The 72,089-nt window shown below is 40.9% G+C and overlaps 2 protein-coding genes across 2 annotated transcripts; both read left to right on the forward strand.

Annotated features, from left to right (window-relative positions):
• The first annotated feature begins 11,465 nt into the window (after positions 1-11,465).
• On the forward strand, positions 11,466-12,275 carry olig2 (oligodendrocyte lineage transcription factor 2). The gene has a single exon (XM_028591992.1). The coding sequence runs from the start codon at positions 11,466-11,468 to the stop codon at positions 12,273-12,275; it is 810 nt and encodes a 269-aa protein (XP_028447793.1).
• Positions 12,276-29,914: 17,639 nt separating this feature from the next.
• On the forward strand, positions 29,915-31,018 carry olig1 (oligodendrocyte transcription factor 1). The gene has a single exon (XM_028592029.1). It carries the CDS (start codon positions 30,177-30,179, stop codon positions 30,942-30,944), a length of 768 nt encoding a protein of 255 aa, XP_028447830.1. The 5' UTR covers positions 29,915-30,176; the 3' UTR covers positions 30,945-31,018.
• The last annotated feature ends 41,071 nt before the right edge of the window (positions 31,019-72,089 follow it).

A 72,089-nucleotide genomic window follows, 5' to 3' on the forward strand; every position in this document is an offset into this window, starting at 1 on the left:
AAGGACGAGCTCCATTCACCGCCTGGCAACAGCGCTGAGAAATGGAGAAGAAATGGGCAGAACCGATTGGGTGGGCAGTAAATTATCAACTTTTAGAGGAGAAGACACGATATTTATTTATAGCATTCAGCCAGGGCACTTGGGGAGGGTTGAAATGGAATGGGGGTGCGTGTCTTTTGCAAGGGGCATCCTAGGTGGTCAGCATTGACCTGCACTAACCCCTTGTATCCTGTCTCATTCTCCCACCCTTCACACTTGTCTTGTACCCACAGCTCCCGAGACCTCCCTGGTAATTAGGGAACGAGTCACACCCACTCCCTGCCCCCAAATGCAGTAAATTTTCCTCCTTCTCCTGGCCTTGTGACACACACACTCACACATCCTCAGAATTGAGGCTTTAAGACACCATTCAGCCCGATCCCTTCTTGCTCTATCCCCCACTCTACATTTTATCACCACCCCTTGTTTTGTTTTGCTGTCTCAATCCATCAATCTTCCCATTAGCCCTCCATATTACGGAAACCGAAGGGAACGCCCCCTTTACACCAGCCCTTCAAATCTGTCTTCCTCTCTGCACCTCCCTCAGCCTCCTCCACTTGCTGCTGACTCCCTCTTTCCCTCCATCCTTCAAGCCCAGCCTCATTTGTCCTACCCGCTGCTTTCAAATGATCCCACTCTCCCTCGTCCCTAAAGTTTTTCTGCTGATTCACCTCCAACTCGAACACTTTCCTGGTGCAAGGGCGGAAAGGATGGAGATGGACAGAGAGAGAAGTATTGGTGATGCTGTGGGTAGAACGTGGTGGGGGTAGCAGCACTTTGGGTGGTATGTTTCCTGCGAGGGTGGGACACAATGCCCCCAGTGTTCAGGCAGGCCCACAGGAGCTTGTTTTACAACAGGGGAGGGGCGGCCATCAATGGCCAGATGATGTGAACCACCCTGAGTCGATTCACAGTGACAAACAGCCCCCTCCAAGCAGACCCCCACCTCCTCCTCTTTTCTGCTTTCTCCCATCGCCTCCCTCCTTCCCTCCACACATTCTGTTCTGTTGGACCAAAACCAGGGCAGCAGAGAGCATGCAACAGCACTGCAGCTCAATGGACTGGAAATGAGGGGACACATGTCCCCTCACACACACACAAATACACAACACACATACTCATAATTTCTCATATACATAATGGGCATACATGCATACACTCACATGCACAGACACACACACACACACGCACAGGAATAGAAACTATCTGTCCTTCTCCTAATGATGCCTCAAGTATCTTGCTGGAACATTAATTGGTATTAGTTTAATTAAACCAGTGTGGCCCTTACTTGTGTTCCTCTCTTCATCCTCAAAAAGGAAAAATAGCTTGGTGACAGCTTAATTGCTAAAGAATTGAAGGAGAGCTAGTGTGTCGAGTTGCCAAGTGGGCCCAAACCCCCCACTCCCCTGCTTCTCCAGCTTCATGGGCCCCGTGGCCCTGGGATAGGTTAACCCGAACCCCATCACATTCATTATTCACTTGTTTTATATTTCAAGCCAATTGTATATCTGAATACAATACACATTTTCTATAGGCTCAACACTCTTTAAAAAAAACAATTCTAGTGCTGGTTCCATGGTATCAGAATTTGGGATGGTCATCATGGAAACATCAATTGGTCATGTGACACAGGCTGGGAAGTTTGGCAGAACAGGCAGCCAAGTGACAGTACTCTGATCCAATTGAAATCACAATTGTCAGATTGACAGCATTCTATGGGGAGGGGGCACCAGTGGGGGCCAATCATATTTCAAGGGGGTCGGTGCCACCCGTGCCCCCCTTCCAACCGCGCCCCTGGCTGTAAGAGACCTGTCTGTAAAATATAATCAAATGTAATTCCAAGAATGTGAACAAACAACCAATGCTATCATTTATCTGATGATAATAGTCTTGGCTGTGAGCAGGCAAGGAATAAAGTAGCCTAACCTACATAAATCTTCAACCATGTAACGGTGAAATGTTCCCTGTATACCACCTTTTCACATTTCTTTCACTCTAAAGACTGTAACACAAAAGTTCCATTTTCAGTTCAGGGATGGGAATCCCCCTCACCACAACCACTCCAGACAAAAACACCTGCAACTCAAAAGGTGTGAAAACATATTTTTATGGGTTTGCGGAGGGGAGTGGGGGGGGGCAGCTGGTTAGCAGTGGGATGATAATAAAGTAGTCGAGACCTTTGTTAGGGATGATGAGCTTGTGTGTGTGTGATGGGATCAGGAGGCTGGTAGTGAGAGTAAAGGAATGTAACCCGGCCTCTCAGTCCCTCCATATGACGCTAATTGCAGCAGAACGGGGATGGCCTGGGCTGCTTGTGTACATCATTGTTATTCCTCAGCCTATTGTCTCCGGGCCTTTTGACAATCGCCATCTGAATGAGGGCCTGTTAAGCCTGGCAGATCCCCATCATTAGACCCCTTTACACCCATTGTGATGAAGCACTGAGGATACTGTAGGGCTATCAGTGACTTACAGCAGGACTGAGGCCACGTCCACAATAATCCATACCTTTTCTTTTTATTAACGACATCCATCCACACAAAGCCAGCATCTTCCACCTTTCAAAACATTTTTTTATTTTTAACGGTTTTATCACCCTTCTCCCCACGTGACACTATAACCCAACTTTCATGGACTTCTAGTGTTATTTAAAGTTACACATATAAAACAATGTGATCCATATATCCATAGATTAGACACTTGGCCTTTTGAGACTTGTAGTCATTAAAAAGAAAGAAAGAACGTCCTGATGTTAAAAAAAAATTGTTTCAAAGCAGTTTTCCAGTCCAACGATGTCACAAATCCTTGAAGACCATCAACCAAATTACATTTATTTACAAAAGTTGTCCATGTGTTTCAATTTAGGCAAAACTCAAGCGTTTTGAACATGTAAGCCCAAGAATTACCTGGCAACAAATCACAGTTTTGTACTATTGCAGTTGCCTGGCAACAAAAATAGGTGTCAATCAAGATCTTGATGACGGGATGTGGAGCAGGACTTCTGATAAGCTCAGTGAAAGATACCTTGGGCACTTAACATGATGAGAACTGGAGGTGAATGGGGGTGGAGGAGGGTCACATAGACTCATCTGAAATGACAACTGACAGCAGCAGAGAGGAGGACAGTTTTTTTTAAATTTGACAGCAACAATATGATTGACTAAGGGATATTGAACGATAGTCCGCTGATAGAGTAGAAGCCAAAGAGCGAGAGATTTGTGAATGAATGAGAGCGTAAAGCAAGTCTTCCTGACTGAACTTCCGCTAAACTTCATATGTCAGTGACAACACCGGTATTGTGAGTTCAACAACCAGAAATACAGGGATCAAATATCATCACTATATCTATAGTATCTCACAAAATCAGATTATATCTTTTGCAGGATTATTCCACTCACATTGAAGATCAATAGTTTCTACAATCTTAAAACTTTAAGTTGGAGAAAAATTGTGTGTGTTTGTATTTAAAACAATGGAAACAAAGGTGAAATTTCACAATCCAATTATATTCAAAAACCTTTTAAACTGTTTCTAAATCATTTCACAACCTTTTACCCTGACGACAATTGACAGCATCACTCCAGTGAACGTGACACTTTTTTTGTTCACACAAGTTTGGTCGTATGTACATACTATGGACACAAACCGCCAGCTGGTCTGCTTTGGGCTGTGTGCGGCTCAGTCCTCCGTCTCCCTAAAACAAGCATCTGGAGGCCCGGGGAGTGAATACAAGTGTGAATATATTCATCCCCATGCTGCTTTGTTAAATTTCTGGGCGTAAAGCCGTTGTACCCCCGTGCCCTCCTGGGTGACCCCGGAGGATCAGAGACCAGGTTGTCGAAACATTTGTAACATTTGGCCAAAGCAAATCTCAGGCTGCCTGTTGAATTGAAGCTCAGACCAAAGAGGAGAAGAAAAAAAATCCCCCTGGAACCCTCAAAACACACCCTACTCTGGACCAGGACCCCCCCTCTCGTTCCTTATCCCTCACACAACACGCACTCACACACACCGAGCATGGAGGCTCAACCCCTCACAACCTCCAGCAAATCCCCTTTATCTTTTCCCAGCCAGATGGGGCCGCTGGAATAATAGCCGAAGCCCAATGAGTTCCATTCAATTTGTCATGCCGTCTAAAGGAGCTTGTAAGCTTCCCATTTGCAGTTATGCTATAGTAACCATGGGAGGCTCTGCAGTGTTAGGACTTAATTACCTCCTAATAGCTGTTGTAGAGATAAAGCCTCCTTCCAGCATAACCTAACACTGTCCAGCCCCTGAGAGACAGAGGACTGAAGACTCCCTCTGCAGCCAGCATCCACATGGTTCAGCATGTGTTAGCTGGCCTCCTCCTGCCTACATTAGTGACCTTTTCACCCCACATATACCTGTGGAGATCTGTACAGAGGAGGTAGCAGACTAGTTACCGGGTTGATGAGATTTTTCTGATGATCTCAGGTTAGGTAGAGCTGTAACTGTTTGTATATTACATTTTTTAAGAGTAATTTTATATTTAGGACATTTTAAGATTTCTTTGTCAGTCAGTCCACTTGGGACTGAATGATTGCAACAACTATTAGATGGATTCCCATCGTGAGCTGTGGTACAGACAGTCATGGCCCCCATAGGATGAAGCCTACTGACTCTGGTAGCTCTGACATTTCCTCTAGCGCCACCATGAGGTTCACAATTGTGGTTTTGAGTGAAATATCTCAACTATTAGAGTGGATTGCCATGAAATTTAGTACAGACATTCATGGACCCCTCATGATGGATTTAAATAACGTATGTGATCTCTTCACATTCCCTCTAGACCCATCATCAGGTCAAAATGTAATTTGTCAAACAATTTGGTTCATGACCAAATAAACTAATGACAGGCCCATCAGCCTCAGCTGCACTTTATGTTTAAGTTTTTGTTTTTTTAAGATAATTTTTTTGGCATTTTAGGCCTTTATTTGTGACAGGACAGCAGAGACATGAAAGGGGAGAGAGAGGGGGAATGACATGCAGCAAAGGGCTGTAGGTCGGAACCGAACCCGTGGCCTCTGCGTCGAGGACTGAGCCTCTGTATATGGGCATGCGCCATGGTGAGCTACCCAGGTGTCCACCTTGTGTTTAGTGCTAATATAAGATGGTGAACATGTGACATCATCATCATCATCATCATCATCAGCATGTTAACATTTTCATTGTTACTGTCTTGTTGTCTACTGTCTGTAAATGTTAACCTTAATGTCTTGCTGTTTCCTGTTCCTCTGGTCTCATAGCATCTTGCCAAAGGACTCCAATTGAAAATGAAACAATGACTATGAGGTTTAGGTGCTGATTAAGGGTGTTGCTGTATCCTTTTTATACACAGACCCCAAATGTTAGGACAATGCAGCAAGTCAAGAAGAACGAACCAATTTGTTCTTAAATGGTACGTAGGAGTGATTTCAGAGATTTTGTGGCATTCATCAATTTTCCAACTTATCCAACTTGGATCTCTGCAGTGTGAAGTTGATATTTGACATTTCTTTATGAATAAAACTCACCACAAATGGAGCAGAACAGTTAGCCTTAGGGGCATTGTTTACACTAATGGTCAAATCTCACGAGTACGCACCTCCTCATGAACAGGCCATGGTCACCAGGCTGAAACAAGCGATTTTGGACAAGTTTCTGTAGTTAAGAGAGTTCGCTGAATACCACTTGGAACACTTGTATGAGGAAACATCCTAGAAAGAAGTAAAATAATTAAATAATATGAAAATGTTCTTGCATTGAGGCCGATTGATTCTGAACATGCAGACATGACAGCCAAGAAGGTTTAAGGGCCAAACATTTCTTGACTGGCCAAGTCAGTTCCATGAACTTAATCCTATTGATCATCTGTTTCACATGATGAACACCAGACAGGGGGCAAGGAAAAAAACAAGCAGGAAGTGAATCAAGGAAGGTATGTGGCCACTGGCCGTACTGGATTCAAAAATTAAACAAGATGACTTTCTCTGTTGCTATTCAACAGATGTATCGTTTTAAAAGAGAGAGAGATGGACAACTAAAATAGGGGGATTTTTTTTACCTTCAAAAAAATGTTACTCTCTGCTTCGTTTAGTTCATTCCTTTAGAGTTTTCTCTTTATTGTGATTTTGGGGACATGGCTTGTGAACTGGATGGTTGCCTGTTCTTAGAGCAAGACACTCCTGTGTGTGTGTATGATAAAAAAAAGCACAACAAGTGAAACAACAACAATTTCCCCAAGAGGGATTCATGAAGTATACATTAAATATCACCTCTTCTGATGATTGTGGTAAGTATTATTGCATAGCATTATTGCATTACTCTGGACACATAGTGGGCCTATGGTGACTGCTTTTCCTGAATTATTTTCTGGGATTACTTTTGTGTTACCAAAACTGATTTTCTGTTTGTGCACTTTGCAGATGTTCTCTTTAGAACTGGTGTCTTTTGGATATTTTCCTCCTCATAATGTGTAGGTACTTTGTGTCTTTTCCTTCCTGCATTTGAACTTGAAACATGAGGCACCTGAGTTATCTGAATTTGTTGACTTAGCATAAAGGCATGCTGACATTGTGGTCTAAAACACACACACACACACACACACACACACACACACACACACACACACACACACACACACACACACACACACACACAGTATCTCCCACAAATGATATCCTGTTCAACTAGTTTGCATTTGCAAAATATGTTTTGCAGGAAACTTAATTATTTTTTCTTTAAAGGATCACAGAAAATATTCAGCTCTGCGTTTCCTGTACTGGCACTTAACTTTGCCATTAAATGTACAGTAAATTGTTAGTGCAGGAGAGCTGCGTGTGAATCTAACTAGGAGACACGTTACAAACACACACAGTAACAGCAGTGGTGGTGGCAGGCGGCATCTCACGTTCCTCACTACAGATTTCAACAAAAGCGTGAATTTTGCTTCATTTCGTTCCAAGATTTCGCAGAGAAAGGGATCGAGGGGGAGAGCCAGGACATTATTCATGTCTTTCAGTTAATTTGGCCTCAGCCGGTCAACTCCCCAGACAGAAAGAGAAACCTTCTCTCGTGTTTTTACACCCTCCTCTCTTTTCTGCTTTTTTTGTTCCCTTTCTTTTTCATTTTGGAGGCAGATTAGCAGGATTAAGTATGGCTCACATATGCTCTTCCTCACTATTGGTATTCACCACGGCACCAGGCCTACCACCACCCAGACTGATGGACAGAGAGAGAGAGAGAGAAAGAGAGAGAGAGAGAAAGAGAGAGAGAGAGAGAGAGAGAGAGAGAGAGAGAGAGAGAGAGAGAGAGAGAGAGAGAGAGAGAGAGAGAGAGAGAGAGAGAGAGAGAGAGAGAGAGAGAGAGAGAGAGAGAGAGAGAAATTAAGGAGATGATGGTGGTGAGGAGTGTAGTTGGTGAGAGTCAGAGTTGGAGGTGGAATGGGAAATGTTAAAAGCACCCCTGCCCACATACATTGGTCTACTTTGAGTTTAGGGCTGTTTTCTTCAGATTGGGTTGAGGTCGACAATAGTGCTTCCAACAGATTATGTCTGTATCTTTCCTGTTTTAACATGACAATGGTCCTGTGCACAAAGTCCAGGTCCATAAAGAAATTCTTCTCCCAGTTTATTGTGGAAGAACTTGACTGGTCTGAGCCCTGACCTCAACCCCATCCAACACCTTTGGGATGAACTGGAACACAAACTGTGAGCCAGACCTTATCACCCCACATCAGTGTCCGACCTCACTAATGCTCAAGTGTCTGAACGGTTGGGCTGAATGGGAGCAAATCCCTGCAACCAGGTTCCAAAATCGAGTGGAACGCATGAAACCAAAAAAGTGGATGCTGTTACTGTAAAGCCTCAGATAAACGTTGTGGGACTCACGAGTGTCATGCTTTTTATTTATTTCTTTCATAATATGAGAGCAAATAATTGTAGGCTGAGTTCAGGAAATGTACTTGCAAACACTGAGTTTGTGTTATATGTAACTGAAGGCTCTCTCTGCTTTTTCAGAGTCTTTCCACCCTCATCTTTTCACCCCAATTTTTTTATTTAGGCTATGTATTGTTTCTGTCCAGAGCAGTCTAGCAATCTGGGAAATATTTCTGGCCAAACATGATGTAACTATACTGCAAACTGCTGGATGGAGGGGTGAAATGCACTTTTCTGCAGGGCACTACAGTGCTGGCAAATACAACGTACAAGAAAATTGTTTTCTCAGATTGGGTGACAACTTTAAACATCAGTGGTTGACTGATGTCTGCTTTGAATTTTGGCATTGAAATATCACAGTGAGGAAATTCACCATTTGACTCTTTTAGGTAAAAACATACTGTGTTTTAAAAGTAGTTCTGCATGAATTATGATCATAACAGGTTAATTTCATAGAGTTTCTCAACATTGGTTTGGGACCCCACAGGATATTCTTAAAGCTGATAATACATAATTATATTAGGTTGATAGGTCTAGAATAAAAGTTTGAGATCTAGGTTATAATCATTTATAGGCTATTTGATTTTATTCCCCCAGGCTTTTAAAACACAAAAATATGATGTTGTGCCATGAAATGGTGAGAAACTCTTTTTGACTGTCTGTGGTTAAGTATTTGGATATTATTTTATATTTCTGAAACAAACTGTGAGGGTTAGACTACCATGAAGCCTCCATAAGTCCTGATAGATGCCAATCATTTTACTAACTAATTGTAAGTAGGTCTAGACTTGTAAAAGGCTAATGATGCATGCATGGATGTGAAAGGAACCCATGAAGAAGAAAGCCTGTAGTCTGTGTTTCTCATTGTGAATCCGGTGCAACAGTGAGAGTGTGGGAATGTCTAATGAGTGGTGGCACAGATACAAACCTCCTGATTTAAAATGCCACTTTAACCGCCTTCATTACCATAATCTTATTTAGACTAACAGGAGTAAACACGCGAACGCAACGGACGGAGAAAATAAGCAGATATAACGATGAGGAGAAAAGGGAGCAGTGTGTGTGTGTGTATATGTGTGTGTGTTTGTGTAATGACCTTGATTTTGTGACGGACCGATGTGACACCTGACTGACGGTTGCGGAAAAAATGATCGTTTCTGATTGGCTAGCAAGTGACGTTAAAATGGAATGTGACCCCACTGCTAAACCAATGTTATAAATCAGTGCGCAATGTTAACTGCAACCACCGCAACAGCACAACGTCTTAATTCTAAACTATCTGACCACAGACAGACAGACAGACAGACAGACAGACACATACATAGGCCTACATACATACATACATACATACATACATACATACATAGCCTACATACACACATAATAGACACATGCATACATAAATAAAGAGATAGGCTACATAGATAAATAAATAAGCTGAACACGATTTTCAACACATTTAGATACCTTTTATTAAGGACATTTTAATTAAATAAAAGCCTCTAATCAATAGGCTAAAATAAAAATATAAATGTTTTGCTCCTATATGCTATATATAGGCTATATATTTTATTGTTTTATTGTGTGTTTTAAAACTTCCGAAAATCAGACAGTTTCTGATAACAAACAGTGGCAATTATTCTAAATTAAAATCCACCTTTTAAGTTCACCCTAGAGCTGAGTCTGTAGAATAGCCTAAGTTAAAATTAATATTAATTAATTAAATTAACGTTCTTCTCAAACATTTTTCTTTTTATATATATAAATATTCAAAAAGGCTAGGCTACAGATAGGATATCCCGAGCCCAGTCTTATGAAACAGATAAACTTGTAGAGGCAATTAGCGCTGATTGCGTCTGACTGCACACTACAACTCATATTTGGGGACAATGCTGCTGTCAGTTTGAGTTACGTCCGAGAGCAAATCACCGGTTTGGGTCCTTATGTCTGTCAGAGGCCGTCTGAGCGCCAGCAGCAGGCCACACTGCTATCGCTCACTGCGGACTAATTGAAATGTTACGGATCATAACCGTTAGAAACAATTTTGCACACTTCATTAATTAACGTTAAAGATGCTTTTAACGACAGCTGCTGGTCGACAGCGGGTAACAACGGAAAACACCATATTAACACTAAAACTGCAAGCAGGAAACATATTGCGCTGCTTATTAGGCTTCGATCCGTTATTACTGTTCATTTGACGACGTGATTTAATGGTCGGATAGGCTATACAGCCCGGAGGGTTAAAAAGTAGATACAAATAAATGAAAGATTAGGAACGAACTTTCGATTAAAACAAATTAAAAATAATATTCGCGTAAATATTGTAGGTAAAGCCTGGATGGATAAATAACAATTAGTATAGGATGTTAAATAAAAATAAACGTTAAACATTTTTAAAAGTTATTTTGTCACAGTTTCGGCACAAAAACCAATTCATTATAATTCAGCCTCGTCATTGAAAAAGAGGACTGGTTAATTTTATTACTGGTTCAGGTTCTGAATACAGACACATTATTCACCTATAAGAGGCAAAATGTGGCTTAGTATCTGTGTTATTATAATAAAATCCATCCACACGCAGGCCAACATTTTCACAAGAAGGGGCCATATGTAGGACGGAGTGTGTCTGATTTCACTTAATGCTGTGTGTTGGTAATTACATCAGGCTGGAGGACCCTCCGTTACCCTCCTCCCCCTGCCTCCACCCTCCTCCTCCTCCCTCCACGGAGCTGATTGGTCGCAGGGAGGCAGCCGGGACAGAAACGGCGTTGTCCTGGTGACCCGGCCTCTGTGCTCTTCAGCCCGCTATAAAACCCGGCGGTCGCACGCAGGCGTGCCAAATGGGCTGTCAGATGCGATTTGGAGTAACAAGTGGATTTGACGTTTAGGTTTTCTCACCATCGCGCTTGGAAACACTCTTGGTACGTGTTTGATTATTTGTTTTTAGACAATCTGATGAACAATTAGTGTCTTCTTACACAGATTTGGATGTTCCCTGCTCTGCTTATGCAGAGCCAGACGCAAGTAGCAATACTGTGTAGAAAAGTCGTTGAAACTCGCTGATCACTTATTCCTTATCAGATGATCAAATATCAATATAAAGATAAACAAGGTAAAGCAAATTTGCAAGAAATGTAATTGTAGGCCGTGTTTAAATAGGCTACATTTCTGCAGTACTCAGGATATAGTTTCTTTTTTTAGCCTTACATTTTCTTCAAGGCTACCAATTAGCCAAATTAAAAGCCACGTTTTCTTTGCATAGTCCTACTTTTGTTCGCAATATTTTTTTATTACCAGTAGTTAGTTAGTAACCACCAAAAAGTTGATATTAGGCTATGGTGTGTGGTAAAGGTATGAGATGTGGATTTTTTGGGGGTTCAGCAAATTAAAACGTTTTTTTTTCTCTCCCTCTCTCTCTCTCTCTCTCTCTCTCTCTCTCTCTCTCTCTCTCTCTCTCTCTTCAGACCACTTTACTGGACCAATACCATGGACTCAGATACGAGCCGCGTGTCAAGCAGACCCTCATCTCCCGAGGAGGACATCTTCCTGTCCGCTCTAAAGAAGTCCGTGCACGGTTTCTCCGGCGCCGTGTCCTCCACACAGAGCGACTCTCTGTCTGAAATCCCCGGCCTGCGCGGCCTTTCCGCAGACGACGAGGATTCCCTCCTTCGGCTGTCCAAGAAAGACCGGAAACTCCTGTCAGAGAACGAGCTGCAGACCATCCGCCTCAAGATCAACAGCCGCGAGAGGAAAAGGATGCACGACCTCAACGTGGCCATGGATGGCCTCCGGGAGGTCATGCCCTATGCGCACGGACCCTCGGTACGCAAACTCTCCAAAATCGCGACCCTGCTGCTGGCTAGAAACTACATCCTGATGCTGAGCAACTCACTGGAGGAGATGAAGCGGCTGGTCAGCGAAATCTACGGCAGCAGCGGACACCACGGCGGCTTCCACCCAGCAGCCTGTGGGACTATGACACACGCTGGGCCCGTGCCGGGACACCCGGCGGTTTCACACGCCTCACACCCGGTGGTGCACCACCCGCTCCTCCCCCCGGCCGTCTCCACCGCCTCGCTGTCCGCGCCTGGTATCTCCGCCGTCACCTCGGTCCGACCCCACCATGGACTCCTCAAAGCGCCCGTTGCAGGCGCAGGGCCGCTGGGCAGCAGTTTCCATCACTGGGGCGTTGGCACCGGGATGCCTTGTCCGTGCAGCATGTGCCAAGTCCCGCCTCCGCATGTGACCAGCATGAGCGCCGTCACTATGCCGAGGCTGGCCAGCGACTCCAAGTGACTCCAAACTAAATGGAGACGAACTTTTTGGGGCTGTTACAGACTCTCACCCCACATTATTACTCTTTTTTTTTTTTTATTTATCTTTGTTGCTGAATCCGTTGCCTCGACGGAGCCAGTAAAGAACAATGCATTGGTTTTCCTCACTGGGCCTTTGGGGTTTTGCAACTAACGTAGTGTTTTATGGTAATTAACCTCAATTGTAACAGGTGTTTCTTCACAGAGCTCCAAAAGCGCAACATACCTTCAGCTTATTACTGGAAGTCTTTGGCCCAGGCATCTGTGTGTCTAGTTATTTAAAGATCAATCCGTTTGAATCCGTTCTGTGGGCCTGCAGAGGGGAAAAGACCCAAATCAAACCACAAATATAGAGTGTACATATGTAGATTGATTATTCTGTTTAAATAGTCGGATAGGCCTATATCATATATTAGAATCTTGTTAATGTGTGGGAAGTCTCCCCCACCCCTCACATGTTGCACCTGCTTTGTTCTATCCGTCTTATTAAATGCTTCCGTCCTTATTTTCAGTAGGCTGTCATTCTCTGTCCGAAGCAAACAATGACCACTTGTTTATTTTTTTAATAAAAACATGAAAATGATATTTATTTACTTATTTTGGACGGGAATTTCAGATGAATCTCTGATTATGTTGGGGTTTGAAATGTAAAATAAAGACGATTAATTGAAAAGGTGAAACGTCTTTGGTGATGTTTTTTTCTTCTTCTATAGTTTACACAAAAGGATGAACATGTCTAACTGAGTTTGAAAGCAGCGCTGAAACACCAAGTCTACAATCACAGACACACTGAACACTAGCAGTATTACAGAGATTGAAGCTTAGCTTATCATCATTCATTAAAATAAAATTGACATTTAAATAGCTAAATTTCAGGATTCTTAGCTAAATGGGAATATTTTGTAATTTTGAGTTAAATAAAATTGATTTGACTTCACAGACATTCCTTCAGACAGTGTCTGTGCAAAGTAGATTCAAAATACAGCCATAAATAAGGAAAATATATTGGTTCTATATTGGTTCTTTGAGAATCTTTTTTAATTACTTTCATCTTAACCTAAAATACCCTACATAAAATTCATGATGTCCATTGAATAAAAAAACAAATTAAACAAACAAGAACTGACTTGAGCTTTTTTTCTTTTAGATGTATAGTAATTGATGAAGATGTTTTATATAATCTTAATATTTTATGATATACTAGCATTTCTGCTTGCATTTCATGAAACAAACTTGTTCTGACCTCGTGTAGTGCTGAATGATATTTAGATCACAACAAAGTCAATGTTTGTGATTCTTCAGTTGCGCACAAAGTGACTTCAGCTGGTTGAGAATCAATTACATTTCAAATAAAAAACCAAATAGTGAGGACATTCACCTGTAGTCCAACTGCAGAATGTATCTGTTGTAATCAGCTAAAAAATTGATATTTTACCTCTAAAATTGAAAGTGGAATCCTCAGCTTTGCAAAATAAGGGTGTAAACAGCTGCTAAGGATGCCCAAAAAAAGCCAGTGATGAGTTAAGGCCGGTAGACTTTAGGAAAAGGCAGCAGCTGCATAGCAGATTGTGCATGCTGTTGCAATGTTTTCCAAAGGCTTTTGAAGCTGGAACGATATGAACTAAATCTTTGAATATTCATGCACGCATTTGTTTATTCGTCTCATTACTGGAATTGAATTATTCAAAGTCCTTCAGAATTTTGTAGGACATTTCAGAGAGGAAGAGGTCATTTGGTGCAATACGGCAAAAATACAGTCTATTTAAAGAAAAGCTATGAGACAGTCATTCTTTTAAAAGTCTCAGCATGTAGAAACAAATATGAGTAGAACAGACACCCAATTCCTTTGCTCTTAAATTCTTACTGCATCCTTTTACTATTGTTATGTACAATATTTTGTACCTTATCACAACATTCACTTTAACACCACATTAGACAGTTTTCTCTCTGAGTCAGATGGATCCATATTTGGTGACATACTGAACAGGTCACCAACCACAGCCAACCACAAAAAGGATACATTTTCAGCTACCACTGTTGTTCATTCGTCCATTTGTTCTCAGGATAGATTACATTATGTCAAATACTGTTGAGTTCTGTTAGAGATGGGGCAGAAAGAAGAGAAATAGCTTACTGTACATAAGACAGTCTTGATGTCAGACGCTCTCATCAGCAGCCTGTTCATTCACTCAGAAACTGTCAGGTAATACAAACCTGTTTCAAACAGTTTAAAGGCAGTGGCGCTGCCAGTGGGTGGCCAGCGGGGAGGGGGGCAGCCGCCCTAATACTCCTTGTTGTCCCTAGAAAGCGGTTCAAAAATAGGAGAGATCGAGCGTTCTCAGTCGTGGCCCCAAGGCTGTGGAATGAATTGCCGCTGCATGTCAGATTGGCCCCCAGCCTTCACAATTTTAAATCACCACTTAAAACTCACTTTTATCCATTGGCCTTTAAATCTGTTTGAGAGTTGAATTGTTCATCTTAATTTTCTAGTCTGTAACTTGTTGTAAATGTTTGTTTTGTTACTCGTGTGTTTATAATCATGTCAATTGCCAGCACTTTGGTCAACCTGGTTGTTTTAAATGTGCTTTACAAATAAAGTTGGATTGGATTGGATTGGATCAACTAGCCTAAGTAAATGTAAGGGATAATGTAGAGTGAGTCGGTCACAATTGTAATTTGGAACCCCGACAGGGTACTGAGGCATCTTGAATCAACCTGAAAGGGGGAGCTTATTACATGGATACTTACTAAAGAAATAAATCCTTTGACACCAAATGTTGATTTAAAAATGATTTTATTGGCGTTGGTATTTGACGACGAGGAAAAGAAAACGGGTTGTTAAAACTGTTGGCCCCTGACTTCGTGTTCATGTCATGCTGCGGCTGGCTGATCGCGGGCGACTCGCCGCCGCTATGCACTGCACGCTGCCCGAGCTGGGCTTCTGCAGGAGATCGGTGCTCAGATTGAGGTTACCCGATGATTATGCCAGTGTCCTGGTCGGGAGGGGTAACGCTATCACTGATGAGCCCCGCTCTCCAACGGAAGCCAGGTAATGGAGTGTGAGCTAACCGTGGGGCTAACTAATGCTCTGTTTGCACTGTAGCTATTAGCCGTTAGCACCGTTAGCGCTTCCCACGGTAGGCCGACCCCCATAGTGCACAGTGCAGCGAAGCAGCAATTAGGCAATGGGAGCACTATTGCCAACAGTCTGCTTTACGTAGCAACATAAAACCTACATAGCATATTAAAGATGTTAATTACCCCACCACTAAAAAGTGCAAAAAGTTTACTGAAGAGTTTGAGGCATGCCAGTCAGCCAAAGTCTGAACACACCCACACAATCCTGAGAAGAGGTGCGTGGACTCTACAGGTCTGTAAGGACTTCAAACGTCTTTATTGTTCATCAAAAAAACTTTGTCATCATCATTCATGGCATTGGCATCTTCTCTAATGTGTCTCCACAGCAGACATTTGACTTGTCTTAACCATAACATTAACAAAGGCTTTGTTCTATGCAAGTGTCCCGGTAACCCATGACTTTCTATGGTACACTACGTTGTATTTAATTTCATCAATTCAGTGAATCAGCTCAGGTCAACGTGCACATGGTGTTTAGATGGACAAATAATGTATTTTAGCTGACTAAGTTGCCACTTGCAGCTATATTTTGTCTTTTTCCTGTGTGTTAAAATGTTGGCAGTATTTGTTGAGAGAATGTGATTTTTCTGTCAGCATTTTGCATTCAAAGACAAATTCACCATTGTACAGCCCCCAGTTAGTCCCCGTAAAGAAGCCAGTTTGGATAAATAACTCATTCACTTTTTCCACACTTGAAAGTTTCAATAATTTATACTTTTGGTATCATTTTTGTTAATATAAACTGGACCCGTCCGAATATAATAGATGTGTAATACAGAGTGAGGGTTAACACAAAATAATCCATTCAGCTGTTTTGAGAAATAACAAATCATCAGCTCATAAAGGCATGAGATATAGGATCATTTGTATTTGAACATCTGCTTTACATCAGGTGTCTTGGGAGAAATTTGTCAGTGCAAAATGCAGTTCATATGGATTAAAAAGTATCACGTTATCCCCCTCCCTCCATGACTCCCTTTCGTGTAAACACTATTCTACTCTTAATAACTTGAATATGCAAATCCGCCCTTTGCTGGTCAGGAAGTTGTGATTACACAACAAACACCATCCGATGATAGCAACAGGTACGTTGATACAATGCTCCATTAAAGAAAGAACAAACAAAGTGTCTTATTGAGACAATGTTTCACCACAAGCCTCCAGAACAGTTTCAGTGCTCCAGCAAGCGATTTTTATAGGTTGTTTGATTACATTTTTGATTCTCCGTTGACCGTGGAGACATGCGACAAAACAAAGTTTTCTTCACAAATTCAAAGCAACACTCAGTAACTAATTGATATACAAATGGTCATTTTGCAGGTGAAGTATTTCTTTAATGGCCTCAACCCTGACCACAAACTTTTTGGGGCTGTTACAGACTCTCACCCCACATTATTTGTTGCTGAATCCGTTGCCTCGACGGAGCCAGTAAAGAACAATGCATTGGTTTTCCTCACTGGGCCTTTGGGGTTTTGCAACTAACGTAGTGTTTTATAGTAATTAACCTCAATTGTAACAGGTGTTTCTTCACAGAGCTCCAAAAGCGCAACACATCTTCAGCTTATTACTGGAAGTCTTTGGCCCAGGTATCTGTGTGTCTAGTTATTTAAAGATCAATCCGTTTGAATCGAATTCGAATTGAGTGTACATATGTAGATTGATTATTCTGTTTAACTAGTCGGATAGGCCTATATCATATATTAGAATCTTGTTAATGTGTGGAAGTCTCCCCCACCCCTCACATGTTGCACCTGCTTTGTTCTATCCGTCTTATTCAATGCTTCTGTCCTTATTTTCAGTAGGCTGTCATTCTCTGTCCGAAGCAAACAAGCAAATTTTTTTTTTTAATAAAAACACGACAAATGGTCATTTTGTGGGTGAAGTATTTCTTTAATGGCCTAAACCCTGACCACACATCAGATGCAAGATGAAGTCCAATCTTTGGTTTCAAAGTCCTGCACATTGTATGCTTTACCCACCATCCACTCCCACTCCGACAAAACTGTTATGTTTCTGCGCTCATTTATTTAATTTCTACTTATTCCTATTCTCATTTAATATCAGTGCAAGTTCCAACACAAGACGACATGTTGTTGACATTTTGGAATAAGTCGAAGCAGTCACACAAGTTTTTCTATTATGCACCCAGATAAACATGGTGCTAAAGTAAAAAAAAACAAAAAACTGGCTGTGTCGCATCTTTTCAGCTGAACACTCTGTCCAATAGCAGCTGGGCTTCACATCCCTGTGACTGGATTTGAATAAACAGCTCCTTATCCACTGTTGGTGGCAGGCTGACTTATCCGTTGATGCTGAGAGTGTGAGGTTGGTTCTGTGACAGTTTAAATATTCATAACTTTGGACAGAAGGGGAGCATCAGTCTTACACTGTTGTAACTGGATTTAAACCATCCAGAAAACACAGATGTACACCCTTTCAGCTCCGCGCATCATGTTGTGTTAGCTGAAAGGATTAAAGATCGGGGAGATGCATCAAAGGTGGCGGAATAACAGAAAGAGAAACAGAGTCTATGATGCAGCAAAGGAGGAATAAGACAGAGAAGATAAACAAACAGAGAAGCTGTCAGGGACAAAGGCAGGATTTAACACTTACAAGGGAATAGATGGAACTCTAAGGTGAATATAAGACCTCAGAGGTCACTCTTTCCCATGGCACTGATGTTTACTCCAGCTCACTTCATCTGCTCACTCTTAAACACCATTACACAGTGGGATGGACTAAACACACAAAGAACCCCTGACTGTATTGGTAAGATCAGCAACAAGTGGTTGCTTAACTGAGCTGTTTCTTTGATTTGTTGGCAAGTTTTTCTGTAGTTTTTTTTTTATCGTGTTAAAGATTTAGTTTGACGCTTTGGGAAATATGCATATTTCGCTTTCTTGCCAAAAGTTAGATGAGAAGATTGATTCCACTTTCATATTTGTCTGTAAATTTGAAGCTACAACCAGAAGCTATATCTTTTTGTGCAAATTCAACGAAAATATAATGTTTGTGAGCTTTAGAGGTGCTGGTAGGTGGATTTTTTGGATTTTGTGCTCCTTAAATTCAATTGATGATTATTAAGTCCAACGTATTTGTTTTATATCTTTTTTAACTGGACCCATGCAGAACACCTGTATAGCCTTGGTTTGATTTGCAATACATCTTGCAACCAAAGTTTGCAACGGGGCAGCTACGTCAGAAGCTGAATTTCATTAGGTGAGTTTTTGTTTTTATTGCACACTGACTTCCCCATGTGACGTGACTTTCACAATGACATACCTGTGGGCCAAAATCGGAGGTGCAGGTACTTTGTTCCAAATTCTTCAGGATATTTCTGCAACGGTAGATACTAAAGAACTTGTGTTTTTGCGTCTGTTCAACAATCTATGAACAGGAGCAGATGAACTCCTCGATCGGGTGGATCAATGTGTTTAGTAAAAGCCCAGAGGGACAAAGACAGAAGGGAGTGAGAGTAAAGGAAAGCGAGAGAAACAAAGCGAGAGAGCAGAAGATCCATTGAGTGTGTTTTTTGTGGCTGAAGAATCGTCCCCAGTGGCTTTGAAAAGAGGGATAATCCTGTCAAGTAAGCAGACCTTTGGATATTCATGACTGGCCGAGCGGCTCCGCGGACTGAAGGAGGACACAGTCAGGATGGGATTAGACATCAAAGTGAATCTGAGGGGTGCAGGACTGGGACATGAATCATCCAAAAGCAGAAACACAGAGGTCTCAGAGGGGTGTGCTGGGGGCCAGCGGGGGCCAGCGTGGACCAGTTGTCCAGTTGTGTGGACAGCACTTTGAATGACTCCAGGATGAGGGCCTCCTAAATGCACTGTAAACCCAGATTTAGTTGTAATTAAACTTTTTAGTTGTCAATACTTATTCTTTCATGTTCTGTTAAAAACCACATTCATTACTAAATCACAATAGTTGTTTGTAATAATCAGTGTAAGTATGCAGTGCATAAATCATATTTAACACAGATAACTAAGGATTACTTTTTATTAAAAGTAACTAGTAATGTGTAATTTATTACTTTTTTTGAGTAAATACCCCAACACTGGTGTTAATACAACTTGACCTGTTAAGTTTCACCTTGTGTAAAAACTTGGTTGATGGTTTAAGGCAACGGGTTTCCAATGCAAATTTCTAGTAAAGTCAACTAATTCGGGACAACAGTGTGCCTTTCAAGAGAGTGATATGATGTGGTGTGTGCACCTGCCCCCTAATCTGAGAAACATACATGCATTTAAATTTAGTAATAAAATAAGTTCTCATTAATGTCATCCTTCAGTCTGCTGAGCTGCTGAGGAGGAGCGTAATGATCCTTTGTCTGCACACATTTTAGTGCTTTTGGTCTGGGCCTGTCTGGTACGATTTGGACTATGACAACGCTATCATGCACAGAGCCAGGTCCATAAAGACATGTTTTTCCCATTTTTGGTGGAAGAACTAGACTGGTCTGCACAGAGCCGTGACCTCATCCCCATCCAACACCTTTGGGATGAACTGGAACGCCGACTGTGAGCCAGACCAACGTCAGTGTTGGACCTCATTAATGCTCTTGTGGCTGAACGGGAGCAAATCTCTACAGCCAGGTTCCAAAATCTGGTGGAAAGCCCAAAAGTGGAGGCTGACAAATATGCAGATTAATGCTCATGGATTTGGAATGACAAGTTTAACAATCCCATATGGTTTTAATGTTAGGGCATCCACATACTTTTGGCCTTATCTGTCCAGGTTTAGAGATATATGTGCGTCTCAAAGATTTCTTCTTCACAATACAGAAGAATAATCACCAAATAATCTAATATATGCTCTCAAATACGCTGCACTATCTCTCTCTCATACCAAACACACACACACACACACACACACACACACAAATATAGAAGCTCATATTTCATTAACGAGGTAAATGCATGTGTGTGTATATTGTGTGGATAACGTCCCATATGGTTTGTTGACTATGTCACGCTCATGTCTGTCCCCTTTCAGCAGCTGGGATGTTCGGACAAAAGAAATGTCAGGATTCAGGGAAACTAAAGTGAGGTTAGGAAACACACAGACGCAGAATGAACAAGACAAGGAAATGTTGGTCTAAGTTTTCCAGCTCTAAGTCTGTTGTCAGCAGAACTTTACTGCTAAACATCAACAAGCAACCCTGGCTCCTAAAAAAATATGTGTCCATACAACTGAAGCACATTCACGATTACGTCTGTTTTGAACCCGTCATCGTACCACCGACAGGTGCAAGTTGTGAAACGTTTGCATTTTTAAACACGTGGTTAACGTTGTGCTTTGAAACACTCTTGGTTAGGTTTAGGAAAAGATGATGGTTTGGGTTAAAATGAGTATGTTTGTTATGTATTTCACTAATTTCACACCGGAGGCCCATGTTTTCTTGACCCATTCATCCATCCGCTCCGACCTCTTTGCTATGCAGACTTTGATTAGAAACCTATTTGTGATAGGTCAAGAATACCCCAGGAGAAAATAAGTTTTCCTCAAAACATATATATATATATTTTTTTAAGATTATTTTTTGGGGCTTTTTCTGCCTTTAATTTTTGACAGGACAGCTAGGTGAGAAAGGGGAGAGAGAGAGGGAAGACATGTAGGAAATTGTCACAGGGCAGATTTGAACACTGAAGATACTGCAGATCATGTTATTAGTGGTCTCGCTTTGCCAGACCCTCCTCTAAAGTGCGCTGGAGGAGAGTCTGGCTGCAAAATAGTTGTGCGAGAGAAAACTCAGATTGGACAGATAGTCTAGCTAGCTGTCTCAATTTACCATGCAGAGATCTGAGGAGCAGTCAAAAATAGTCCTCATAAATCCACCAAATTTAAATTCCAACACAAAGAAAGCGGAAGGAAACGGAAAATACATGCATCCGGTGGAATTTCCTACAGCACCGGAGCAGTCCCGGAAGTGGAACGCGGATATAGACTATGTTATTAGCAACATACTTACTGTCTTACTACTTGCATTTTCCACAAGGCTTCAGTCTTTCTGGGGTTAGTGGTTACGCCAGCCATGCTACCATGAGATGTTTTAATAATTACAACCCCAATTTGTCAAGTTACTGAAGCCTGCTATCATGTTGCACTGCAACATATGTCTGCTCTCTGAGTTGTTGCATCCCTTGGGGTCCCCTGTTTCATAAATCAAATTAGCACCACAGTCCACATGTCTGTCATCAGATTTACAAGTAAGCTGAACAGAACACAAGTAAACCAAAGTTATGTTTTCTTTCTTTTTTTTTTACGTCTGTATTTAACCATTTAATTAATAAAAGGGTAAACAAAACAAGTCACCTGCTTTCACACTCTTAGTAGTTAACAGTCCTCAGTGGGAGGCCAAGTCATGAGTTTGGACAACATCTGTGATAAACCTGCTGCAGTTTAATCAGAGTGGAGGCTGAATAGAAGGGGAGAGTGGTGGCTGCTTCAGTCTGATCTCTCAGGTCTTAGTGGGGATTTGAATGTGCTGAGAGGCTGTGAGGAGCAGGAGCACAGTGGGAGGTGAATGAGCTGCAGGAGTAGGAGGAGGAGGTTGTAAGGCATAGCGGAGAGATTCTGGGCTGTCTCAAGGGGAGGACGGGGGTCTTGTGTGTGTGATACAGAGTGTATAGGCTGACAGATGTGTCCATCAACTCCTGAAAGAATCATCTTACATCCACTGCATCCATCTGCCAGCCTGTTGTGGCAAGATTTTGTGAAATCAGAACAATGTCTTGAAATGCAAAATGACGTTCCCTATTCATGACAAAAGTGGAAGAAAATGTTTTCCAACATGAACAGATCACTTTAAACCTTTAAAAATAATGCCAGTGGGTGCAAACTCTGTGCAATAAAGCACAAGTAAAGAAAAAAATATAGGCCTATTGAGGATTTTACTCAAGACTCCACATTTTTCCAGACATATGCCATAAGACAGAATTTTGAGAACATTTTAACAGAGAAAATCCCGCACACTGACCATTATGCAAGTAATAATTTATTAGAAAAATACAACGTTTCGGTTTTTTGATCTGCTACTCTTGATCATATCCTACGCACCTGCCCGATAAAAGAGGTGTGCAAAAAAGTTTTCTTACGAGAACATTTTAACAAAATGCTACACAAGACATATTATATATAAGAAATATTTCTTTAATGAACCATCTTGAGTTTTCATTAAGCATCTCATGGTTTGATAGAAGTGAACATATATTTGTCATTTTCTGATTGTGACTTTTTTATTTATTTAAAAATAAGGGGAAATGTAGGGTGACAATTGGGTGTTTAAGAGGTAAAAGATTAATAAAGATCATCAACTTCGTGGTAGAAAGAGAAAGGTCAGCGGGTGGATGGGTGGATACACCAAAACTCAAGCAAAGTTTTCATTCATCCACTGATCCCATTGCTATCCATTCATTCACGGCGTAGCAAATTAGAGAAATTAGCACCAAGATACCTTTTCTCCCAAGCAGTGTCTTTCCCCCAGCGCTCCCGGGTCAGCTGGAAGGTGTGATCCCTGCAGCGTATCCGGTTCTGCCTCGTGGCGTCCTCCCAGCTGGCCGAGCGCGAAACGTGTCCAAAGGGAGTCCAGGGACAATCTTAACCAGGCCATGTCCACAAAAATGTGAATAACATACCAACTTTGGTGGCTAAACATATAACTGCAGACACCTCACACCCACTAGGCACTAAGGGTAACAACTCCAAATTAATTGCAGAGATCCTGGAATGTGTTATTGGGGCAATAAAGAAGAGCAGTCAAATGATCTGGCAGGTTGAAAACAAGGTAACAGTTTATGTCAAGAATCTAAAACGCTTAGAGCTTAAAACTAAAAATGCACTGCAAGTACAGCAGGTCAAAGTTAAACATGGAGCTAACCTGGTGGTTTGTCTATAACCTGTCTGATTGTCTGACTGCTTGTGTTTCTTACGTCTGACTTTTACGTCATTTTTACTGATAGACATGACAGACCCAAATATATAATAAATAAATAAATAAACCCAAATTTAAATAACCCAAATGTATCCTAAAAATAAGAAAAGGTTTGTCAGAGTTTGTAGTAGAGAGTCAAAGTTTTGTCGTTCGTATTGAGTCTACTGCAATGATAGAACTTCCATTGCTAAAAGAAATTCATGCCAATGGATCCCAACGATGAACCGAACATTTCCACCCTGCCGGCACTTTTTGTTGTCGTCTCTTTATTTTGCATCAACATATTCAATGCCTGTTCCCCCTTCCCGCGCTAAAATGCTTCACTTTCAGAAGTCTAATTTCTGGGACGTGTATCCTCATCCATCATGCTTCTGTCAGCTATCACGTTAACAGTGACTTTGGTCTTGCTGCAACGCCCTCCATACAGCTGGGCATAACCTCTGAAAACCCACCCTTGGCCTTGTAGCGCTAATAAAACCCCAAAAGACCTCAATCACTTGGTGAGAAGAAGAAGAAGAACAAGGCTCTGTGTTACTTTGGACAAGGATTCCTGTGGAAGTTTAGTGTCTGTGAATCCATCATTGTCACGGTTAAATAGGATCGGGGGTGTTAAGGATACTTTGTGGGGGACGGTTTAACTAACACTTTCCCATTAGCAGCCACCCCACAAATCCCTGGTGGCATTGTTTCAGAGAGGAACATCTGCTATAACAACAGACAATCATTGAGTTGGATTATGTTTGGGGTAATTTTAAATGAACGCAAGTAAGGAAAGGTTAGAGTGCTTTGGTTTGACTGTTGCGAACAAATCAATGTCAAACTTTAAAAATATATATAGATTTATTTATTTATTTTAAATGTATGAGGATTTTAAGGCTTTTAATTTGAAAGTAACACATCCAGATCTTGCAAAAATACATCAAACACAACAACACAGGCAATAAACGTCAAGACAAAAAAAAGAAAGTGTCAGTGGAGCACTTAGCAACCTGAAATATGAATGTGGCAAATGTCCATCTGTATTTAAATAACCGTGACCAACTTGGCGTGTGCGGCTATTGAGAGCGAAGCATTTAGGCTCTCTTTCACAAAGGGCCCCAGGGCTAAAACCTTACACCCCTCCCACCTTCATTATCCCTGCCACACTATGATCAGCACCAAATGCTGACTATCCCAGGCCAGCGCTCACAAAGCATGCTGGGAAGGACAAAAGCAGACCTTCAGCCGATTGGTTCCACCTTATTAACAGCTTGTAATCTTCTCATGTCTTTGGCCAGGCCTCACAGAGCAGGCGTTAGGGCAAATAGATGAGTGTGTCCTCCGTTCCTGCTTTGATGCAGGGCTGCCTTTTCCTCTCTGAAAAGTCTGGTTCTGTTGTATTTCCATTGTTGCAGCTGCACCTGTTTCCCCACAAGGACACATGGAGAAAATCAGTCACTGGCAACTGTTAATTTCTCATTAGACTCTCTCTGCACATTGTAAACAGTAGACAGTTTGGGATGTAAAGCCCAGAGCAGGTGCTTGTTTAACGTTCTGGTGAACTACCTTGGAGAGATAAAATGTACACAAGTTTCCAAAGTTTTATTGCAACTCCAACTAAATGAATTCGCTGATTTTCTCTCTGAGAGAGTCTGATTCAATATGCAAACTTGTTTTGATGTTATTTTAAGGTTTGACTTCGGCTCTTAACAGTGGTTGGATTGCAGTTTGAAAATGGATAGGGGTAGTAGAGATTCTGTTCATTCTTCACAAGTTTCACGAGTGTTGTTTACCAACAGATTCTTTGTGCACTTTCATCTGCATTATGTCCTAGAAGGCTGTCATCAGTCACTTCTTTGAATTAATAATCATCAATCATCAATAAATTAAGAGGGGACTTGACATGGGGCAGCCTCACACCAAACTGAAAGCATGTAGAAAAAAAACAACAACATAGGGCTTTACATTGTAATTAAAGGGGCGCTATGCAGTTTTGGCCATTTCTTCGCTTTTTGCTCGCAGGTTCCTCTATAGAGTTCCCCCTACACCTATCGGAATAGATATTTGGCAGCTCCTATGTTTACTTGTGTCTGACTCTCTGTCAGTCTGCCGTTTCCTCTTGCTCTGTTCTTCCGACAATGCTTTCCTAGGTTTCTGCTTATTTTTTGCCGGCTCAGCCATGACGATAGTTTGAAAAACTCCATCGCTACCTTGTTAGCCGGTTCCTGAATGGGTGTATGTGTGCAGTATGCGATACTTCCTGACGCCGAGGCTCGCTGGCCGAAAGTTGCAAAGTTAGATTTTAAAATCAATTCTGTAATTCACTGGTAGCCAATGCAGGTGAGCCAGAACAGGAGCAATGTGTTCTCTTTTCCTTGTTCCAGTTAAAAGTCTAGCAGCTCATTTTGAACCATTTGGAGTCGAGAAAAGGGGGAAAGGGTCAGCCTCATATACAGGGAATTACAGTAATCAAGCCGAAAGGTGCTAAAGCAACCAGATGATGATAAAAACAGCTTCTAATTAGCTAAGATTCTAAGCTGATAAAAGCTGCCCTTATTAGCCTAATGTGGTTTTGAAAAAGTATTTAGTAGGCCTAGTCTAAAAAGCAATTCATATTAGTAGCTAATGCATTTTTTTATTGAGTCATGCAGGAAAGAGCCAGGTAAGAAATATCTGTGTGCTGCATGGCTGCCTTAGTCAGCTAGGAGGCCTTGTGGGCTTTTATTGTCCTCTCAAGGAACTGCTAGCCAATCAGAGAAATGTATTTTTGTTTAATTCAGGAGCTTTTGAGCAACAAGCGAGACAGTCCGGCACAAACGGACAAGGACACCAAATATAGCTGTGTAATCGTTCAAATTTGTAGAGCCTTCTTCAGACATTTAACAACATAAGTCCTCTCTCCGAGGCAGCGAACACATCGACACACCATCAAGTGTCACACAAAAGAGCTCAATCAGACACCTGATGTAAATTGACTCCATTAAGTCAAGATTGTGTCCGGCCAGACTTCAGGCTTCATTTGTAAAACTGTCTCTTTATATCCAGTTAGGTGGATGTATAATTATACCAATTTGTACTCAATTAAAGAGCCAATAGAGGTTGTTTTGTTTGTGTTTGAACAAGGAAATGTCTGCTCTGCTCTGGTGGTCCAAAATTAAGGATTCTGCTTTCATTTTTCTGTAAATATATCTGTGATTATTTGTTAATAAAAAAAGAGCATAGTAAAAAATAAAAATACAAACTTCAGTGAAATATTTTGATACGTTACATTTTTCCAAATGCCATTTGCAATGCAGATACTCTGTAGTTTAGTAATTTAGTGTTATTTTTATTTTGTATTTATTTAGACCAAATTCCTATCACCAGAATCAAATGGAGGGCCATGAACCTTATTTTTTGTAAACTTGTAGAGGCAAAATGTTGAATTTGAAATAATCTGCTCCATTTACTGTAAAGAATCCTGGGATTATTTGGATAAAATCAATTTATAAAAAAGCCTTATCTATACTGGAGATGTGTGGCTTTAAAATCATAAACAACATAAAGAAACCACAAAAGGAAGAACATATATATATATATATATATATATATATATATATATATATATATTTTTTTTTTTTTTTTTGACAAAAAGGAATTCATAACAATTTTTTCAGTGGTGTCACTTTGGGTGTATTTTTCATACCATATTGGGGAATAAATTGACCCAGGAGTTTGGCTGAGGTGTCTTCCTGTCTGTCAGCCTCAGGAAATGGCTCCACACAGACGAGGCATTTAGCTCCCAGGTGCAGACCCACCATTGCCCAGATGGATGGTACTCCTTCCACCATAAAGACACTAGTCTTCCCCCTGCCCTGAAGCCACCGGTGCTCCTGCCCTGGTCCAGCCTCATCAAAAGGAGCCTGGAAGCTGGGAGGCGGATATGCTGGGCTGCTACCCCAAATCAAGCTCACTTTTCTTTCCCTTGTAAGTCGTGGATAAAAAAAAAAAAAAAAAAAAAAAAAGGGGAGGTGCGCTTCTCTGGTAGACACCAGCTTCTTTCTTTCTCTTCTTTTCTAACTTCTGTATGTGTGGCTCCTTGCAGGTGTCCTTTCTTTTCTCTTCTCTTCTTTCCAAATACTGTCAAAACCATTTCGGCTCGTCTTCTTTCATTACTCAGTTTATTACCCCTCATTGTTAGACAAGCACTAGAAATCAAATTGAGCTCACAGGCACGCACACAAACACACACACACACACACACACACACACACACACACACACACACACACACACACACACACACATGCACAAATGAATCCTGGCTGCCTGCACTCTGTTCTCCTGCAGGTGCGAGGGCCATCCGCCTGGCTCTTTTCATGAGGCCCTCCCTTTCCTGTCCGTCTGCAGCCGTCCATTGAGCTTCAATCACAGCACCAGCCGGACGCCACCGGACCACTGGCAGGGAAGGGAAGCGCCTCCACACACATCTTTCACTTGTTGAACGACAAGTGAAGAGCGGCTGGGGAGCAAAGAAAGGGTCTTCCTCCTCTGCATCTCCTTCTGCTTTCATCGTAAACAACTTGCTTTCTGTTTGTAACGGTGCTGTCCTTCCCCTCTTCCCCCCTGCCTTCCTTTTCTCCCGCTCAGATGGGCTTTACAAGGACGAGGGGGCGGGGGGGGGAGTGCAAAGGAGGAGGACGGCCAGGCTCCCTGTACAACGGGGGGGATGCTGAGGTCTTTTTGTGGCTCATGAATGGCACATTTGAGGTTTCCAGCCTTGCTCGGAGCCCCAAGCCAGCTTCACCTGTGGTTGGAGTCAATTGGCCTGTTGTCTGCCTGCCTGGAACTGTGCCCAGCTCTCTGCCAGCTAATTTGGTTAGCGTAGCCACTCAGAACAGAGCAACAATAACCTCCACCTCAAAACCATCAATTAACTCCCAGCACACAATGATGTATCCATTCACTGTTTGCCAGAACTGTTCTCTGACACGATTAATACCCATGCTAATACTGCTAATACCTGCCCTCTGTCACATAACAATGTGCTGATGATTTGAATGGCTTCCAAGTTGTTACATGGCTGTAGAGGAACATTCCATTAAGCCCACAGTGTTTTTGTGTGCACTTTTGATTAACTTCACACAAAGAAAAAGTAAAAGCAATGTTGCTCATGTTGTCAGGTGCTAACAAGAGCACTGGTGGCTTTTAGGCACAGCAGTGCTTTGGGTCAAATGCTAACATCAGCTTCCTAACATGCTCACAATAACAATGCTAACTTGTTGATGTTTAGCAGGTAATGTTCTTCACATTCACCATCATTTTAGTGTGTTAGCATGCTAACTTTGGCTTATTAGCACTAAAGATAAAGTACAGCTGAGGCTGATGGGACTGACATTAGTTTTGGAATTGCACAAAAGGACGTCAGAGTAAAAGTGATGTTGTTATGCAAACAACTTGTCAGAGTTATGACAATGTCCTTGTTTACCCCCTAACGTGTCCTGTAATAACCTACAAGATCATCCACTTCTGTGCTTGGAAAACTGCTTTTTTACTTACTTTTACTTTGATTATATAAATAATAATAATGAAGCTCCCAGCACATTATGATGCCAGGACCCAACCTTTTACCTTTACATAATGCAAATGTTCAATCTGACCTTACGAAAACTATTTAGGAATGCAATGTTCGTCGTAAATGGAACAACTTACAAAAAACAGACAAAAATGTATCTATCATTTCTTTCGTAAATTTTAAACTCAGATCTTCCAAATGCATTTTGACCTCATTGTCAATTGCGTATTCTACGTTGTGAGTTTAAACTCTGCTTGTTTCATTAAACTGCATATATGTTTTATATTTAGGAACATCATAAAACACGGACAGGGCCTCGCTGACAATAACATTTTACAGTAAGTGTCCTGTTAAAGAGAGCAGCAGCAAAAAAAATATAAAAAAAGTTCCTGTACAGCCTGAAAAATGGCCTCTTTACTTTTGCTGTCTGTCCACATCAAAAACACAGTAAATATCATTCATGAGAGTTTTTAACATTAGTTGTTCTCATGTTCAATCTGATCTGGGTAAAATAAGTTTTAATGTTGATGCTCCATAATACAAAATTACCAACTAACTTTCAAAACACTATGCTTCATTGTCAGCAGCATATGTTAACTAAGTATTTTAAATTGTGCTTGTGTAATGTCTATTGCTTTAATGCTGTAGTGTTCTTGTGCACAGGTTTCTCTTCAAAACAAAGATCTTAAACCAACTAAATAATCCACATCATTCTTTTCTAATATCTTGCCTTGAATTGTTCCCATTTTAAATGGGATTCGGCTGGTGTTGTCACCCTCTAACAGTTCTGTCTCACTGACAAATATCAAAAAGTCAGACGTGCATATGTGTTTGTAAAGAACACATCGTGTGTCGGGGAGGAGTTGAGCTGAGGTGGGGGTATGTGAGGGGAGCATTTAGCTCACTTTTCCACTGTGTGAGCTGTCATTCTCACCACACGCAGCTGTGGAAATGAGATAAAACGGAGCTGCCACTTTAGGAAGCTCTCATTCACTCATTTGTGCAGCCAGAAACCTCTGAAGCCAAAACGTTTGGTGACTCGTTATTGTGCTGGATGGCAGCTGTTTTCTGCAAGCAAAAGAGAGATCAACAGGTGGAAGGAATGAAAGTTTGATTTTTGAACTTTGTGGATTTTAAAAATAAGCAGAAGTGTGAGGTATTTTTGCTTTGACTATTTTTGGTTTGCATCTCAAACTTTACATTTTGCTGAAGACATTTTTAAAGAAGACTACACTCAACTACAACTCTGATTATAGCACACCACTGAACAGACTATGAATGTGCTATCAAACCCAGTGATCAGGGCCCAGGAGCAGTCTCTACCTCTCTGTGGCCCCGGGTCTGTCCAGGACTTACCCCACTGCCCTCCAGGGTTCAACCTGAGCTCTCGTCTAAACCCAGCACCCATGCTTGGCCTCCAGAGTGGCCAAAGACCAACCAAACCTCAGAGGGAGCTGAGCCCTGAGGAGCAGCAGGAGCTCAGAAGGAAGATCAATAGCAGGGAGAGGAAGCGGATGCAGGACTTGAACATTGCCATGGATGCCCTCAGGGAGGTCATGGTGCCGTACGGCTCCTCGCCATCTTCTGCCTCCTCCTCTCAGTCCCACCAGCCTGGAGCTCCTCCAGGCCGCAGGCTCTCTAAGATCTCCACCCTGGTTCTGGCCAGGAACTACATCCTCCTCCTGGGTTCGTCTCTGCAGGAGATGCGGCGGCTGCTGGGAGAGGTAAGCGTCGGGATGGGGGTGAACACAGGACCGGTCCCCCGGCTGCTGCTCGCTGGAGGGTGGCCCCTCATCTCTGGCCCCAGTCAGCTCCTCCTCACCCAGGAGTCCCTCCTCACCACAGCAGCGTCCTCCTCTTCTTCCACTTCATCGTCCTCTGCTGCTAAATGTCCCCTGTTGTCTCCGGGTCCCATGGAGGCCTCACTGGCCCCTGTGCAGTGGAGCTCTGCAGGGGCCTCAGGAGGGCCCGTGTGCCCCTGTGGAGTCTGCAGACTGCCCAGATTTAGCCACTCCACTTCCGCTCCAAGATTCCCAAAATGACTTCCTGAAGTTGAAGTTTAAGAACGGACTTGATGACTGTTACATGTATGCAAATTCTTTTTATATGAATTGTTATTTTTCTAACATTTTTAACGGGTTTATAATAATTTAACTCACAATTATCCTTTGAGCTTTTTAAACCCAGTGGATCTATTGTGTATTTGGTAAGCCAGTTTCTAAGTAAATATAATACGTAAATATGATACGTTGTGTTTTATTACTTCTCTCATTTCACAAACCAAGAAATAATTGACTACTTTGTTGATCCATGTTGAAATTGGGAGCTGTAATGACTGTGTGTGTGTGTGTGTGTGTGTGTGTGTGTGTGTGTGTGTGTGTGTGTGTGGTGCATTTGATTGCAGTATCAAAAAATATGATATCACAATTTTAGGGTCCCACTGGAGAGGGCCCAAACCATGGACTCTTCTGAAATAAAAAAACATTTAAGAGCAGTGAAAACCTATTCTCAGTTTCTTACAATGAGCAATGGGATCCTACATGAACGGATTTCAGATGAATGATTTCTGTGAAGGATTTGTGTTTTTGTCTGAGCTCTTCTAGTTGGTTTGAAGTGGGCAGGCTAGTTTTATAAAAGTGAGATATCCCTCCTGTCAGCAGGCAGACTCCCCCTTTGTCTTTAGCAGTCTACAATTTTCTCTAACAATTATGAAAACACAAAGTAATTTAACACATATGCTTTAATATAAATAGGGATTCCCAGAAATTACATAATGATCTTCTCCACAAACCCTGATTCTTAGAAATTATGTTGTAAACTGCTTGTTTTCCAATTACTGTACGTTCTAAAGAGAAACTTAATAATTGCTACTTGGATTATGTTAGGCTACATTTTTTTCGATTAATGAAGCTCTACATTTATTTACCTTACCAGAAGTGGATGGTGGGCATCCATAGTGAGAGCAGAACTTTGACACTAGAGTTGTGCATGTGATAAGGTTTAGGCACCAAAAGTCTTATGGTTAAGGTTGGTGAAAAATAATGGTTTTAATCAAATGGTAATAAAAATGACCAACGTTATTTTTCAATGTGAAAGGTAAGTTTAGGTTTACGCAACCAATTTACTTGGTAAGGTTTAGGGGAAAAAAACATGGTTTGGGTTAAAATAAGTACGTCAGTTTGTTGCGTTACATACGTAACTAACATACGTAGGTTATGTACAAAAGGCAATTCAAATAAGTCAACACAGACTTTTGGGTTTCATAAGGGACAAAGACAGCAGCCTCCTGCATGAAAGTCCTGTTTGACCCATCCATCCACCCAGACCTCCTCCCTACATGGACTTTTATTATTTTCCTCCCTGTGCAAACTTTTGTTGCTCTTTACTGTATACTACATCATCTCAAACAGTTGAAAGCCTGGTACGTCTCACACAGGCGCTGAAGGGTGCCTTGTGCCTTAGTATCAGATGCTAAGGGCCAAGCTGACCAGGCTGTCGTATTTGACGAGTTGGTAGTGAGAATGGGTTGACACAACATGTGCTTACCTTAACCTTAACCTTAAGCAAGTGCTGTGAATGCACATTTTACTGATACGTTTTAAAAACATTTGTGTCTTGCCAGATATATTAATTATATATGCTGTTGATAAAAATTTTAATTGGGCTCCATACACTCCCCCTTAAAAAAATTCTGCAAAGTTTGTTTTAGGGAACAGGGTTAACACCACAGTTTGTAAAGATGAAACCACTTTCTGGCAAATGTTGCTCCCATTTGCATAAAGTAAAGAAAATTAACTTTTGACCCCTGTCTTTTCTCTGCTCAGCTGTGTTGCCTGCTATCCCATAGTACCTTGAGAAGTGATTCACTTATAGAAACTTCTTGTTGCGCTCTACTACGTTTGTTGGGCCTTCACCGTTGACGCTGATAAGAGCTGAAAAGCTTCTCCAGCACCCTCCACACCACCCCAAAATAGTGAAACAGTCCTCATCTATTCCCCTATTCATCACCCCAACAAGCAAAAGATCAAAACCCACCCGTGTAATTACTGCTCCGCAGAAAGGAAGCCTTTTGATTATTAGCCCCCTCTCTCTCCTCCATCCTCAAATTCTTGATGTTTCTCTGTGTTAAGGAGCCGGGATGGGTGATTTGGTGCTACTCATTACACTCACTCCACAATATGTTCAAACGCCCAGAAAAGTCTTGCTGAATGGGGTTCGCTCCTGCAAACTCGCCACCCCTCTGGAAGAAAGCAGGCAGCCTTATTCTGAGTGAGAATAAGAGGCGCTGGTAGGAGGGAGGATATTCTCAGCAACAAGCTGGCCCTTAGCACGGCCTGCATGAATAATAATAATGAAAATAATCATAATCATAATGCTGATAAAATACTCAAAATAATTGCTACCACGGAAGAAGAGGATTATGAAGGGTAGATATGTGAATGGTGGCGAGTGAAAGGACGGGAATCTATTAGCATCAGGGAGGACAAAAGAGGAGCTGGATGCCATTAAGTGAGATTAAGCTAAATAAGGCCTGATTTTCTTACAAGGAAAAGGGAGGAAGGAGAAGAGGGTGGGAGTAAAGGGGGATGGAGGGAGGGAGAGCCTGATTCATAGATCAAAGTAAGATGGCCAAACTTCACGTCTTTCATTTACATATAGCTGCTTTATCCCTGGAGGGATTAGCTACCTTGCTATTTTCTCCGGGTTGCTCTCCATTCTGCCACCTTTTGCCCACCATCTATTTCCTCCTGCTCTCAGGATGGTTCAACCCTTCTTCTCTTCTTTTTTTGAGTTTGGCTCCTTAATTTCTCCCCCCTCTCACTCTCTGCCCTTTATCCTGGTTTCTCCAAGAGGCTCTCACTTTCTCGAGTTTGGTGGTTTCATTGTTGCAGCGACGCAGGGGTCTGGTCAGCCTTTGTGTTAGCACTTTAACTCATCTCCATTTCATCACTGTTGTTCAATGGGGCGAGGAGGGCTTGTAAGACAATGCACACACACACACACACACACACACACACACACACACACACACACACACACACACACACACACACACACACACACACTCAAATGTACACACACATGCAGGAGCACATTTTTCTCAGTTAAAGTTTGTAATGTATTGATCTATACAGTAACTTCTGTGTTTCTCCCTTTTATTTTTTCAACCTAAACCTTTCTCTGCTGCTAATATCCCAGAATTGTTACAAGAAATAAGAAATAAGACTGAGAAGGCTGATGACTCTTTTATCTACGTTACATTGACATCCGAGTTTGCAAGTGGAATCAGCCGTTGTAGTTTTTTGACAAAATGTTATCATGATTAAATGTTTATTTAATTTAATTATGTGTTGGGAGTCCAGTGTAGTTTAAACCACACAAAGGTAAAGTAAGTAATGTACTTTCAGTTCCCAGTTAAAGCTGTGAAAAAGGACTACTGGTTCCAGATCTCTGAATTGCTTCATAATAACAGATTTCTTTTGCAGAAGTTAAATGGATTTGACTACTTCTGTTTGCAGCCTTGAATTGCCCCTTGAGGGCCATTCAACCTGATTATCACGCTATAACGGGACAGCTCAATAGTGGAACCTGCATTTCAAGTCAGTGCACCTTCTGTACAGTAGATGCGGTATATGAGACTGCAGGTAACCATAGCAACTGTACATGCTACAGCTGCTGCGATTCAGCCAGCTATTGCTGGTGAAACTTAACATAACAATGGATTAAACTGGCTATACAAACCACTGCCTTTGGTAAATGGCTGAAGCCCAGTATCCCAGTATAAGAGATTGTGCTCCCAAGAAAAACACTTGTTTAAAAAATTCTGCAAAAAAACCACGTTTACTTTCATGCGACAAAGCCCTTGGTTGTAGGAATTATTAACATGTACGTTCAAAAATTGTTTTAGTCATGCGAGAGAAAACTCAGATTGGACAGATGGTCTAGCTAGCTGTCTGGATTTACCCTGCAGTGATCTGAGGAGAACTTAACCATAGTCCTCATAAAACGGCCAGAGTTTAAAATTCCAACACAAAGAAAGCGGAAGGAAACGGACATCATCGAAAAGACATTCTTCCGGCGGAAATTCCTGCGGCATCTGAGCAATCCCGGGAAGTGGAACGTCGTGGATATAGACTACCCTAACCAAACTTCAATCAGTCATAATTTGTGATGATTTTGGAAGGCACTGACAAACGTCAGAAAACGCTTCTTGGGGTGCAAGTCCAAAACATTTTCTTTGTTGTCTAATTTGGAGGACTTGTTGCAGAGAAATTATTCTTGTATTGGATATTACCCTTCATTTTTTCTTAATCATCTAATATCAACCTTCTTGTCTGGCCAGTGTAGAAGCACAATAAAACACTCTCTCACAACAAATGCTGATATTGAAAACTAAGGGACTCGGCAAAGAAAACACCACTCTGCTCCGTGGTTTGGCTTTCTTTGCTTTATAAATTAGGTCACTTCATTGAACTAGTCTTTCCTGTCCAATAGAAGTCTTTACATATACCGTATACAGATTTCTACCATTCAGTAAATCATCACCTGCACAGAACCAGCAGGGCTGGAGCTTTATTCTAACACTCAATGCCAAACTGTATTCACAAAATTAGGGTTTTCAGACTTACAAACATTTGCTCATGTTGCTAAAGTGCAAAAGCTGCAACACGTTTGACTTTAAAAAATAACTTCTCTATCTTTATGTATCCATTTGGATTTCAGCTGAAGCAGGTTGTTGTCACTTTACACTCCAACATGTGTCTCTAATGTGGATCGTACACTTTGTGTTCCACTGTCCCCTCTCCTACAGCCTCTCATCTCAGAGTGTTGTTTGCCTCCGGCCTTTGTCGTACTGTTTCATAGCACTTAACCAGTCAACGTGGGGAGTCCTTGGCTTAGGAAGTCCTGAGCCATAAATTTCATCTTCACAATGAGCAGAGCACAGGGGCTGGTCAGGACCCCCATTTACTTTCTAACCCAGCTTTTATTCATTCGCTCCCTAAATAACATCAGGCCCTCCTATGCTGTCCCACCCTGAAATTCCCGATCCCCTCTGTCACCCCTTCTTTCTCAGACCGAGCCGATAAAACGGGGTTACTGCTGAGCCCGCCGGCCCGCTCATTAAGCATCGTGTTCTCTCCCACCCATTCCTGCCCTCTGTCCTATTCACACCGCTGTCCTCATTACAACTTTACAGGCCACCATCAACCGTCACCTCATTACCCCAATCGAGCGGCTAAAAGACGCGCTGAGATGGTGTGTGGTCACAGGAGACGCATTGTCTTTACACAATCTGAAATCATCTCTAAAGCTTTGCAAATCATTTGGTTAAGGAGAGATATAAGGCTGATTTGAAGTTAAATTGTACGTGTTAATATTGCAGTGAAAGTGAAATAATCAGCAAAACAGTGAGCGGGAATTCACAGTTAGACACTGTGAACATAATAGAAATCAAGCTCTCTACTCTATCACTTTTCAGATATATTGAAAATAGCATATAAATAGAAATATAAGCATTTATTTGCTAAAAGATTGTAAGTGAGAGAGAAAGGGAGGATTATTGTTTAATAAGTAAGACACTATGACATCGCTAAACAGATAACAAGAGGAAACATTTAATGGAGGAAAAGGATTTGGATTTGTAGGCATAAAAAATGATATCTCAGTACATACAGTTTCCACTAAAAAGAGAAATTACTCCTCTGTTCAGGGGTTGACCAAGTCTTTTTGGGGACCGCAGGAACCACCAAATGCCAGGGGAATTTCAGGGTTGTATAGTACAGGAGGGCCCAATGCTTTAACCACTCCTCACATTTTGTATTGCAACTCCAAAATGTGTCACTTTCCTTGACATCTCTCTCAAATACTCACAATTTCACCCAACTCACAAAGGTTTTAGAAGTTTAAGGCATTTTTGAGCAGTATAACAAAATCATTGATTTACAGTATTTTGTGGCCACCCCCTTTGTGGCCACCCCTGTCTCGCTTTTGTCACCATAAACATCATGTCTGCTCATCTTATTCATTGGCTGCCACATCAGAATAAAAATCTTTACTTGGACCTGTAAATCAGATTTTTTTTCTCCACGCCAGTCTTGGATGTTAGGGAGTCAGAATCTATTCACTTTTAAAGGGGGGCTTTACCTGCAAATAGTGTAGTTCATTGCACTTTTCTGTTGACAGCTTTGTCATATTTATGAGAAATGTCAAATGTTTGCGACATTAGATATAAGTGTATCCAATTATGTGACAGTACACACGGAGTGTGGGACATGATATGTGGCAAATGTGCATATTGTGCCCAAATCAAATTCTGTTTCTGATAATCAGAACTTGTTACTATGCAGCAGTGAATGGGACAGAGAGGATGCCTGTAAAGTATTGATAAAGTCACATATGCAGTTTGAGAATGAATGAAAACGTGGGTGTGGACCTTTTAAATGTGTGTGTTTGAATGTGTGTCGCTGTGGCAATGAACCCCTGGCCCTCAGTTTGCCCTCTGAACCCTCGGTGGCCTTGGAACCAGGAATTCCAGTTAACACATCACAGATCAGTTTTCTTTTCTTCTTGTTTTGTGTTTGTGTCGCTTCTCGCCAAATGTCGGCTGGGTGTCGACAAGGCCTGACAGCAACCAGCCCTCTCCCGCCTCTGTTTTCCTGTCTTCTTTCTTCCCTTCCTTTCTGTCGTTCCTGTGTTTGGGCTCCTCTTTCTTGCCTCCTTTTCTGCTTAATTGAGTTGTTTGGCAGGCGGGCTTGTCAGACAGCGCCGTCTATGTGGGGAGTCTGAGGGGCAGGGGGGCACCCGCCATTGTGCTCTCAGAGACGGGTTAGTTTTTCACCGTTACTGATGCATGAGTGAACATGGCCCAGATTAGGACAAGGGGGAGCTCCAGTAAAATTTTGATAATATCATGAAACGTCTATTTTGTCTAATATTTCATTATTTAGAAGAAAAGTTGGGTCCGTTTTAGTCTAATCGTGCTGTAAAGTTTGTGGCTCATAAAGTCTATTTTTGTGGGAATAATATGCTGCATTTTCAATCCTGAAAATACATAATTCATTCAAATTGTAACCATAATTTATAAGTGACATGACAAAATACATACAAACAAAGACAACACATATTTTCCAATGTCATGGCGAGTTTAAAACATTATGACATTTTTTTAAAATGGCTATTTGAATTTGAATTAAAATGCCATTTATTCAAAAACGTTACATATAATACATCTGTATCTATTACTGAGATTTGGACCATTTAAGAGACAAGAGAGTATTCTCAGTTTTAAGTGCTCAGCAAACCCATAAATATCTTCTCCATACGAGAGTGTAAAGTGGTCTGAAGAAGGCAAACACTGACTGTGTGTGGAGTCATCAATCATGAGGACAGAGGAGAGAGAGAGAGAGAGAGAGAGAGAGAGAGAGAGAGAGAGAGAGAGAGAGAGAGAGATGCAGAGGAGGATTCTCATTTCACTTTTCTTTACATTGACGAGCATGTTAGTGGTGGGATCCCGTGACCAGCTTGGTGCTAAAATGACCCACTGAGACATGAAATATGTTGGCGTACGTGAGCCTGCACATTTAAAATGAAACGTATTGTCCCACAATGTAAACAAAGTGACTTAAAACCAGTGTTGGGAAGGATACTTTCAAAACGTATTTCGTTACAGAATACAGAATACATGCCCACAAATGTAATTTGTAACTCAATCTGAGTAACGTATTCTGAATACTTGGATTACTTCAAGATTACTTCCACATTGAATTGCGTTTTATAGGTGTAGGAATGCGGCTATCACATCCAGCTTACTAAACAGGCCTATAATGGTGTGTTCTTTTTCTTCCAACTAGCTGAATGTGTACCTGAACAAGCAGATAGATTATTGTATTGGTAGTCCCGAACTGCATAGCCTACTACAAAAATCAAACTGCAGTCTAAGCTACCACAAGCTAATTTTAGCTAACGTTAGTTAGCATGTCAAACGGGGCTATAGTCTTTAAACGGCTCTGGAGCTAGTAAATCAGCACCTAGGAGAATGTAAAGTCACACGTCAATGTTAAAATAGCAAGGTGACCAGTAAAACTACAGCAGACGACTACCCTTGGCTAATTAAAAAAATAACTTACTTTAAGATGCTTCTTCAGGTTGGAGGTGGAGTAATTTGGAGCTGAAAGAAAGCTGGTTGCTGGCAAGCAGAGGCTACACGGCACAGTTAGCTGTATTTCATTCTCCCTGTTCGTTCTTTAATGTGAAATGCTGTTTGAATTTCCAAGATAGAAACTTATTGCTGCCCTGGCTCTGTCGTGCCGGTTCCGACTCCATTGTGACTGATCACGCAAATAGCTATTTTTTCTATTTCATATCGGGCTTCTGGAAAATGCATTAAGTTGCCTTAATTTATTCAGAGTGAATAAACTCGTGAAACGGAGAAGTATTGTCATGTAATCCATTGATTTTAACAATGTAACTGTATTCTAAATACCAACTATTTAAATTGTAACTGTAACGGAATACAGTTACTCATAATTTGTATTCTGAATACGTAACGCCGTTACATGTATTCCGTTACTCCCCAACACTGCTTAAAACTACTTGTTTATTCTGTACAGATTTTTAGACCTGTTAGATTTACTATTTGAATTCATTTTAATCAGCGTTTTAGCATGTTGTAACCGAACTGCATCACTGCTACCCATTTTCCATTTGCTTCACTTTATTTCAGTACGTAAATAGAGCTAGATACATAACAGCACAGGCCTGAAATGCCACGTCTGATTTCATCTTTTTGATTAAATATGTATAGTTTGTTTTTGACGTGAGCACTATGGGGAGAAAACAATGTCTCTTTTATTAAGTTTATTTTGCTCTTTTTTAATAATGAAAGAATGATATTTGTTGAATATTTAAACTATAAATGTAAGCCATTACGTTGTCTGCTTGAAGCTTCATAATATGTAGCCTGGTGCACTCTTCTCTTTGTTAGCATTATTAAAATTAATAACTTCATTGCAAAACACTTTTTGTTCCATTATTATTTACTCCATTATTGGTTGTATTTAATAAAGCTATAAACCCAAATATTTTTTTCCAAAAGAATAGTGCAAGTTGGTGGCTTGGGAAATATTACACTATTTAAGAGATTTATTTTATTAAACACATAAAGACACATTTGTTGATTTTTTGTCAGCAATGTTGATATGATGTCATTCATCATTTCATCTCCCGGCAAAGACCGCAAGTTCTAACAAGACTCTGATACCAATGTCTGACAATACTGCTTCTATTGTTTTAATTGTTTTATTATTCTTTAATCTTCTTGTTGTGCGTACTGTTTGTATTTTGTGACTGTAGGAGAAGCACACTCGTGTCTTCCCTCAGGGTCCATGGACCTGTCCATCTGCTCACACACACACCAAAAACAGACAGCCAAGGGCTAAGGGGAGAGTCTTTTTGTGTGTGTGTGTGTGTGTGTGTGTGTGTGTGTGTGTGTGTGTGTGTGTGTGTTATAAATATGAGGTTTTTGAAGGGTTGGGTGTGTAGTCAATTTACATGGTACAAGGTCTGGACCAGAGCCACTAGACTTCAGCTCCCTCCCAAAGGCTGCCTCACCTCTCTTTACTTTTAAATCGCACACACACACACACACACACACACACACACTGCTCTGACAGCTACAACCCCCCCAAACACACACACTTGTGCCATCACACAGCCGTTCTCTTTCTGCTGACCAGCAGAAAACGTGGACAACTCAACCCAAGGACAGCGTGTGTGTGTGTGTGTGTGTGTGTGTGTGTGTGTGTGTGTGTGCGCGTGCAGGGGTTAGGGGGAAGCACAGCATACTCCTCCTCTCCTCCAGCCTGCTGGAATGCCAAAACCAGCCGGCAGGGTCAACGCAGGAGTCAAAACACTTCAGAGGAACGAGGAGAGGAACGAGGAGAGGCCAAGCAGCGTCGTGCATTTTTATCACACAGGTACATGATTTTGACCCATTGAACAATAAACCGAAATGACTTTACTTTGAAGCCTTGAAAAAGCTCCGCCGTAAGTTAAAAGGTGGAAAACGTGTGTTGGCTGTGCTGCTTTAGAGGTCAGAAATGAGGGAAAACTCACCTGGATGCACTTGAACACTGATGAACGATCCGTTTGTCTTATAACTGGAGTTCAGCAGAATTTTCGTAGTGATATTCAACAATCCTATGACTCCATTAAAGAAGAGTGTATTTCTTATCAACACTGTTGTCAGTCATTCCTGCAATGCAGGCACAGCTTACAACTTTGTATATAATTGAAAATAATGTCCATAACAGTGTTTGTATTAACATTTAAATAAATCAGAACAGTAAACCGAGGCAGACTCTGATCCAAAAGTAGATATGAACCCGAATTGAGGGAACAAGTGAGATTTATTCCTTTAAGTACCTTGTCAGTCTGGTCTAATTCTGCAGTGTGGACACAGTGAGTCAACAATTTCTGGTCAATTAATAAATAAAGGCATACAACAGGCGGCTTTTGACAGTGTTTTGGAGCTTGTGGGAGACAACTTTGGACCAGAGTCAGATTGTCTTTGGTGTTAAAGTAATCCCCGGTCTCCAGTTTCTAAATCAAAAACTTTGAACAGCCATCCACCTGCTTTAACCTTCTCCTTAAAGGAACCCGCCGACTTATTGGGAATTTAGCTTATTCACTGTAACCCCCAGAGTAAGACAAGTCGATACATACCCTTCTCATCTCCATGCGTGCTTTAAGGCTGTCTGACGGTTCCAGCATTAGCTTAGCCCAGCACAGATCCTGCAGCTAACTGGTTCCAACTAGCCTACTGCTCCGAATTGTGACAAAAGTGACAAAATAACACCAACATGTTCCTATTTACATGTTGTGATTTGTATAGTCACAGCGTGTACAAAAAACAACATAACATGAGACACAGCCATCTTCTAACAGTAAACAAATCGGGAACTATATTCTCAGACAGGCTTGCTGCGAGCATATCACTCCGCCCAAGTACTATATTGTTCCACCTGAGAATATAGTTCCCGGTTTGTTTACAGTTAGAAGACTGCTGTGTCTCATGTTACGTTGTTTTTTGTACACGCTGTGACTCTATAAATCACAACATGTAAATAGGAACATGTTGGTGTTATTTTGTCACTTATTCGGAGCAGTAGGATTGCTGGAACCATTCACCTGCATGTTCTGTGCTGGCCTGATGCCGCTGGAGCCATCAGACAGCATTACAGCACGCACGGAGATGAGAAGGGTATGTATCAACTTGTCTAACTCTGGGGGTTACTGTGAATAAGTTAAATTCCCAATAAGTCGGCGTGTTCCTTTAAGGACTCAAACAGAATAGCATTTATAACAGCAAAACATTGGAACAAAATCAATTAATTTCAAATTTCATGCAAGGATGCAAAATAAATAAAGCTATTTTATTAGCTGTGACCAGGGGCGTAGCAAAGAATTCTGGACCCCGTACATAGGCAGTCTTGTATCTTTTTGGGCCCTTTTCACTTCAGCGCCTGTATATTATCTGTCCAATCTGAGATTTCTCTCGCATGCAGCGGCTCTGTGCGGAGTTTAGCACCACCCATGATGATTGTGATTGGTTTAAAAAAATGCCATTAAACCAGAGCACGTTTTCCTCCCATCCCCCGAATGCTATGTGGAGTAGCCAGACTCTCCTTCAGCACGCTTTGGAGGAGGGTCTGGCAATGCAAGACTAGATTTTGTATAACCCTGCTCTGCTGAGTGAGAAGCAACACTAACAGAACGTTTCCCTTTGGATCCATTTTCCTCATGATCAAAGCTATCCACAACCAACAGTAGGAACTGCACGACGTGCAAACTTGTCATTTCATCACAAATCACAAAAGCACCCCCTTTTTTCCACGAAGATGCCCAAATTAACTTTGCTGTGCCATTTTGTAGTGTGATCAGGCTAAAAAAAACATTTTCAGTTCTATAAGAAAGTGAAACATGAGATGTTTTACTGTAATGCATAAAGAAATAAGTATTGCTTTTTTTCTGGAGATGTGAAGGATTAATGTGAAGGAGACACACTTGTACAATAGCACTCTCCATGACAACGTTTTGGAAACATTTAAATGTGATGTGCGTTTACAGAAAGGATGTAGACATTCAGAAAATAGAGAGGTAGTGGGAGGAATTAAACAGAAAAAAAAGGTTTATACCGCTTGAAGGTTTTAAAAATCAGTTGGATTTGGTTTGTATAAGCATTATATTTTGGACTATAGTTCTGAATGTGCAAAATGAAGTCAGTGTAAAGGCAGCAACTAATAGGTACTGAAGCAGTGTGTGTGTGTGTGTGTGTGTGTGTGTGTGTGTGTGTGTGTGTGTGTGTGTGTGTGTGTGTGTGTTTGCGTATATAAATGTGTGTGTGTATGTTGGGCAGTGTACCTACCATCCTGAGTCCTCTGTTGGGAAGGGCATGGTCCATTCCTCCTGTGTGCAGGTGTCATGGCTGGACCTCTTCATTTGCATATATTTGCATGCTGTCAAACGGAGCTGCTGCTGACAGTTTCCAGAGCCGACTGTCTTCCTGGACCCCGGCCCAATCCTGTCGGCATGGTTACACGGCACGGTTATAGCGTGGTGCGGCAGGCTCGTGGCCAGGCCGATCAGCCTTGATGAGAGCCTGAGAGCTTCAGGGAGACGTCTATCAGCGGACAGACATCAACTCACACCAACAACCTCCAAATGTCACTGAGTGAGGGCATGAAAAATAGGAGTACATATGGTATGTTGGTATACAGCAATGCAGGAACCTTTTCAATCAAATTGTAACAGGACTTTAACTAGTAACTAAAAGTCTTTTTTGTGTCTCCTTGTTTGCGTTTTCCAACCCTGAAGATCAGGTTAATTATGCCAATTACAGGAAAGAGGTAAAAAAGGAAAGATTAGTGAAAGGTTGTGGTTTTGGTAAATATTAATACAAATGTTTTGTTTTACTGTCTTGTGCTTTAAGTTACTGCAGACTTTTCTCTATATCATACCAAGACCCTTATCTTTACCCTTAACCAAGTACTCTGATGGCCCAAACAACCATACAAAAGTTTAATCATTTTGTAGTTGCTGCACGCAGATATCGAATTGCATTATCGGATATAAACAAATTAAATATGTTATCAGTGAACATTTCACTGATAAGTTCAGTATCAACATTTTGCGACTTGACAGATACGTTGATTTCCTCATTATATTAATAGAAAACGTAATACAGGCAGCATTGAACTTCCTCCTAAATGTATTTGTTGTTGAAAATTAGTAATTAGTAATACTAGATAATAGATTTATAGAAGATAGGGGAAACTGTCTGTCTGTAATGTAATGAATGTGAAATGCAAGAAGTAGGAATAACACATCAAAGTGCACCCTCATGCTTCCTGGGGGGTTTGGAGCTACGGCCCAAGAATGTAATGAAGGAACCTGACTTCTATAAATATAAATGGTTCCTGTGTTTTTGATAAAGTTCCTCTATTGGTAAAGGGTATTATTATTAAAGAAGTAATCTGAATTCACAGTGACTTCACTTGTAGAGAGACGGATAAACAATTTGGGATTTTAACTTCAGTAATTTGAACTCTTGAACATGTCAACCAGCATGATAACAGACCTTAAACATGGCCATAGGAAATACTGCATCAAAATGCAGTCTATCAAGCCACGTTTTTTATTCTAAATGAGTTCAAAAGAACGGTGATAATACTGAACATTGAAACATCTTTTTAAGGACATCCGCTGAAAGAAGAGCCCGCAGAATTTGATCTTTCTTTCATCAGAGCTTCCTCTCCACTCCCTCCCTCCAACCTTAACAATTAAAAAAACAAACTGAAGGTGAGTCCACTGTCCATTCTCCCTCTCTAAAATAAACTGCCCTCTACCTACCTCCTCCCTCTTCCTTCTGTCTCCATTCCATTCTGCTTTTGGCAGTCATGCCGGGACCTTTCAGAATGACTTGTTTGGCCCCAGATTTCTGGACATTAAGCGCCAAGAGACACAGAAGCCAAAGAGTCAAAACGGGCTTTCTCCTCAGTTCCTCCAGCCCTCTCATCGCTGCCTCCTCGGCGGGTGTTTGTCATCCCCTGCTGAGCCAAACAGACGTGTGTTTACCAGTTTACTGTAGCTGGCCGGGGAGGCTTGTCGGTGTGCAGGCCAGCGCTTTGTCTCTCACACTGTGAAACACAACAGCAGTTAGACTTCTCCCTGACAGCATGCTAATCGTCTGATTTAACTCTCCCATGTTTAATCATGAGGGGAAATGAAGGGAGAGAGAGAGAGAGAGAGATTATGATAATTGCTTCAAAGTTCTATTGTGTTGGATCCCATCTGTACACTTTTAGAATGAGGTATCACTTTCAACATGTCTGTTTCTTTTCAGTGCAAACAAACAAACAGTACAGGAGACTAGAAATGTTTTTCACTCTTACATTTTTCTCAGAACCTTAAATGACATGTTTTTATTTGTGGGACGATGGTGTATGAGCCTTCCACAAGGATTAGTTTGATGTAAATCTGTCCAAAAGTAAATTAAGTATTATGATCAAGCCGTTAAACTGCACTCACATATATTTGCATGTACACATATTGTTTTAATAATCACAGTAATTAATAATCACACTTTTATATAGCTATTTTCTGTGTACTCAATGGCACTTTACAGCACAAAAGAAAACACACCTACAAGATGAAGAAGGTGAATGAAAGACCTTGGCATCATTGGACCTGGGGCAACAAAAGGAAGTGGACTGGTGGAGGAGATCAGAGAGCTGGGGAGACACTAGTTACAGTTATCTTGTCGGTCATGAGGAGGATTTTATAGTTGAATCAACTATAACTAGTGTGATTCGGTCTCTTGAGTGAATACGGGTGAGCAAATGGCCAGCAAAGTTGTGAACATACTGTACATTCTTTGCTAGTATTGCCATAGAATATTCTGTTGCTGCAGTAATCCAGTAGCCTGCTCCTACCAGACTCTCGTACATGTCATTTGTACAGAAAGTCTGGCTTCTCTCATAGACAGTATATAATGGACCAATAGACCCCGTTGCTCTGGACGGAGACCAGTGAAGGCTATTAGAAGCACTTTTCCGGTGATGGCCAGCTTTACTGCGCAGCCTCCAACTGAGAAAATGTGACGTGAGCAACGTGTCTGAAAGTTGGAAGTCTTCTGGTAGCTGTGCCAAGAAAAATCTCAATCATTCCCAATCTTACAGATACGGAGAGTGTAGGTGTATGTAAGGAGATAACATGGGCACAGGCAAATTATTGATCACTAAAATGCTAGTTAACATTAGTAATTAAACCTAAACAGCTCATGTAAGTCGAAACTGCCTGCGAGCTTCTCCTGTACTATACGTTAATTCCTCTACTATGCGACAGTAAGTCACTTGGTTATGACACAATCGTTAGCTTATTTTTACAAAAACGTCTGCTACGGAGCCATAACGTGAGGTACAAGGTAATGAAGCCTTTAATACATTGTCGTGTTTCTTTGGAACTAAACAACGGACAAATAGAGTCTTCAAACATTTATGATGTAAAGTTATTCGCAGTCAAGTGACGTAAAAAAAAAATGGCGGTCAGCGGAATGCTAACAGGAGGTGATGGCCAGTTAGCAACAAAATGGCGCCATAGATGGCTCGAGTTCTGAAGCGAAGCTTACCCCCTTGGCCTCTCTCCATTGACAAATGTTTACTTCCTTGAAGGCGGGTACTCTGTTGAAGTTTAAAACTATTGGATCTGCCCAGAGCCACTCTGGATCTGCCATAACCAGTCGCTAACGTTTGGTTGTGACGTATGTCATGCGCATGTGCAACAACAAGGGAGACCAACAACTATAGCCTTATATTTAGCATTAGCATCGCTAGCGTTAGCCTTAGCCAACTCCTTCACCACTAACGGAGCGAGTTGGAAAATCTAACTTTTCCCGAACCCTGTGGGGAGGAGGCCCACAGCATCATGGCCACCAACACAACTCAGCAAATATTGTTCTTGCTCAGGCTTTAACTTCTGGATATTCTGCAGCGTTGCCACAACTCTGTTAATGGTCTTGGGCCTTCTTATCTTTCGGAACTGCTTTTACCCTATGAGTTTTCGTGGACCCTGAGATCCTCCGGTACTGGCCTTTTGATTATTCCCAAAGTGCGGACACACACTCATGGAGAGGCGTCGTTCCAGTAATACGGCCCCCGTTTGTGGAACAGCCTGCTGGAGGACCTCGGAAGTGCAGAGAATGTTCAGATTTTTAAGAGCAGGCTCAAGAGCCACTTTTTTAACTTAGCTTTTCCATGCTCAGCCACATGTTAGTTTTATTGTGTGTATGAGAGAGGGTGTATGTGGATGTTGGTGGTGGGTGTGTTTCTGTGGGTGTCTGGGGATGCATTTATGTGATGGGGGGTGGGTTGGCAATTGCTTTTAACTGTAAAGCACTTTGTGCTACATTTTACATGTATGAAAAGTGCTCTATAAATAAAGTTTGATTGACTGATTGATTGATTAATTGATTGAACGGACCGAATGGCTTCGCTCGCATCTTTCTAGCCCACGTCCTCAACGTCATCGTTCTCAGCCACTCCCTCTGTTCGCTGATTGGACCGCCAAATATTTGGCCGGAAAAAATCCAAGAATATACTGCAAACCCAGACCGAGTACTGAAGGAAAATGAAAATTGAGCGGAAGTATGTAGGAGGGCGGAGCCGGGCTAGTAATCCAGCCTGAATGTTGTGAAAGCATGGACGAGTGATTCTGCAGCAGTAAATGACCCATGAGTAAATGGGTCAGAGGCAGGCAACGTTGCAGAGGTGGAAGAAGGCTGTTTTAGTAATCTGGTTCGGGGATCTGGGGTTGGGGTTAACTCTGAGGTTGGAGTCTTGGAGCATAGCAGGTGGCAGCAGAGAGGGTTTATGTCAGGGGTGTCAAACATACAGTGGGGGAAATAAGTATTTGACCCCTTGCTGATTTTGCAGGTTTGCCCACTTACAAAGAATGCAAAAATCTACAATTTTAATCATATGTACATTCTAACAGTGAAAGACAGAATCCCAAAGAAAATTCCAGAAAATCACATCATATGAATTTATTAAAATTGATAACCATCTGATGAGGAAAAACAAGTATTTGACCCCCTGGACAAACAGCATGTTAATATTTTGTAGAAAAGCCATTATTGGCCAGCACAGATGTCAAACGGTTTTTATAGTTGGTGACAAGGTTTGTGCACATTTCGGCAGGGATGTTGGCCCACTCCTCCCTGCAGACAGCCTCCAAATCATTCAGGTTCCGAGGTTGTCGCCTGGCAACTCGAATTTTAAGCTCCCTCCAAAGATTTTCTCGGATTCAGGTCTGGAGACTGGCTAGGCCACTCCAGAACCTTGATGTGCTTCTTCTTCAGCCACTCTTTTGTTGCTTTGGCGGTGTGCTTAGGGTCGTTGTCGTGCTGAAACACCCATCCTCGACCCATCTTCAGCTCTCTCACTGAGGGAAGGAGATGTCGGTCCAGAATTTCACGATACATGGCCCCGTCCATCCTCCCCTCAATACGATGGAGTTGTCCCGCACCCCCAAAGCATGATGTTGCCACCACCATGCTTGACGGTGGGGATGGTGTTCTTTGGGTTGTACTCTGTGTTCTTTGCCCTCCAAACACGACGAGTTGAGTTGAGGCCAAAAAGTTCTATTTTGGTCTCATCTGACCACATCACCTTCTTCCAGGCCTCTTCTGAGTCGTCCAGGTGGTGAATGGCGAACTTCATGCGGGCCTGTACATGTTTTTTCTTGAGCAGGGGGACCTTGCGTGCGCTGCAGGATTTCAATCCATGACGGCGTAGTGTGTTACCAACCGTTTCTTTTGTAACTGTGGTCCCAGCTGCCTTCAGTTGATTCATCAGTTCCCCCCTTGTGGTTTTGGGATGATTCCTCACCGTTCGCATGATCAGGGACACCCCACGAGGCAAGATCTTGTGTGGAGGCCCAGACCGAGGGAGGTTGGCGGTGGTGTGGTGCTTCTTCCATTTCCTGATAACTGCACCGACAGTTGATCTTTTCTCTCCAAGTTGCTTTCCGATTCTCTTGTAGCCCATCCCAGCCTTGTGCAGATCAACAATCTTGTCCCTGATGTCCGTAGAAAGCTCTTTGGTCTTGCCCATGGTGGTGATGTTGGATGCTGGTTGTTTGGGTGTTGACAGGTGTCTTTTATACAGGTAACGAGGTGAGGCAGGTGTATTTGATGTAGATAATTGGTTCGGATTGGGGCTGTGTCTTAAAGAAAGACTAACTGGCTTGTAGGAGCCAGAATACTTGCTGTTTGTCCAGGGGGTCAAATACTTGTTTTTCCTCATCAGATGGTTATCAATTTTAATAAATTCATATGATGTGATTTTCTGGAATTTTCTTTGGGATTCTGTCTTTCACTGTTAGAATGTACATATGATTAAAATTGTAGATTTTTGCATTCTTTGTAAGTGGGCAAACCTGCAAAATCAGCAAGGGGTCAAATACTTATTTCCCCCACTGTACAGCACGTGGACCAGAACTGGCCTGCCAAAGGGTCCAATCAGGCCCACTGGATGACTTTGCAAAGTGTGAAAATTGCAGAGAAGTAATTAGTTCCAATTCCGAATTTACCACCTTCATTTTAGAGAATATCCTTTATATATATTATTATATCCAGTTCTTTTTCTGTAAATTTACAACTTTAATCTTAGAAATTCAGAGTTTTTTCTCGAAATATTACCCCTCTCTCCCAGGTCTGTAACATTATTGTTCCTACATTGGCCTTAGAACGCTATCGGAGCAGAAGCAACTTGCGTTTGCCAACATCAAGCTGACAAGAAACTCTGCGGCAGATAAAGTTTCTGATCTTTCTGGAGTGGTTTACTGGTCTGGCCCACTTAGGGGTATGTGGCCCATGAACTAAAATGAGTTTGACATGCCTGGTTTATGTAAAGTGGAAAACAAAGGACGTGGCAACAGAGAACAATGACCATGTTTCACGACTTATTAAAAAGATGTCCAACTACTTGAATATATTCAACATTTTTCATGCTTTAACCTGAACCACAGTGTGACTAATGTTTGTTGTAGAGATGGCAGATCAAAAAATGTTGGTCGTCTTTTGTATGAGGCCTTGCTGAAGTATTTCTAACAAGTCATTATGCAAAATTACTGTTTCTAAGGATTATTTTAAGACATTTTGTCTTTTTTGGATGGTTAACAATGGATAACAAAAAGAAACACAGGGAGAGAGTGTGATGTTTTAGTGTTGACATAGTATGTTCAGGTATCCACATCTGTTTGGCCATGTAGTTTCATACAATATAAAGCTAATTGTTTATAATTTCACGTAGCCTGTGTGATCATCTGGTTTTGACTGCTTGTGTTACTTGTCATCACTGGCTGTGAAAGCTAAGACACAGCACACAGAAAGTGAAGTCCTTGGGTTTAAAAATTGGATCTTAAATTTAGAATAAAGGTCGGGTTTGGAGATAAATTACCTGTCGAGATGCCACATCTTTTATCGGTTGACATGATTGTTCACGAAGGAGCAGCATCAGTGTGGGAGTGAGATTTGTTGCTCAGAACATGTGAGATTTACAGACACTACAGTGTGACAGGCCGCCACAACAATTCGCTCTCTCTGTGACACAGACAATGGTGGGACTGTTCAACCACAGACGTACAAGTGTCCCGGCCATCTGTCAGCATACCCCCACAGTACAAACATTGTGCTACACAAACACACACACAAATACACACACACACAGCCACCCCACTGTCATACATGTGCTAACTCACACTGAGCAGAAATGTCCATCCTACGTAAGTGATTTACATATTAAAACCTTTGTTAGAGTTGTTCACTTTTTATATTTTTAAATGAGGCTAAAATACTTTTAATTAGCTTTATAAGGCTAATGTTTCACACTTTAATACAAGTTTTTTATTTGACACAAACACAAATTAGTGATGAATTACTGTATTATGGGGCATTTTTAAAGCAATTATTTTAAATGTTTGTTTCAGCTTCTCAAATGTGAGGATTTCTTGTTTTGTATCATTGTAATTTATATATATATATATATATATATATATATATATATATATATATATATATATATATATATATGACATGATATGATATATATGATATGTATATATGGGTTTTTTTTTTCACAATTTCCTGATATTTTATAGACCAAAGAAAACCTGGAAGACCAAAAATGACTTGGTGCAAACACATGACAGACAGGTTGGACGAAATGGACGAAGAGATACATATGAAACAATGATATGGTGAAGTTCAACTAAAAACACTGTCAGGGGGCATCCCTGTGCTCTCCTACTGTCACACATAAACATACACACACACACACACACACACTCACACACACGCTCACACACACACACACACACACACACACACACACGCTCACACACACATAAGCAGGGAGTTGAATCTAAAGAGACTATATATGGAGTGGAGACAAAGGATGTGTGTGCGCACGCCTGTGTGTACCAGCAGAATAAGATCGGGTCACCATACAGTCTCAGTGACAGTTGAGTATTGAAAGGCTGCTGCAGAAGAGAGATGCCTCTGTGTGTGTGTGTGTCAGAGAGAGAGAGAGAGAGAGAGAGAGAGAGAGAGAGAGAGAAACAGAAACAGAGAAAGAATAAAGAAAGAAAGTCTGTAGCCTTCAGACACATCCTCTGTCTCTTTCTGAGGAATCACAGTCTGTTTGTGTGTGTGTGTTTGTGTGTGTGTGTGTGTGTGTGTGTGTGTGTGTGTGTGTGTGTGTGTGTGTGTGTGTGTGTGTGTGTGTGTGTGTGTGTGTGTGTGTGTGAACATGCATATATTTCTGTCTCTGTGTGCCATTTTCTTTACTTTTTTTAGCACTTTGAATATTCTTGAATATTCATGGTCACAACAGAGGAACAGTTCAGTCACTCAGACATTTTTAACATTTATTTTCATAAGAATATTGAAAACAAAACACAAAAGAAACAAAGTTGCTGACAAAAATAAGTAAGACTTAGGAAGATTAAAACACAACTAAACAGAAATAAATTTAAGGTAAGTCTAAACAGGTGGGTCTTGAGCTGCTTTAAAAGGTCTCCACCAGGTGTTTCTTCCTCGCTTGCTCGAGTGCTACTCCTAAGCATTGTGTCCAGTCCAAACATAGACTGTTGTAATACAGCTTTCTTCCACCAGTGGCAGCACTGAGTGTGATGCTGCTGAGTAGCACTACAGTCAATGAGCGAGGAAGAAACTATGTGATTTATTATTTCATCTTTGATTTAGCATCGGTTGTATTGATATCAGTGGAAATCTACAAATTTATTTATTTCAAATGCAAGAAATAAGCAGTCATAAACTAGCCTAGAAATCTAGAAGCACCCTAGCGGCAGCAAATTTAATTTGCAGCCAGCGGGTTCTAGGCACTCTCCGTTGGCTTACGTGCAGAGGGAATTTGCAAGACAACCGTTTATCCCGCCCCTCGGATTGAGTTCCGTCAATGTTGAGTTCCCAGACCCAACATCTTGATGTGGGTCTGGCTTGTCAGGCTAGTCATAAACATGAGGGGGAAAAACATTTCACATCACGCTTTCTGAGGCTTCTGTAGACATCAACTGTGTGTGTGTGTGTGTGTGTGTGTGTGTGTGTGTGTGTGTGTGTGTGTGTGTGTGTGTGCGTGAGTGCACACGTGTGTGTTTTGTCCTTATTCAGTGTGTCACACAAAGACAAAGACAACACAGCCTGGGAGACGAAACACACACCTGCATCCAAACCCACAGAGGAGACACTCATGTGACGGTCTGAATGGTGTCACTTCTTTCTTTCTGTCCCTTTCTTTTCTTTCTTTCTTTAATTTCTTCTTTCATTCCTGGACTATGAGCGACAGGCTGAGCACTATAAGCTGTGTACCATCAGCATACTGTATACAGACACGTCCCTGTTTTCAGTAGGAGAGACAGTTGGCGGTAACAGTGTAAATCACAGTGAGTGCTGTCACAGTGAAGGAAGCAGAGACACATTCACTGTCTAACAGATGGCTCATACATGCTGCTGAGCCTGAAAACCTTCTATTCTCACACTCAGACGTTTGAAGGAGCAACTGTTTCAATGCCTGTTTGTTTTACACAGAAATGACAGAAAACACATTTTTTGTTGGGAAATTAAGATAAATTAGCACAAGATAATACATAAATAATCTCTTTGGTGGCCTTTGCAAAATAACCAATAATACTTAGAAATCTGGTAGCACAAAAAAAAAAAGTATTACAAATCTAATTTGCACTTCTGATTTTTTTTCATTTGGAATTTTATCGTCCCTGGCAAAATATGTACGAAAACATGATGAGACATTTCCTTTGCAGCTGCAAGGCCATAAAAGAAAACTGAATTGAATAATCTAGAGCTTCAACACTAACAATCTCTCTCTTTTTTTGCTAGGCCAGCACTTCTAAAAGATCAGAGATTTACATTTTGTGAACTAACATTCAACAAAGCCAGGCAGGGGGGTGCAGATCTACAACAAATCCTCCCTAAATAGGTTGGTATTCATCATTGCCTTCCAAAACGATGAATATCTTCTGATCTGCCATCTATAATCAAGGTTTGTTATGGTTTAGGCAACTAAAACTGCTTGGATAAGGTAAGAGACAAATTGTGGTCATGATTAAGAGAAACCAACTGTCAGTGAGAGATGTGACACAGATGACGGTCAAATACACATTGTACAGCCATCCATCCACACTGATCTTGGTGCAACTTGCATAAAGTAGTAACATACAGGTGTTTTATGCATTTGACCAAACACCAAACTGACTCTCCAGATGAAAGCCCAATGCTTTAATTCTAGGAAGCATTGCAAATCACTAACTGAAGAAGAAGTAGGCCGGTACCAAACTTTGTGCAAGCATGCAGCTCATCCCATAAATGTGTGGTCATGGCTGAATGAAGGCGTAAGGAACATAAACATTGAAGCTATCTAAGTCTGAATTACAAAAAGCTGTCACTTTAAGAGCTACATGAAGCCAGCATGTCTGAAAAGAGCTTTGGTCTCCATTTGCTGTGTATCTGTATTGTACTGTTTTTTCATAATTCTCTCTCTCTCTCTCTCTCTCTCAATCTCACCAGGGTTCTGAAAGCTGCAGACACTCAGCTGCTTGCTACTGCTGAGGAATGAATACATCTCCAAACAGCTCTCCTTTTCCACCTTTAGAGAAAGAAACAACTGACTAAAGTTCACAGAGCGCTCTGAAGAGTGGCGCTGTGCACTGTGTGAGCTCTCACAAAGTAATGCTGGTCAAGGAGAAAAGCTACAGATCCATTCAGTCACTGATATAAATAATGTTTTGTGAATGAGCCAAAAGAAATCGTCCATTGTCTGCATGCAGGCAGCATAATACTGCGGATACTGGTAAAGCTCAACCAAACCTGTTATAGCTTTTTGTCAGCCTTGATCAAAACAGGTAAACAGTGTGATGTTTTTTGTTTGTTTTTGTTTTTTTACAGTGCATACTTGCATACTTACACTACTATTAGGATATGTCTCTCAAGCTTTTTCATCTGGCATGGACGCCACTGAACAAGCACACCCGGAGAACATGGCACACAAGTTTGAATTATACTGAATTATACTACCAGCCTAACTAACTAATGCTGCAGACTGAACTAATTGGTAAAGATGACTCCTATATAAAGTTTCCTAGTCATTCACATTTTCAGTCATTGGTCTTTCATTCATATTGTTGTGTTGTTGTGTCATTGTTGTGTAACATATCAAGCCCTTACACATAGTGTACTCCCCCTCCATGAAAAAATGAGGCTGCAGCTGCAACACAAGTACTACAGAGAGAATGCACATGTCCACCAAACGTTGTGTATAAATAATTTATAATCTTATTCATCTGGATCCCAGTAGGTACCACAATACACAAAGTGTATGTGCTGTTGTTTTGCCATGCATGGCTCTAGGGACTAGACTGCTGGGCTGTTGGTGCATCCACCACATTGGTCCAGATTATAATATTTCAACAACTATAAGATGGATATCCTTTATGTAAATTTGGTGCAGACATTCATAGTTCCCACTGGATAATTCATATTGACTTTTGTGATCTCCTAAAGGGCCTACCCACGAGTTTGATATTTTAGTTTTTTAGTTAAATGCAGAGGTGTCATAACCTGACTCCGCCAGATGGATTGCTTCGCATTTGCTCGGCATATGGAAAACTGGAGCTCGCGAGATCAGGACAGTCTCACGAGGCTAGAGGTGTCAAGTAACGAAGTACAAATACTTCGTTACCTTACTTAAGTAGAAATTTTGGGTATCTATACTTTACTGGAGTAATTATTTTACAGCATACTTTTTACATCTACTCGTTACATTTTCACGCAATTATCTGTACTTTCTACTCCCTACATTTTAAAAATAGCCTCGTTACTCATATTTCAGTTCGGCTTGTTTTCATTCCGGCTCGTCATCGTTAAAAAAAAAACATACACAAAAAACCTATCCAAATTGCTCCATCCGGAGAGAGTGAATTTGATTGTGGTTGGACAAGTGTGTCTATATTTCACTGGAGAGGAGTCTGACACCAGACTGTAGCTGCCGTTGTCTGAAAAACACAGAAGAGATGTAGCCTACGTGTCACCTTTTTCAGCCCTTCTGAGTTTGCAGGTATGATTTTAATATACTGTAACATTGCAGGGCATGTAATGTAATAAAAATGTATTGAATGGGGCCATGAAGTTCCCCTCAAGATGAACTGTAATCACTTTGGTGATCCCTTAACTTTTCCATGACATCATCAGGTAAAAATGTCACTTTGTCTAATACTGGTTTATTACAAAATACCTGCAAAACTAAATGACATTCCCATCACCCTGAGCTGTACTTTTTGATACTGCTGATTAGCAAATGGTATAATGCTAACATGCTAAACTAAAATAATGAACATGGTAAACATTAGACCCGCTAAACATCAGCATGTCAACATTGTCATGGTGAGTGTATTAGCATGCTGACAGAGGACAGCCTCACAGAGCCGCTGTAGAGTGAGTTTAGCCGAAAAAGACCCAAGGAGCAAGTGAAAAATCTTGGACTTCTCACTCGCTCCTTAGGTCAGATCTTTCCACACAATACTATCTGAATGTTCTAACAATGTTAATTTTTATTTTACATATTCTGCTAATAAAGAAACTAAATCAGTCATAATCTCCGTTACAGACACCTGGACATTGATGATGAAGACAAAGTAAGGTTCATGTGATCAACTCAACTTGTAACTGACAGATCAGCACTTGTTCTGTAAAGGACAGCATTAAACTATAGAGACCCATGTCTGGATACTGTTACCCAATTAGCCAGAACGGCAGTCACTTCTACAGAGACTGTTGCCAACATCTGAAACAACAGCCAGTGTATTTAGCAATTAGCCGCAGCGTGTCCCGATGGGAGTGGGAGTGTCCTGGCAGAGAGAGAAAACATCAGGGACAGAGCTGGAGACAGAGCAGGGTAGAGATGACTAATTTCCCTCAGGAGGACTCAGATGCAAACACAAGCACAAATGCATGAATACAAAATGTATACGCACATACAGACATATGCACACAGACTTGCATTCAGCCACAAACACACCACCTCGTTCCATCTTTGATAAAATCCCAGGGGAATTCAGGGTTGTAGCCAGTAGCTGCAAACTGAGTGTTGACCAGTGTGTTGTGTTTTCACTGTCGTGCATCTCTTTTCTAATGAGGAGGTGCCAGTCCCACCAGTTAATTTACCAGAAGACAATCGCACCCTGACTCACACTGACATTTATAGGCAATTAGGACCTGCCTGAGAAAAGTGTGTGTGTGTGTGTGTGTGTGTGTGTGTGTGTGTGTGTGTGTGTGTGTGTGTGTGTGTGTGTGTGTGTGTGTGTGTGTGTGTGTGTGTGTGTGTGTGTGGTAAATGCAGCGGTTCAACATTTTCATTTTTATCAGTTCAAAACTGACAGAACTGTGATGTGCTGATTTTTATTTGCATACAGATAATAAGGACACATTATTTTAATTGCATCATGATTGTACACTTTCAATTCTGTTGATTCTGTGTATTTTACAAGGTTTGTAACAAGAACAAGTATCTGTGGGGGCATTTTTACACACAGAGACAAACTGAAATCTGACCTGGCTTGTGTATGTGGATAACATTACTACAATTTCATACGTTATTTTTGTATACTTAAGTCTTATGTTTGATCATTGTGGTAATATGTTTATTTATCGGAAGATGAGGTCAGAACTTTTGAGTATCAGTTTATTCTCATAATTATAATAATAATCATAATCATAATAATACAATTGTATTATTATGATTATGATTATTATTATAATAATATAATAATAATAATTATGCATTCTTAGCTAATAACATGTAGCGAACAAGTCAAGTGTATTTACATGTCTGTAACTAAAACATAAGACACCCTCTATCCTTAGACCCTCTATTTGTACGAAAACGAAAACCTTAAATTTGACAAAAAGGGAGAAACCTAAAGAAGAGTAACAGAGAAGGGATCTCTCTTCCAGGTAGACGTAGGTGTTGTCTTAACAAATTAACAGTAGAATTACAATACGAAGAAAGGAAATTACAACATTAAGTAAATAAAGTATATACTTTTTTTGGCTCTAATACAGCATCCTTATACATAATATTTAATATTAAGTAAGATTAAATGGGGGAAAGGTGTGATACACCCTGAACTCAAGGCTGAAACGAGTCATGTAGTGTTTCTTATAACTTGTACACAACTTGCATAATTTTTTTAGTTATCTCCTAAGTTTCAAACCTGCCTCCCTAACAGAAGTTGTATCAACCAAACAGCTTGTTTGATATGCAGGTCCGCACAATGCATTGTTAAATTTAGAGAGGGATGTGACCCAGCTCCTTTGCAAGCCTCTGCGACCTACAGTTACCCATCACATACTTCTCTGTGCTCTCTTGCAGAAACATTTAAATGCATTTAAATGCACAGTTAAGGCAACCTTTCCCACTTGCAGTCCTGTATCATTATTAATATTATTTATAGACTGTTTAGAGTGGCCAATTCACCTTACCTGCATGTCTTCGGACTGTGGGAGAAAACTGGAGCTCCTAGAAAAAAAAAATGATTATGGCTTAAAAAGAAGAAAGTTTTATAACAAAACTGCCCAACATTCAAAATGTAAAGATTCAATAGTTTTGGTAATTGCTGTAGAGCATCAAAGTGATAAAACACAATTACGTGTGCATTTGTGCTGCTTTTGTTGTGCCTTAGTAATTTGTCTATAGGAAACAAAAGCCAAACCAAGTCTTTAGCAGGAAAATGTACCTTAGAAAAGCTAAAAAAAAAAGCATCTTAATTCTCTCAAAATCTATACATACATTCAATATAAGTTCATTGAAATGCTTCAGATGTTCGTTAATTTGTAAAATGTTGAGAAAATTCCTAAGAATGAATGTAAAAGCAGAGGACTATAAGCTTACTTTGTGCCTATAGTTAACCTAATCTGCGTTCAAAATGTAAGTGCCTTATAAGGTATGAAAATGACCTCCAAAGCCTGTATCTCAAAACTTTAAATTTCAGTGATCCTCGTAACGAAATTCACATTCAGTTTCTCAGAAATATGTTCAGTAAAGTTTTGAGGATGGCTTGTATTTTCAGTCCTTGGATGAACCCATAGAATCTCTTACAGCCAGTCAAAGGTCCCCACACAGTGCTGAGCGGTGTAGAAGCGATCGCCTGGAGGATCATGTGTGATGTAATGCTGCTTTCATCACACTGTATCTCCCCCAGCTGATGACAGTCAGGCCTGTTTCCCCTGCCAGCACATCCCAGCTGCTATGAGGCAATGTAGTCTGCCAGGCACAATACGGCGTGTCAGCCCTCAACAATGGAGGACTTGTGCTCCCTGGATGGCATCATTGTCACAGTTTTTCTTTTCTTTTTTGGAGGGTGGGCATTGTGAGTTGTTGTTGTTTTTGTTATTATTGTATTAGCTACATGTCTCTCTAGGTTAGACAGTTATTAAATCTTGCATTGTTGGCTGGGAGACAATAGATGCAGTGCGTGACGATGCATGGCTCATATGCAGACTGGATGTGGGTCATGGGAGGAGAAAGGGGTATGATGGTGTCGTTGGATTGCAGTTCAAAGTTTAAAGTTAGATTAAATTCATATGCAATAGGGCAAAATGTTGCTTAATTTAGTTGCCACATCCCTTCTTGGTCTGGTATGACCAGTAGCTTATGGTGGCTAATTTTAGAAAACTTTAAATAGATATTTACATTGTAACTTTGCTGACATTTTTCTACTTATACTATTGTTACACTACATTTTAGCATCCAATTATTGTGGCTAAAATTGCCCCACAAGTTACACACCCAGACCCTCTTTAACTCAGGAGAATTAGTACTTTGAACTTGACTTGGGCACCTCTCTTAATTAAGATGAACCTGCCTTAAAGAATCATTTTGGTTTACTACAACATGGATCTTACTTTTATAGTTTGGTTATATCAATAAAAACAATGTAGCCTACCTACCAAGTTAATTGCTGGGATCTCAAACATAGCAACATTGCTAAAAAAAAAAAAAAAAAAAAAAAGTCTAATGGCCAGAAAACAGCAGTCAGACAGTAAGATAGGTGTTCTCATAGAAATGAGGGTCAAAACGGTTAAATCTTTGGTCACGAGTTAAGGATTTGTAGTGGAAGGAACACATTCCTTAATGGGTAGAAAAGGAGTTTCTGAAGTTTTGATTAATGGAGCAATGATGATGACTTTCGTGTCAACCTGTCATATAATTATGGGTGTGTTAATACTTCACCGTCCTTTGACAATTAGACTAACGAGCCTCGTACCTACATGAACTGGTGCCTCCTTAATGACACTGGTGATTGCCTCAGGCCAATATGTTTGCAGAGACTCTTCTAAATGATTCATTAAAACTTGAGAGAATTAGTACCACAAGTGTAGACTTCAACTCTTTTTAGGTTTAGGATGTACCCATACCTCTTTTTTGCATTGCCGATGTTGTATTATCTGGACAGTCCGGCTGATACTGTATGTATTTTGTGTCACTGCAGTTTGAAAAGTAGTCTAAAGTTGATATCAGGGTTCATTTCATGGTCTAGTGTTAGAAATGGAATCATGTTAGTTGTGAGGTTGGGGTCAGGGTTAAAGTAAAGTCAGAATCCTGGGATTATCCACTGAAATTGTATCTATCAAATTAGCCTCTGAATATATTGAGGATGGGTGTGTTTGTTTATTCAAGTCTATATTTGAATGAGAAAGAATTAAAGTTATTCCTTCATTCAAAAGTTGCAAAGGCTTTCTTTAAAGTAGGCGAACATTGGTTTCAGCAGGTCTCTTTTCTCAGTGAAAAAATGTAATGATGATGTGGCTGATCTCTCAGTGACTCAGTACCCAGCAGCAAATTGTTGGTTATTATTTGGCAGCCTTGGAAGGCTGATATACTTTATTTTTCCTATGCCTTTGCATGCACATACTTTGATGGCTACCCTTAATATCCTGCGTTGTGTGTATCCTCTTAACATTACATGTAATTAGCGGCCCATTAACAGTAGGGACAGTGGGGGGCGCTTGGGTAGCTCAGTTGGTGGAGCGCACGCCCATATGGAGAGGTTTATTCCTCGACGCAGAGGCCCAGTGTTCGAGTCCTACCTGTGGCAATTTCTTGCATGTCTTCCCCCTCTCTCTCCTGTCATGCCTAAGCTGTCCTAATGATTAAATGTGGAAATGCCCAACAAATAATCTTAAAACAAAAATTAAACAGTAGGGACACTATATCAACATTTGTTTAAGAACAAATAGCAGAGGGGTTTAAAGTAAAACACATAGAGCTTGCAAGTTATTCTGCCAATCTCAATATTAACATGTAATCCCATCCAAATTAAATTAAGTTAGCATTTTGCAAAATTGAAAGTTCTTAAGGAAGATATTGTAGTGTTGGCCGTTATCTGTCACCTAGTGGATGTCCGTTCTAAAACTCCAAGTACACACATAATTATAATGCAAGTATGCAGATCATGTGGCAACAGCTTGTTATTTCAAATTAAATGATCAAAATTATCGTAAGGTATGGAGTCAAGGACTTTAAACGCAAAAGTTTGGACCTGAAATTAAACAGACCTGTGGGAAACTTACCTAAACCCAACGTACATTTAAAAAAAAGCCAAAATCAACAATGCTGACAGTTGGAAATTCACAGTGGCGCTTATGTTAAAGATGGACGTTTTGTTGACTTGATAACATCACCTGACTGACTACAGATGTCATCATGGGGCACTTGCTGAAACGTCTGAAAGCTGGCATTCTTCTCAGACAGTCTGGTATCAAGGAGGTAAGCCTCTCTTCACAACGTGTAGCTCCTATGGCGCCATTTTGATGCTACCTAGCTCTCACCCTGCGTTAGCATTCCATTGACTGCCATTCATTTTGACGTCACACTGACAGCGAATAACTTTACATCTGAAGCGTTTAAAGACTTTATTTGTCCATTATTTATTCCTAAAGAAACACAACAATGTATAAAAGGCTCCATTACCTTGTATCTCACCTTATGGCTCCGTAGCAGACGTTTTTGTAAAAATAGGCTAACGATTGTGTCATAACCACGCGACTTACTGTCGCATAGTAGAGGAATTACCGTATAATACAGGAGAAGCTCGCAGGCAGTTTCGACTCACATTCGCTGTTTAAGTTTAATTACTAATGTTAACTAGCTAGTTAGCAATAATTAGCCTGTGCCCATGTTATCTCCTTACATATACCTACGCTCTCCGTCTCTGCAAGATTCGGAATGATTGAGATTTCTCTTGGCACAACTACCAGAAGACTTTCAGACAGGTCACATCTACGTCTTCAAGCTCAGTTGGAGGCTGCTCAGCGCTCACCAGAAAAGTGCTTCTAATATCCTTCACTGGTCTCCGTCCAGAGCAACGGGATCTGTTGCTTTAACTGTCTATGTCTGGTATCAACACATGGCGTGCGAAAAACACGTCAATTTCTTAAGTCATTTCACGTGTAAATGCTACACATTCTTTGCTTTTCACGTGTTATTTCATGCCATTTAGTCTCTACTGATTTATATTGTGAGGTAGTATAAAGAAAGAGAAGGTCCATGTAGGGAGGAGGCTGTGATGGGGTGGATAACTAAACATATCACAAACACATGACTTTCACCCAGGAGACTGCTGTTCGCGTCCCGTGTAAAAGAAAGAGTCAACATTAACTTATTTATTCATGTTGACTACTTAACTTACATAACACGTTAACACATTAACAAAATTATTTATTTTACAGCAAACCATGATCGTGTCCTGAACCTAACCAAACACTTTAGTTGCCTAAACATGATCAAGCAACATACACTCTACCGAACCAGGGGAACCCGGCCCGACTCGGGTCCCAGATCAGGTCTCAGTTATCAGGCACCGAGTGGGCCTGTAAAGACCCATAAAGAAGAGTATCTGTCCTTTCTTAGTCTTTCAACCTCACACATGTGTTGTCACAAAGTAACTACTTCTCCTCTGCCCCCCTCCCCCCTACTCCCCTGATGTAGAGTTAAAGTCATAATCCCTCCTCTCCTCTCTCACCCCCTCCATCTCACCAGGTCCCATGAGCTTTGCCCATCCTCATTAGCAGGTATTTTCCCCATGTTTGTTAATTGTATCCTGCTTTTTGCACCACCTGCCCCTCCCTCTCTTTTCCTCCTCCTCCTCTTCCTCCCCTCTCGCTCTCCCTTTCTCTTGCCTCCCCTGCTCATCTGTGCTCTCTAACAGCCACTAATTGTCATCATAAGGATGCGTCCGCTGTCACAACTGGAGAACAGACTGCAGACCGACAGTGTGCAGCCTGGCTCCTCTGGCCCCTGGAGGCCTCTGCACTGGTGTCTGGGGCCCCGAGGACCTTGGCAGGCAGGAAACCTCCCTCTGCAAGTGTAGCTAATGAAGACAGGATGAGAATTTTATTTGGCTGAGAGAGAGCGAGGGACCGGGAGAGAGATAGGTAGGAGAAACTCAACATAGGCAAACTGGGAATTAACTGTAATAAGAGAGAAAGGACAGAAAGTTACAGTGACTGTTTAACAAGGCATGACTAAATTTAGGACACAATACTACAATAACAACAACAGAGAACAACTACCTCTGTTGATGATTTAGTCATTTAGACTCTTATCACGACTTACGTCTTACAGTAAGTAACATCACGCAGCCTCAGGATGAGCTCAAATATGAGCTTTTTTTTACTTGTGCAGACCCTTTGCTTCAATTTTCATCCCCTGAATCAAACCTATGTCTGTTTGCATCCATTCACTTCCACTGCAGTCACATTTAATTTCTTCATACACATACTGTATTTAATATCTGTTTGTTTCAAGACTTCATTTATTATGAAGCTGAGAGAAATATGATGATGCCATGTTTCTATGAGTGGACTAATACATATTTTGGAAGTCTGTGCATCATTTTATATACATTTCCCCAAAAGTCAGCCTGATATAATTGCTATCATTGGAAAATTTTGGATAACCATTAGCATTTAACATCTGTATGCACGACATGATAGTATAGGGCAGTACATACGGTAGGTTATCAACCATTAGATCTGTGAAATCTGTTTTAAACAATTAGATGGTGCTTCTTGGAATTAAAGTGAAGCCAAGAATCAACACAAAATCTAATAATCCCTACAGTTGTGAGATTTTAGCATTTATTTTTCAAACAGCCAAACATTTTCCACAAAAGAATGTCAAATTGGGAAAATACTTGCCATTTTCATCATTAACATTTTTGGTTGAAAATAAATCCAATGAAAAAACACTATTACAAACCAAGGTCAGATAAAAAATCAAACTTAAATAGCCACACACAAACTTTCCCGTAAATATGGTGGAAGGAACTTAGTTCCTACTGAACTTCTCCTACAGCACATGCATCCAGGCTCTGTGCTGCGTGGCATTACAGAGATTAAGAGTTTTCATTTTTACTCACTTTCTACTTCGCTTGAGTATTTCCATTTCAAAAAAGCGATACAACTAAAATATCTTTCAGCTTGTGTAAAGTTGACTAAATTGAGATACCCTTGTGTTTAGATTTTTCGTTACACTGCAGATTGGTGTTTGTTTGTGTGTCTGCGTGCATGTTTGTGTCTATGTGCAGCCAAGCATGTCTCCTTACACGCACATGTTAGTATATGTGTGTTTGTGTGCAAGTGGGAATTTGTGCTTTGTGGCATGTGTGCCCTCAGCATGGGGCCATGGCCAGCCCCGTGCCGGCCAGCTGGAGGCCCAATCTGTTGAGGGGGTCCGCTGCTCAGTGGTGGGAGGTCGGCCAGACCCACAACGACGCCCCGACCATTTGCCTCGGCCTCCCCTCTGACCGGGATGTGCAGCTTGGCAGGCCCAGCCAGGGACTGACAGCCCAGCGCAAGCCAATCCACAAGACTCAAGGAGGAGGGAGGATAATGGGTAGAGAGATGCAGGAGAGGAGAAGGTGATAGGAGGGGATGTGGAGGTGGTGACAACTTTAGGGAGGAAGGGAGAAAGGGAGGGGGAGACTGCTCACAGCAAGGCAGCAAAAACAGCAGCAGAGCAAGGTCCAGGCACACTGCCAACTGCAGAGAGAACAGTAGTGTCGACAGATGAAGGAGGGAGGTGTGGAAGGGAGGAAGGTTAAGAGAAAAGGAGAGAGAAGGTAACAAGAGACAAAGGAGAGAAGAGGTAGAGAAGGAGTAAAAGGATACATTTGGGGAGCTGGGAAGGAACATAGAGAGAAAGGAAGCTTGGGGGAGGAAGTGTGTTTGGACTTTCATTTATTTGGAAGCATACAGTATTTTTCTGAATTAGGAAAGCCTCAGTGTATTTCTAAGCTTTAATAACCCTGGCCGGTGTGCATCTACTTTATAAAGTCTGAATTTCAGATAACCTTGCTAAATAGATTGGAGCCAGGCACAGCACCCTGATATGGGGCTGTTTTTTCATTAAAAATCACACAATGAAGTAAGGAAGTAAGGAACTTTCTGAACCAAAACAAGTTTTGGGTAATAAAAATTGGCTGAATCAAGATAATTTTGACTGACAGGCTAAACTGCTTTCTGTCCTCCAAACAGGTTGTGGCTTTGACGTTGGTGAAAATTTCAGCTCTTTTGTGAGCATTTCAGTCACTAATAGTTTACAAATTGAAACAGCGCTTTCACTATGCCTTGTTTTTCTAGCTGATTCTTGGTTCAACCTGAATAGAAATACATTTCAGTCAAAGATAGTTACTTTTTTTTTTTTCATGAAACAAAACTTCAGTACTGTGAACTAACACCATAATTCATACACAATTCATTATATAGTTGTTCTCATTTTGATTTTTTTGTTTCTTTTGATAGATGACCGAACTAGTATGAAATAGGCCCATGAACACGTTAACCAAAAGTCACTCACAAGCTGCTGCACTGTGGTGATGAAATCATTTTTGTATAATTGTGACGTCGTCTGAAAAAATCATAATGTGTGTCTCTGTGTATTCTGCTGTATTTGGCATTTAAAATAAACGACCACAGAGAAAGTTAGAGGCAACTGAAGGTTGTCTTCTTAACTTTACTGGCTCTGTGGCACACAGCCCGCTGACCCTTAGTGGGCTCTTTTGGCAGTTAAGCTCTGTTTACCCCGTACATACTGAAACACCAAGGCAGCATTTCAAGATTTACACACACTGGAGGCAGCTTGATTTTAAGGGGGTGGGGGGGGGGACACTATTTAGTCTGGATGGAGGACTGAAACAGATAGAAAAAGATGCTTTTACGAATTTAACCAGCTTAATGTGGACATACTCTTAGTCTAAAACCAGTGGTTTCCAGCTGGTCTTGCCTCTGGTCCACATTTCTCCTTGGTCATTAAATCATGGTTCACACAAAATACAAATTAACATCCATTTAGTTGCACACAGTGAAAACTAAAATAAAGTGCAATTGGGGCATACATCCTAATGAAATTAGAAGGTTATTTTTTACACATTTTTGACACACTAACATTATTAAAAAATAAATATTTGCTACACTTCAAAATAAAGTTGTCTTGTTTTAGTTAGGCTTTTTTGTACAGAGCTGACCATCTGGATCACTGCTCACTCAAAGTGGACACGCAAGCCACATTTGGACCACAACAGTCAACTGATGTACTAAACATTCCTGTGGTGCTGTCAGTATAAGTAATCTACAAGCAGGACTCTTTAAATTCATAAATCAGATCACAAATTTAGAATTTAGGAATAATAATTATTTCAATCAGTTTGTTGTTTAGTTCAGTTTTGTGTTGTTTAAGTCATACTTTACTGACAGCATTTTTTAATATAATTTTTTCTCCTTGTTTATTTTTCAAGCCATGTCTTTGCTAACATTAGGAAAAACTCATAAGAGGTAATAACAGGAGGGTATACATCAAAAGGGCAACACATCGGTGGTAGAAAGGTTTAAGAACTGAAATACTTTAAGAACAACTGGCATAAAGGGCCTTTTCCCTGAGCTTTATCCATATCATTTTGTTGTGTAGGCATGTGTGTGTGTGTGTGTGTGTGTGTGTGTGTGTGTGTGTGTTTGTGCCTTTTTGTGTGTCTCTTTACCAGACTGGTTCGCTGCTCTCTCTGACAGTTTGATGCAGGGCACCGGGGTTACATCTGAGGGAGTGTTTTTAGCGGTCACCAGTCTACAGAGGGGACGCTAGCTGGCACCATCTGGTCATAAGATCCAACGTTTATCTGGCACAGTCTTGGCCAATGTCCATACCTGCTTGTTCCACACACACACACACACACACACACACACACACACACACACACACTTACTTACTGGGGGTCAAGCTACCCTAAACGACAGGCTGAGAGCAGATGTCCGTCAACCCTCCCAGTCCAGTTAATTAAGCAGCATCACAAACAGCATGGAGACACACACATGCGCGCGTGCACACACACGCACAAACATACTGTACATGCCCACAGCCGGACAGTCCAACGGCTGTTTGTCCTTAACTAAAGAAAAGATGTGCGTGTGTGTGTGTGTGTGTGTGTGTGTGTGTGTGTGTGTGTGTGTGTGTGTGTGTGTGTGTGTGTGTGTGTGTGTGTGTGTGTGCGCGATGTATTGCACAAAACATTTTGTCACACAAAATCTGCAACCAGAGATGTTAAAGCATCATATCAGTTGTGCCAAGTGTCATTAACTGTACTGTTGTGTATCTTTGTGATATATTGTTGTATTATAGAGTTGTTATGGTTTTACAGAACTACGGGACAACTGCTGCTGCGCTGAATGCAGGGCTTAAAATATTGATGGGACAGTTAAAGGTTTTGTGTAGGGACAGTTAAAGGTTTTGTGTAGAAAATTATCGCTATCCAGTTAGTAACCCTTTTTCCACTCAGTGGCTCAGTGGTGAGTCCTAAATGGGGCTACTGGCTACTAACACAGTGCAGAGATAGAGGGAGCAGAGGGGGCATGACTTTTGCAAACACAAAGGCCCCCTGAGTTGAAATAGAGATCAAATACTGTATCAGAGTAGCTGGTGCTTGATAACAGTAATTATATAATTTGCCCAATACTGGACATGCAACATGTTCTTATAAAAGTAGTTGATGTAAACGTTGATGGATACTTTAGTGAGTATTGCAGGGCCCTTGCATGCTCATGCATGTGTCACAAGCATGGCATTTGTTTTAATTGGTAGAATTTGTCAAAATATTTGAGAGGAAATTTTATGTCATTTGAATATTTCATGAAATGGGCCCTTGATCCATATTTAATTTTGCCAAAAGTTCAGAAATCCACATAAAGGATGCACAACATTTTCAGGGAAACAAATAATTCCCTCATCAACTTTCCAGCATATACACTTTAGTTGCCAGTTTATCAGGTACACCTAGCTAAAACTAATGTAGTCTAATACGACAGCGCTGCAATAAATCCTTCTTGAAGGTTATAATGTTCAGTTTGAACATTTTCAGAGATGTGTTGATTTAACTGTATGGCCATTTTGGAGGATTTAGTTTGTTTTATTGCTTGCTTATGCCCTTTTGTAAACGTTACTTTTACTTTTTGTTTTGTTTTGGGTCCACACTGTATTATTGAGCTGTGTCCGGTGGCATCTGCACTGTACGTTCATAATTAGACTAGATACTTCTAATTGCAGACTAAAAGATTTGAATGAACATTAAAATCAACTACTGGCCTAACACAAACATGTCCTTCTCATTACCCAGATTGGATGTGTGTGTGTGTGTGTGTGTGTGTGTGTGTGTGTGTGGTGTTGTTGTTGTTGTTGTTGTTGTTGTGCTGGCAGCCACTGCAGTTGACTGTTGCATCATAGCAGGGCTGGTGAAGAGCCTCAGTGTTTCTCCCTCCATTGTCATCCCAGCAGGCCGTGGGGTGAAGTAAGGGATTGTGTGATCCAATGAAGCGTGCTGTTATCAGAGACTTCAGCCCCGGTAATGAAGCTGACATCATCCCATTGCCTCAGTTTAGAGCTGCATGATGCACACAGCAGGTCACTGGGGACAGGAGGGGAGAACCCCAAAATCACTGCAAAGCCTGTGTTGTTAATGATCAAAGTCTTCTTCTGTTTATTAGGCCTGGTTTGCTGAAAGGTCATTCCTGTATAGCAAATGAAGGTCTAAACCACTCTTTCACATTGAATGAAAGAAGTTTTTGAAAGACGCTTGGGACTTGGATTTGAGTCAGACTTTAGTCACAAAACTGAGAATATGAGATTTGACTGCTCCGAAGCTTGATTAACTTCAGACTTGACATGAAAGCAAAAACATTCAATTCAAGTTTTGAATCCTGGAACAATAGAATATTAAGACAACAGCAGGCAGGCCTTGCAACACATCTTGGATATGTATTATTAGTCCTGTGCATGGCAAGGTTACTGAAAAATCTTTGAATTGAACTTGAATTTTTACTTTGAACCTCATAAATCGTTTGATTTAGAAAAAGGCTGACATATTTGGTATCTTCTTACATTTTAGAAGCTTGACCTAGAAGTGTAAATTGAGTTGTGTGGGTTTAAAAAACGTGGAAGGTTCTAACTCTTTGTCATTTTGCTAACACTAGTCACCAGAAAGAAAACTACAGGTGGGTTTCTGCCAACTGCAGTGGGTCTGTGGGGGTTCACATGAATAAGAATTGACATCTTCCGCATTTCAGTCTAAAACCAAAGCTCCCTGTGGTTAACTCAAATCACAGTGTACGATATCACACCTGCACTGACTTATCTGTGCTGGAGAGAAACAAGACTAAGACATATACACATACATGTACATACAGACAGACCGAAGCCAAATGTTTTACTGTCATGACAATTATCTGGTTTTCTGAAGTGGAACTCTTGTGCCCTCCACTGGTGAAAAGCCCAAACTTGTGCTTGTTCTGGCATTGTAAAAAGGTGCCTGAGGTCCCAATCAATTCTAGCAGAACTGAATAAAAGAGACACACAAACTCAACAACCTAGTAAACTTTGTTTTGACCTTACCTGTTCTCTCTGAGAGACATGCTCATTTTGTTTCACTAAGCCATTACACAGTCGTTCATAAAGTAGAGTATTCCTACATCTGATAATTTGATCAGCTAAATGAATTTTCTTGAGCTATATAACTTACAATTCAGACTGCAAAATGGTGTCTTTCAGGTGGTTGAATCTAGGACATTAACCTCTGTTACATATCAGGTAATATCGAGTGCACTATGATGAGAATAATAATATTGAAATCAGTCTTTCATTTCCAAAACATCTTAATACAATAACTTGTTAAATAGAGGCCATTATTGGCGTCAGCTGTAAAAAAACAGTGGATATCTTTAATCCCTAACACGCTCTGAGGACACAGCAGGGGCGGCACTAGCTCAGTCCATGGGGGACTTGGTTTGGGAACCGGAGGGTCACCAACTCAAGTCCCCGTACGGACCAAGTATACCAGTGTGGACAGGGAACTGGAGAGGTGTCAGTTCACCTCCTGCTTGGAGCACCTGTCCATGGGCAGCCCGCTCACTGATATGTGTACACATGATATCATAGTAACCAAAGAAAAAATTAGTCAGTAGGTAACTATAGCTCCCATGGGGTTTTGATGCTAAACCTAGAATCTGAATTAAAAGTATCAAGTTTTCTACTGTTGTTGAAAAATCAGTGTGTTGATGTTGTGCAGTATAGTAGCGACTGGTCATCAAAACTTTTTTTTTTTATTTACAACCACCCAGAAATCAACAGTTAAAAAAAGCTAATATTCAGCAGTTAATTAATTTTTTAAAATATATTTTAGAACCATTAAATATCCTAAGATGAATTTTAAATGAAAGAAAATTTCATTTTTAATGAAAACACACATTTTACAATACATTTACTCAATAGATAAACCCGGAACACACAAACACACACACACACACACACACACACACACGCCCGCACACAGGGCATGAGATCATAGCTAATTTATGGAAGATCATTATCGACAGAACAGTCAAGGCAGAGAAAAAATCAATATGTACACTAAGCTCCCAGGGACAGATTTGTAACAGCTGAACAAGTTTTCAGTGCAAACACAGACAGCATCCTGAGTGCAATCAGATATTAGACCCCACACACCTTGTTCACTGCATACAAATCTGTCCTGCTAGCTCTAAAAATATGATTACTCAAGTTTGTACTAATTCAAATCTTTTGTCAATTGTCATTTATTATTTAAAAAGTTCACAAAAGCATCTGCTTGTTTTCAGAGAGCTGTGTGTATCAGTGGTGGAAAGTAATACATTCACTCAAATACTGTACTTAAGAACACTGTACTTCATTTGCATGTGCCATGAATCATTGTGTTGTTCAGTGAGATATCTGGTGCACTTTTAGACATTTCTGTCTGTGAACTCAGTTGATCCTGGATTATTGGTTTTTATTGCTGTTGACATTCTTGATCAAACCAAAGAGATTAATAACAAAGGTTATCTTTGCCTGTGGGTGCAACGTAAAAAGGCCCAGAAGTTCATGTTTATGTTTGAAAGGTGTATATTTAGATGCCTTTTTAAATAGATGATTACATTTGAATGATTTCAAACTAGTCATGGACATTTTATGGACCAAAATGGGCAGTTTTATTTGGTCCAATGCCTTTAGCCCTTTTATTCCTCTCATTTCGTGTTGGTGTGGGGGTTCAGTGTTTTACAGTTTTTTTTTCGATTGCTAAACGACAGAGGGCACAACTGGAGTCACATGTGCAAAACTCAAGCCACAGTCTGCATTACCAACAGTCACCTGAGCTAAACAGTTCACATCTCCTGCAAAACTCATTCAAAGCACACTGAGAATAAAAACACTAGCATCAAACACCAATACACAAATTACAAACTTTTAATCTTTACAGTTTGAATCATTTAAGTGATTTGACATTACTCAATAGTTTATTTAAGGAAAATATATAGATTCTATACAGTATTTTTTGATTGCTCAACGACAGTGGGCACAACTGGAGTCACATGTGCAAAACTCTAACTACAGTCTGCACAGCAGCAGTTCATGTGGACCAAACTCTAGTTTGTTTTTCATTGCTTGAACACAGTTTTCAAAACTCTACACACTTATCCCATGACTTTAACCACAACCTGCACAGCACTGTGGACTTACAACACTTTGTTCAAATGCTAACACGCTGCTGTCAAAACTGTAAACCACACATTCAAAACAGAATAGATTTCAGTCTGGTGCCTCTCAAACACTGCTGATTGCAATTTTAGTTGAAAGCCTAAGTAGGTGTCTTGTTTTAGATTAGTTAGTGAACATATATGGTATTTATACAGAGAAAGCTCAGAAAGCCTTTTTTTGTATACAAACACCAAATAAGAATGAAACAATTATACACTGTACTGTTTGAGAGAAACAGGTAAAAGAGCAAAGATACCAATATGTCCAGGTAAGATGTCTGAGGTTATGTACACAGCTATAAAAAAAAAAAAAAAAAAAACACTATATCTTTACAATAGTAAAACTGCATTCTTACTGTTTTTCAGAAAGTAATGGAGGTGAAAGCAATAGAAACACCACATTCATTAGTATTTAGAGATGACGCAGACATCCAATGCGATGAAGAAAACT

The sequence above is a fragment of the Perca flavescens genome, chromosome 11 (genome assembly GCF_004354835.1).
Source record: "Perca flavescens isolate YP-PL-M2 chromosome 11, PFLA_1.0, whole genome shotgun sequence".
NCBI classification, from domain to species: domain Eukaryota; kingdom Metazoa; phylum Chordata; class Actinopteri; order Perciformes; family Percidae; genus Perca; species Perca flavescens.

Excerpts from the sequence above, each read along its gene's own strand:
- olig2 (XM_028591992.1), top strand. The coding sequence starts at position 11,466 with ATGGACTCAGATACGAGCCGCGTGTCAAGCAGACCCTCATCTCCCGAG.
- olig1 (XM_028592029.1), top strand. The coding sequence starts at position 30,177 with ATGAATGTGCTATCAAACCCAGTGATCAGGGCCCAGGAGCAGTCTCTA.